General features: G+C 33.5%; 1 protein-coding gene across 1 annotated transcript; it reads left to right on the top strand.

Annotated features, from left to right (window-relative positions):
- Positions 1-19,565: 19,565 nt before the first annotated feature.
- On the top strand, positions 19,566-52,365 carry LOC126889532 (cytochrome P450 6j1-like). Its single transcript, XM_050657884.1, has 5 exons — positions 19,566-19,788; positions 30,831-31,700; positions 37,864-38,076; positions 41,014-41,262; positions 50,409-52,365. Exons 2-5 carry the CDS (start codon positions 30,839-30,841, stop codon positions 50,573-50,575), a joined length of 1,491 nt encoding a protein of 496 aa, XP_050513841.1. The 5' UTR covers positions 19,566-19,788; positions 30,831-30,838; the 3' UTR covers positions 50,576-52,365.
- The last annotated feature ends 3,704 nt before the right edge of the window (positions 52,366-56,069 follow it).

Below are 56,069 nucleotides of genomic sequence, written 5' to 3'. Positions count from 1 at the left end.
TTCTTTCTTGAACGAGATGATCTGCTAATTACGGGAGATGAATTTTTTTTATATTGTCACTTTTACGTTTTTGGGTTTTTGCTTTACGTGACAGAATCATATTTTTGACGTCACTAGAGATGGGAAATGCCGCATATGTACAATAATATAAATAAGGAACGTACTTCTTTGAATTTTGTGAATATTTTGTGAGAGTTTCGAACATATTGGCCGGCCTTTACAAGGCGATGTCTTGTCAAAATGTCTAAATAAATTAATAAGCTAAAAAACAAGAACAAAAAAAAATCTCGAAGGACCAGATCCCAGATGGATCAGAATGTAACCGTAAACTAAATCTTATACTACTGTGTAACAATGCTAAAATCTAAAATTGAATCTTATTACCTCTATCACTAATATGACTGGACTATCATGTCCTGGGCTATGGCATTCCAACTTCCATGAGTTTGGAATCATCAATCGGGAGAAGTGAAACACGTGTAATGGGCCTAACATACTCCCCGGATGAAGTTTTAACTTTAATAGATCGGACTAATCCATCCTTACCGGGATATGTCTCAATCACACGTCCAAGTGGCCAACAAAGGGGAGGCGAATCGTCGTCGCGTAAGATAACTAGATCATTAATCTGTATATTTTTAACAGGTTTACACCATTTAGGTCGATGTTGCAGTTGATGAAGATACTCTAACTTCCACCTTTTCCAAAAGAGTTGTCGAGCTTGACAAATTTTCTGATATATATTCAACCTATTCGAATTATGTTGCGAGAGATCTTTTTCCGGATGAGCAGTTAATGCAGTTCCGATAAGAAAATGCCCAGGGGTAAGGCAGCCATAATCATTTGGGTCCTCAGAAAGTGGGGAGAGAGGACGCGAATTTAAAATTCCTTCTATTTGGGTCACGATTGTAGAGAAAACTTCATATGTAACTGTGAGATTTTTCATTATTCGGTATAAATGCCGTTTCGTGCTTTTTACGGCGGCTTCTTGAAGACCTGCCCAATGTGGTGCCTTAGGTACTATAAATTTAAATTCTATTCTATTTGTTGCACAGAAATCCAAGATGCAATTAGAGTTTGCATTATTTGCAAAAAAGTGGTGCAATTCAACGAATCTGTTACTTGCACCAGAAAAATTTGTACCATTATCACTCCATATAAGGGCAGGATTGCCTCTACGTGCTATAAACCTTTTCAATGCCATTAGATAGGCATCGGTTGACAAGCTGGTAACAACCTCGAGATGTGTAGCCTTTGTCACCATACAAACAAATACGGCGATATAGCACTTTTCAGTAGCGGCCTTTCGTAATTTAGAGGTTTTTAACAAAAAGTAACCGGCATAGTCGACACTAACTTTAGAAAATGGTCTACAAATTTGAACTCGGTCCTTGTGCATACCGGCCATCATTTGAGTAGCAAATTTTGCTCGAAATCTATGACAAAGAATACATCGGTGAATAACCTTCTTGACCTCGTTTAAACCGTTTATTACCCAAAACCGTTGCCGAATATTAGCTAGAGTAGCTTGAACTCCAGCGTGTCCGAGTGATATATGCACAGACTTTATTAAAAGCGAGACTGTGTGGTCGTCCTTTGGCAACAAAACTGGATGTTTATGGTTAAAGGACAGCTCAGACGAGCTTAACCGACCACCTACCAATATAAGTCCACGTGAATTATCGATGAAGGGAGATAGAGACCAAATACGTGATGAGCTTCTTGTGCGATTGTCTAAAAGAACCTTGTATTCAGCTTTGAAATATTTTCTTTGGAGACTTTTAACGATAAAATTTTCTACATTTAGTCGTTCATCCGCGGTTACTACCTTGCCTGACTGCAAGCGACTATTACTTCCCTTGAAACGAGCATTATGAACGAACCGAAATACATAGCTAACGGCCTTAACTAGTCTTTCATATTCAGAAAATCGCGAGAAAAATTCAACCCAGTCTAGCACATCGTCTATTGCGACGTGATGTGAACGAGAATGTTCCGTTTTTTCTTCCGGTAACGAGTCTAGTAGGATTAACTTTAAATTTGAATAGTCAATAATTCTTTCTTGTAAGAATGAAGGACCATAAAACCACAGAGAATTATTTGAGAGTTCCTGAGGAAAGGAACCTCGAGAATTTATATCCGCGGGATTGCATGAGCCTGGTACATGATGAAAATGTACCTCTGGAGTCAATTCCTTAATTAATGCTACCCTATTCGCAACATACTGTTTCCATTTAGACGAATCACTGGCTAACCAACTTAATACTATCATGCTGTCTGAATATATGTGATATGAGCTAAAGGATAAGCCGTTCTCAAAAATCTGTTTTAGAGTTGCAAATAACCTAGCAGCTAACACTAGTCCTGCTAATTCCAATCGAGGAATTGTAATTTCCTTTAAAGGAGCTACCCGAGATTTTGCTGCGACCAAACTTGACGAGACTGATCCATCTAGATAAAGGGATCTTATATAAGCACATGTACTATAAGCATCCTTGCTGGCGTCTGAGAAAATATGAAGCTCCTGTTCTCGTATTAACTGTTCATGAAAATACCATCTCGGAATTCTACACATATTCAATGATTCAAAGCCATTGACCAACCTTAACCACTCCTTAATAATGGAATCGTCCGTAATGACGTCATCCCATCCAATTTTCAGTTTCCACAATTTTTGCATTAACAGCTTTCCCTTTAAAACGAATGGGTTAATGATGCCTATTGGATCAAAACACTGACTTACTATTGACAATATGCGACGTTTAGTAAGCTTACCTTCAACTAGAAGACGAGGACTAGAAAAATAAAAACTATCTTCTTGCGGATTCCAATGCAGTCCTAACACTTTACTATTTTGAAATTCGTTAGTGTGAATTTCTACATAATCGCGAGCTACCAGATTGTTAGACATCAAGAACTCTGATGAATTTGAGTTAAAATTATGAAGAGAAAAACAAGCTGCATTCAGAACAGACGACAATTGTTCATACAACACTTGCAAGTCACCTAACGTTTGCGTACCGGCTAAAATACCGTCTATGTATGTCTGATTTAGAATCGCATTGGTAGCAAAGGGCATTTCATGGGCATTGTCCGCTATATCTTTTAAAACTCTTTGACTAATGTATGAACTGCATTTTAACCCATATAACAACCTTTTATACTCAATTATCTGCAATGGGTCCGAGGTATCATTGCGCCATATTATGCCCAATAATGCGTGTTGTGTGGGATCAATGGCAATGTTCATATACATGTTACTTAAATCGGCAGTAAGAACGTACTTAAACATCCTGAAGCGACATATAATTGAAAACAATGACGGCTGCAAATTGCCACCATTTAACATTACTTCATTTAAAGCAATGCCGTTAGAAGTAGGACAAGAACCATCGTAAACCACACGAATACCTATACTACCGTCCGCTTTGCGTTTCGAAACATTAAAATGAGGAATGAAGTGTTGATCTTTACCTACCACGGGATGAGGATCTTTGACTATCTGTGAAATTCCTACCTTCAAATGATCATTTATAATAGAATGGTATTGAGCAAATACTTCGGGATTAGCAATCAGCCTTTTTTCAACATTTAAAAACCTTTTCTGCGCAATCCTATAAGAGTCACCTAGTTTAGACGTCGCATTTTGAGAACTAAAGGGTATAGAGATTTGATACCTGCCATCCGGCAATATCTTGGTTGTTTCTTTAAATATACGCTCAGCCATTTCAGCTTCAGACCCGGGTGTATGGATTATCGGTATCTCTTCAGCCTTCCAAAATCTTTCCACGAGAGTGTTAAGGCTTTCATCATTTCCCTCTGACACTAGCAACGATATATGTCGGTCCTGTTCTTCACAAGATGCATAACTCACTAGACCCAAATTTCGAGGATTAGTAGAATCCTTGTGGCGATGATATTTTCTATCAACAGAACCACCAACAATCCAACCGAACAAGGTATTTTGAAGAGTCGGGAGTCCTTTACCTAGGTGAAATATGCCATCCGAGAAAAGTTTATAACAGAAATCTGCGCCGAGGAGAATAGAAATTTCTGACCTAACGTGAAACTCATCATCAGCTAATCTATACTCGAGAGGAATATTGAGCTTGGATATATCAATCTCTACCTGAGGTAACTCACAAGTGATATTTTCTAATACTGCACAATTAATATTTAAACTATTCTTTGTATTACTTGAATAAACTACGAGATCAACCATTTCTGTTGATTTAGCTACCCGAGACCCTACTCCTAGAACACTAGTTGTGTTTGCGTACGTTTGAAAACCTAGTCTTTCTACTAAGCTACTCTTTATCAAGGATAGCTGACTAGCCGTATCGATCAGCATTTTACACGAGATATAATTGCCAAATGCATCTGCTATTTTTACTTTACATGTGGCCAATAGAATAGAGCCCTTTTGTACTAGAGGTCTGCTAACAGCTAGCGCTGCTCGAGAAATATCATTTTCTCTATTGTCATTTAAAATAGTAGCACTCCGTTGTACCTGACTGTCAGCTGAAACTGTAGGAGATTGTCCTCTGGATGCATCAGCGAAGCCTCTTCTACTTCCCATATTCCTGTTGCCTTCACTGTTGGACGAATGGTGCAGGGACGAATGATGTTTTTTATGACATAAAGCACATAACTGAGACGAAGTACAATTAGCAATTAGATGAGAATGTCCTAGACAATTTATACAAAGCTTCGATCGTTTCACAAAAGACAACCTATCTTGAATTGAGAGTGCTTGATATGCGTGACAAGCGTAAATTTTGTGACCCGTATTATTGCAAAATGAGCATTTATTGACATATCCCGAAGATGGACTAGCTTTACGATTTACCACCGTTGTATGAAACGAGGCCTGTGTTTCCTCCTTTCTATAATGAGATTTATTCCTTTCTTTAACGTTTAGATTCTCTAGGTGAGAACATCTTTCATCTATAAAGTTAAGGTATTCATCAAGAGAGTCTATTTTTTCGCCTTTTCTTTCAAATTCTATAAACCTACGTGTACCAAAGTCTAAATGTCTATCAATAAAATTAATCAAAATCAATTGCAATAATTCAGAGTCAGAGAGAGTTAAATTATTTATAGCTTGCAGCGTATTTTTTATCTGAATATAAAATTCGCGTACATGAATAATGCTTTTATAATATTATATTTATTTGAATATCTATCTTTCAAAGTTTTTAAAGCTATATGAAAGTTATCATTCGAAACTGTTATATTATTAATCATTTTGAGAGCTTCACCTTTAAGATATGACTTTAAATAAATAAATCGTTGTACATCGGTAATTTCATTATTATTTATAATAAGGGCAGAAAATAAATCGAAAAAATTTGACCATTGACTAGGGTCACCAGAGAAATATTGAATAGAAATATTGGGTAACTTTACACTAGGTGCCGTACTTGTCTTATTATTGACTAGTACTTGAGTTGAATCTATTACGGCTCTGTGCTTCTGAGGATTCATCTTTTCAGCTAGACGAGCTGATAACTCAGAAAACAAATCCTCCTGAAGGGACCTGTCCACAGGTTCTTGTGTGTCAGGTGTAGCTAAATCTATTATATCTTGATTTACCGAAAATTTATCAAAGGCATCTTTTAACAGTGACATTTTATTTTCTACAATGAATAAATTAGTTTCCGAGTTTAATTTACTATTAACCCATTTCTGAATTCTGGTCATAGACGCTTTCGCGGATTTGCAATTTTCCTTGGCCGTTTTAATATCCATTCTTAAAGTTCAGAGAAGTACCTTCTTTAGAATAAATGTGTTAATTTATAATAAGAGAAACAAAGAAACTTAATAAAATGAGAGAGAAAAATTAATATGATCTTTAATGAGTTAAATTAATAGCAAAATAAGCAAATCACCAATATCTATTCAGATCCGGCTCGAAGGACCATGTTATGAGGCTGGTAAATAGACCCCACTTTAATGAAATTGTTCCAATCTCAGGTTCTATAGGTGCTGGTTCGCTGAGAAAGGTAATTAGCTGATACCACTAAAAGTACCAGCGAGACTGCTTCCAAAAGGGATAAATTTAGAGCAATGAATTATGATAAGATAAGAATTTAACACATTTATTCTAAATCAAACAATGAAATTAAAGAGAAGTGAAAAATATATACATATATAAATAATTCTTCCTCTGTATGAAAAAGAAGAAGAAGATATATACGTATAAATAAAATAATATGTACCTAAAAATAAATAATTATGAACAGTAAACAAAAATGACAGATTTTATAAACTAAATCTAATGAAAATGTCCGAACGAAAACTACGAGAAAAACTACGGTATTGTATCTAAACTTACATAAATGTTCCGCGCACTAAAGTAGTCCGTTGACCGATATGCCTTTATATTATGAGCTCATAAATATAAGTAATGTCCTTACCTCCAACTTAATACCACTTGCCTAGGTATGACGAGAATTTCCACTCAAATTTTGCTACGAATCAGATGACCAAATTTACGATTACTAAATACTTAACGGGAGAGACTCTGGGTATTTGTATCTTCTATTTAATTATCCTTTATATTATTATGTGGAGAGAAACACAAATATTTGTCTCTTTTGGGGTTATTTTTCTAATTTCTTTCTTGAACGAGATGATCTGCTAATTACGGGAGATGAATTTTTTTTATATTGTCACTTTTACGTTTTTGGGTTTTTGCTTTACGTGACAGAATCATATTTTTGACGTCACTAGAGATGGGAAATGCCGCATATGTACAATAATATAAATAAGGAACGTACTTCTTTGAATTTTGTGAATATTTTGTGAGAGTTTCGAACAACAAACGTCCTAAATAGCAAATAGTGAATTAAAGTAAATCGAATAAAGCAAAGAGTGACAAAGTAAAAGAAAAAGTAAAAGTGAAAGTAGTAGTCAGTTCGTAGCTCGAAACACCTAGTGTCGAAGAAACACGCAACCCAAGCGTAGGTCCAACACCACGACCAGGTAAGTCAGCCAGTAAGAAAATAGAGGAAAATGCGCAAGCCAACAAAAAAAAACAAAAAAAAAAAATAAAAAAGGCGTAACCCACAAAAAAAAAACATAAAAATCATAAAATTCTTGAGCACCAAGCCATTGGACCGAGCTCAGTGGGGCTTGGGTACAGTGACTTGTGGCCCAAGCAAGCAATTTTAGTACCGTGGATAAGTAACTAGAAGATAAAGGCATAGAGCGCTTCACGCTGGCCTAGTTTTGTAATTCGATTAGGCACCACATTGGAATCTTATTACCCAGGATTCCATTGTAAAGAGCATTTGGCTACGATAGTTGTGCCCCCATCGCGCATCAGCGTGCTATAGAGGGCAAAGGAATGGTCTGGGGCATTGGAGCGAGGTGGGGTGATCCCTGTTTTTACTCGGGTCAAAACACCTCGCCCCAATGAATTGTTACACCCGAATGTACTTTTTCGATAGGGTGGACATCTCCCACAGGTCGGATTAAATCAAAATTGCTTGCTTTACTAAATCAGTTTAATGTCAAATAAACAATACGTATAAACAACAAGTTTACAATATGAAGGCCTGTTGCTCGATCTTGTAGAGTCAGCAGAAACCATGTGTGTCGCGTAGTATTTACAGCAAATTTTGGTTTTGTGATGATTCTTATTAATTATTTGTTGTTAGTAGTAGAGTTTAGACACTGTCTTTTGTTTACGCTGTCGGACTGACCCGTGTTATGATGTAATTGTTAAGTTATAAATAAAGAAGACAAAAGTACTCTATATGTTTTTTTCAAAGTGCAACATGAAAAATCGGTTGATCTAGATGGCGCGGGGTCCCGATACATTCTTCTTCTTCATCTTATAGTTCTTTCTCCTATCGGAGGCTGGCTACCATCACAGCTATCCGTACCTTATTGATGATAAAATGATCCCGATACCATAAACATCTTTTGGCAGTACCATCGTGGAAGAAGGAAAAAGTTGGGTAGGTTAGGTTAGGTATACCGCCACTACTACTAGGTAATATTACATTAATACATAGGATATCGTCCCAAATACGTCGTGGCGGATAAACTGCATTTACGCTTGACGTATTGTCCTAGCCTTTTAGTAGATTAGATAGCCTGTAATTGTTAAAGCGTATACGTACTCCTTATAGTCCTTATCGCTTACTATAATACCCCGGATAATTTATTTATTTATTTAGCATATGGCTAGACCACAGTTTTTGTATATGTTACCGGCCAAACCTGATTTCAGGATAAACTAGCTTGGCCTAGGCCTAGGCCAAACTAGTTTATCCTGAAATAGCCTAGCCTAGACAAACTAGTTTGTCCTAAACGCGATAGGATAAACTATTTTAGCATAGATCAAATTAGTTTATCCTGATATTAATACTAACACTGCAGGATAAACTAGTACCTACAGCATAATATAAATAGTATGGTAAACATACAAAGCCAAAATAAATAGATAAACTGAATAAACTATTCTGTAAAGGGAAAGTAATTATTTTTATTAAAACGATATGATTCTTCGTTAAAGCTAATGGATAATTGGTGATACAAACAGTCATATTATAAAAAATAATTAGTGGTTTTTTTGTAAAAGCAATAATTATACCTCAATTATAAAAATTATGATCTATTTTTTCATGGAGTTCTTTAGTGACACTTAGAATTGCGGAGTATCATTGACTTCTTGCACTTACATCTGTTTGGGTAACAGTTTTTGTTGCAGCTGCATTTGACAAAACCTTGTCCGGATCCAACAAAATCTCTCGAAGCTGCAATCCTTAACGATATTTTAGAGCCCTAGTTTATATCTGCTATTTCTCAAAAAGTTTGATGGCAAATGCCGAATTCTGATCTGAAAAAAAGTATTAAATGCAGCTGCAACAGAAACTGTTCCAAACACAGATGCAAATACAAGAAGGCAATGATACTTCGCAATTATTTTAAGTGTCACCAAAGCACTCTATGGAAAAATAAAGACTAATTTTTATAACAGGTATAATTACTGCTTTTATAAAAAAAACACTGATTATTTTTTTATAATATGATTGTTTGTGTTACCAATTTATTCATTAGTTTTAACGAATTATTCTCGTTTCAATAAAAATGATTAGGTATTTCCAATTACAGTAGACTAGAGTATTTTTTGTACGTATACTGTAATGTTTATTATACTAAGCCGTACTAGTTTATCATGCAGTGTTCTCCATATTAATAGCAAGATAAAATAGTGTGGCCTAGGCCAAACTAGTTTATCCTATCGCGTTCAGGACAAACTGGTTTGGCCTAGGCCAAACTAGTTTATCCTAACGCGTTCAGGACAAACTAGTTTGGCCTAGGCCAAACTAGTTTATCCTGAAATCGGGTTTGACTGGTAACATAATAATATATAAGTATATAAATAAAGATAGCAATACATTGTAAATAATATTAATTAACTTTTAAAAACAAAAATTTAGTTGGTAAATATATTCAATCGACTCCTTGATCGTCAATAAAACATTAGACTGATTGCCACTGTACGATCTGATGGGGCATTCCTCCACCAAATGCTTAACCGTTTATGTTTCAGCACGGCAATCGCAATTCGTTCTAATTCTGTTTAGTGTCGGATATCAGACGAAGCATTCTCCTCCCATTCTTCACTCACGCCAACGCAACGGTTGGTTATCTTGAAATTTCTTTCAATTGTATCTTCGCAGAATCCATAGGCGTAACCAGAATGATCCTAAGGGGGAGGATTACAACTACTGGAAGGTCTCTGAGGGCTATGGTGTTAAGCGTATAGAGCTCAAAGTACATCCCAATGGGGGGGGGTTATAACCCCCAAACCCCCCCTGGTTACGCCTATGGCAGAATCCAGAGGGTTTTTTCTTTGAACGAAGCCTACTTATGTCTTTGTCGTTAATATCAACGTAAGAGCGGAGCACAGGATAATAATGATAACGAATTAACATATATAATGATGATGAATAAAATAGACTAAAATAATATAGAATAATCTTATTTTATTCGTCCAAAAACAGTAGTTTTATTTTTACAATATAATAATAATCAAAATTAAGGAATTAAACTGGGTTTAAATTATTAAAGGACGCATTAGAAATAATTGGAGAAAAAGGACTAAACCACAGGCAAATTAACCTAGTACACGATATTAACAAACAATGTAAAACAAAAATAAGAGTAGGGCATTTGACAACAGAACACATGCAGTTATAAACACAGAAATCCGTCAAGGCGATTCACTGCGCCCATTCATATGTAATTTAATAATGGCATTATTAAAATGGACAAAATAATAGAAAACCTTCCCAGAACAGCTGGATTTAAGATGGGTAACACATTCTTCAAAGTCGTTTGATACGCTGACGTTGCTGTTAGTCCTGTCGCCAGTGGGGGTACAACAGCCTCCTTAATTCAGATGGACTTACCCAAGTTTTTTTTTATGTATTTTGACCCGTAGAACACGAATTTTTTGGGTAACAGTCGATAAGATTGTTTATAAACAAAGAACTTGAGGAATCACATAACAGCGATTTTTCGCAAAACAAAACATTGTTTTGTATTTTCTGGGTCATTCTAAGCAAAAAATGTTTTTACAAGTCTTCGTATGATGCATAGTTTTCGACATAAACTCGGTTAACTTTCAAAAAATCGAAAAATTGCAATTTTTGAACCCGAATAACTTTTGATTGAAAAACAAAATAGCAATTCTGCTTACCGCATTTGAAAGTTCAAGTCAAATTCTATCGGTTTTGATTACTTTCATTGCTAAAAATTAATTTTTTTATTGTTAAACATAGCTATAAACACATAGTGATTGAATGATGTTTTCAATGCATTTCCCATTTGAAATCGAACGAGTAGGCGCGCATACAGACAATTTCTACGTAGATTACGTACATTAAAACGCATGCATTGGGCACGGGAAACACTGTGTTTATAGCTTTGTTTAACAATAAAGAAATTAATTTTTAGCAATGCAAATAATCAAAACCGATAGAATTTGACTTGAACTTTCAAATGCAGTAACCAGAATTGCTATTTTATTTTTTAATTAAAAGTTATTCGGGTTCAAAAATTGCACTTTTTCGATTTTTTTAATGTTCAACCGCGTTTATCACTAAAACTATGCATACTACGAAAAAACTTGTAAGAAAGTTCCGAAAGTGGAACTTTCGGAAACTAAATGCGTGCGTGAAAGTGGCCTTTTTAGCAAGGCCGTAGAAAAATAACTATTTTACGAGAAATCGATGAGTTTTTCACAGATGTTCTAATATAATGTATAAGTATTTCTTTCTTGTTTTTATATTTTAAAAACTTGTTCTTGAAAATAAAAACATCCGTTATAAATAAATGTAACATTTTATTTCAAAGTGGAAGGTGGTGGTAACAATTAATTAAAGAATTTATTGGTTTTATATTTAAACTTTTATTAAAAAAAGGTCATTTATTAAAAACAGAAAAATAAGGTCATTAACAACAAATTAAGTATATGCAACTGACAATAATAATTCGTTTTTTTCATCAGAGACTACAGTACCGGATTAGGGATAATTTATTAATGTGTGTATACTAAAATTAGGCACTGAATATAATAAACCACTAGCTTTAATATTTGTCAACTATGAAGAGGCCTTTGACAGCATAAATCAACAAAAAATGTTGGAAATCTTGACAGAACGCCGAATTGACTATCGATATATACTTGTATAATTAAACACATATCTCCTCTAGGGTTCTAAACACTATCTTATCAAAGGATACCTGTGATAGAGCCCAAAGAAATTATTGGACAGAAAGCCGAAAATGTAACTACTATTTATAAGTAACTAGTTAGCGCAATATCATATGATGAAAAAATTGAATTAGACATTATAGTCTACGACAAAAAAAAAACAAATAATATACACTATCCAATACCTAAAACCATTTTAGACAAAGTAATAGATCTGAACACTAAAACGATAATTGACAGTGCAATAGTATTAGGTACCTACTATAATAGTAGGTGATTAAAAGTATCTACGAAACTGGTACAGCTTGTGTTCGACTTCATGAAGATACCAAGAAATTTAGAATAGAACGTGGAATTAGACAGGGTGATACTATCTCCCCGAAATTGTTTACAGCTGTTCTTGAATATATGTTCAAGCAAATGGAAGGAGAGGATAATATGGGAATCAATATAAACGGGGAGGATCTGAACCACCTAAGATTTGCCGATGATATCGTTTTAATATCTGATAGAGTTGATAAAGCTACAAAAATGCTGCACACGCTCTATAAAGTGTCAAAAACAATTGGTCTTAAAATTAACACCTCAATGACAAAATTTATGACCAACCTTGTAATAAGCGATAAAATTCAGATTGAGAGTCATAGCATCGACCAAGTAATAGCTTACAAATATCTAGGGCATGAGATTCGCTTAGGCCGAGATAACCAGACAACTGAAATACAAAGAAGGATAGGTCTCACATGGGCTGCCTTCGGTAGATTAAATAACATTTTCAAGTCTAATATTCCAGTTTGTTTAAAAAGAAAGGTTTTTGACCAGTGTGTTTTGCCGGTTCTTGCATATGGTGCAGAAACACTAACTCTGACAAAAAGAACAATAAATATAATAAGAGTTACACAACGCGCTATGGAAAGATCAATGTTAGGTATTACCATCAGAGATAAAGTACCGAACCTAGAAATAAGAAGAAGAACAGGAGTCACGGAGGCAGTTGAAAGAATAGCCATGGCTAAATGGGCTTGGGCAGGACATGTTGCCAGACTGACGGATGACAGATGGACCAAAAAGATTCTGGAATGGCGACCAAGGCAGGAGGCATATCGAAGCAGAGGACGACCACCGACTAGATGGACGGATGATATCAAGCGCATCACCACAAATTGGATGCAAGAAGCTCAAGATAGAAATAGGTGGAAATTTTTACGGGAGCAGCAGTGGACAAATATAGGCTAGTTGATGATGATGATGATGATAATAGTAGGGGAAGAAAGTATGCTAAATTTGCAGTCACTCGAGCGCTTTAGGGACCTATTGGGTTGTGATTATTAGGTCCTAGAACCAAAAAAGTTAAGTAAAATTTTCCATATTAGTAGGGACTTTCCATTTTTAATTTAATTTTCCATTTCCAACAATCGTTTTTTTTTCGATTATAGCGCCATCTATCCATTATTCGAAAAAATGTTTCGAATAAAAGTTGCTTATTTTTACGTAAAAAATTCAAATCTGCAATAAAAATTTTGGGCTCCTATTTAAGATTTTAAAGTAACCCCCCACCCCACCTCTGAGGGTGGTCGTATTTGGTACCATTCGATAGATTTTTGAAAAATATTGAATAAAAGTCTTTTGCAGTTTTTGGATCTCATGTTTATTTTGCGAAATATCGCGGGATTTTTTATTTAAAATTTAAAATTTACCCCCCCACCCCTCTCCGTGGGAGGTCACGTTTAGTATCATTCGATAGATTTTTGAAAAATATTGAACACGTATTTCTTTGTTTTTCGATACGACTTTCATTTCGCTATTTTTTTGTGAGACTTTTTGACCCTCCCATTTCCTGACGCCCCGCTCAATTTGTCAGATTTTCAAAATATACACTCTTTTGCATACACTTACCTTATCTTATTCTGATATTTTCCAGTATTTTTAAGGATATGTTTTTTTTCGGGTCCCACTTAACGAACGCCCCTGTGTTAAGAGTCAATATATGGTAGAGGTTCATCTGCAGGTTAGCAGGTTTCTCCGCATATGATAATCTGACGCGCTCGAGTAACTGTAAAATCCCCGCTTGGGCTCCCCTACCATAACATATGCTAGCGAATTATGAATGATACAAAAAAAACATGAAAGTAAACAGAACTAAAGACTAAATTTCTAAAAAATATTACAGTAAAAACCATGTGAAAAAGATAAAACAGTAAAGATTTTAAAAGAAAAAGTGACTATATAAAGTACAACTAAACAATTCATATGAAGAGGCAAGAAAAAGCTAGAAAAATAGAATAAAAGAACTGGGAGGAAAAACTAAGATTTTAAAGGAAACAAAATATTTGGCGAACGATCGTAAAGAAGGGAGAAGGAGAAGAACTGGGACAAAAAAGTAAGAGTTTAGTGGAAACAAAACATTTGGCGAAGAATCGTAAAGCAGGGAGAAGGAGGTACAATACATTAAGATTTATAGAGAGAGATTTCTAAAAGGAGTTCTAAAATATCAGTAGAATTAAACTAAAGAAGTGTACCTTTTCCCCTTTTACTGCCTTTGCAAATCTATATCTACACATATTTCTTTGTTATGTACTAAATAATAAATATATTTTCCTTTTAAATATAAATGAATATTGAAATGTCTATTGTATTTGGTTTCACGCTATACTCGGCTGCAGAGTACAAAATGATGGCGATTAAAACGAGTAAATTGCTGATGTTTTAGTGGAATACATTCCAAGCATCGCCCGATGGCATTAATATGCCTCAGATTCACAGTTTACTTTAATCGTTATCGACCCTCACTTCATCTTACCTCGTTAGATTTCGCTAAAGGCATAAGTTGGTAGAATATTTAAATATATTTACCAACGAGTCGGTGCGTTGTGGTTCAATCCAGTCTCTTGCAAAGCCTCTGTGATAACGGGTAAACCTAGAAACACGTGTCAGGGGATAGCAAGAGACTAGAATTGAATCAAAACGAAACCGGCTGCAGAGTAAAAAATGATGGCGATTAAGATGGGTAAACTGCTGATGTTTTATATACAGTGTGGAAGTCACTTATGGAATAAAATTATTTCTGTCCTTGTTTCAAAAAATTATAAAAAACTGTGAGACCGCCAATTTTTACACGTGCACTTTTTGAACATAAATTTAAATATACAGGATGATCCTTGCAAGTCTAGCAAAGTCCATATGCTTTATTTTTAATGGAACACCCTGTATATTCTTACATTTTTAAAAGCTGCTTAACAACCTGATTTCAACTAACTATATCATGTAGGGTGTATTATGAATAATACGGGGTGAAATTTTGAAATTAAAAAGTATGGAAACCACTTTATGGAATAAAATTGTTTGTGCCTTATTTTAAAAAATTATAAATAATGCTGGGACACATCAACTTTTAAATTTAAATGGGCGTTTTACAAACATAAATTTAAATATACAGGGTGATTCACGCAAGTACGGCATAGTCCATGATCTTTAGTTCTAATGGACTACCCTGTATATTTTTTTATTTTTAGAATCTGCTAAGCAATCTCATATCAAAAAAGTGTACTGTATGGGGTCCATTATGAATAATACAAGGTGAAATTTAGAAATTATTTATAACATTTTTCAGGACACTAAATACAACACCCAATATACAGGGTATCCAGAAACTCTACCGACAAACGAAGACAGGAGATTCCTCAGATAATTTTAAGACAATTTAACCCAATTCACCTAGTCCGAAAATGCGTCTTAAGGGAGCTAGAGATCTTTGAAGATGGCGTCATGAAATTAGTTTTTCTTAAATACCTCCAGAACGCTTCTATTTAGAAAAACGAAAATTGGTATCCATATTTACTTTTTAGAGATAAATCGATTCCATCCATTACAAATTTCTAGTACCGGTCATAGGCGTGCGTTTTGGGTAGAGCAACGGGTATTTTATCGCATAACTTTTTTGTCCTTAACTTTTATGCATTTTTGACACCGCATTATTAAATTGTGAGGTATTCCAGTACTAAAAGGTACTCCTGATTTAAGTCGGTAGGACACACCGGTTTCTAGAAAAATCGATTTGAAAGTTTTTCGTTTTTGGAATTTGAAAAAAAAATTGAAAGAACTTTTCAACAAAAAATGAAGTATTTTACCAACATAAAGTAAGAGTAACTTTTAGTACTCGAATACCTCATAATTTAATAATCTAGTGTCAAAAATGCTCAAAAATTCAAGACAAAACAGTTATGCTATAAAATAACTGTTGACCTACCCAAAACGGACGCCTATGACCAGTATTAAAAATCCGCAATTAATGAAATCGATTTATCTCTGGAATATAAATAAATGTACCAGTTTTCGTCTTTCTAAACAGTTTTTTTTGAAATTTTTATTTTAATTCTAAAAGCGAAAAGTTTTCAAATCGATTTTTCTAGAAAACGATGTGTCCTACCGATTTAAAACAAAAGTACCTTTTACTACTAAAATACTTTCCAATTTAATAATCCAGTATCAGAAATGCATAAAAGTTAAAGATAAAAAAGTTATGCGATAAAATAACCGTTGCCCTACCCAAAACGGATGCCTATGATCAGTACTAGAAATTTGCAATGGATGGATTAAATTTATATCTTAAAGATAAATACGCGTACCAATTTTTGTTTTTCTAAATAGAAGCGTTCTGGAGGTATTTAAGAAAAACTAATTACAAGACGCCATCTTCAAAGAGCTCTAGCTCCCTAAGGAAGCATTTTCGGACTAAGTGAATTGGGTTAAATTATCTTAAAATTATCTGAAAAATCTCCTGTCTCCGTTTGTCGGTAGAGTTTCTTTACACCCTGTATTTATTACTCAATTTAGAAAACGTATGCCTTTATTTAGCTAATTTAAAAAATAATACCCTTATTTGAAGCATGATAAATGATTAATTTCAAATGACAAAAAATCCCCACAAATTATCCCCGGACAAAAAATCCCCGGACAAAAAATCCCCGGACAAATAATCCCCGGACAAAAAGTTCCCACAAAAAATCCCGGACAAATAATCCCCACATATTTTTTTGGACAAAACATCCCCACAAAAAATCCCGGACAAAAAATACTCAAGAAATATTTGCTGCCGAATAGTTGTCTAACAATTTTCCCGAAATTTTACTAAATTTCGAATTCCAATTCCATGCCGAAAACTTCAAATTTTAGAGGACAAAGAAGTGTGAGTTTTTTAAAAAATCGTGGAAGATATGGGGAATGAGCTAAGGCCCCGTTCTCATGACAGACGCTTGATAACGCGCGTTTTGATAATCTAAAACGCGCATTAGCATGTGAACGATCTTAAGTAAAATGTATGTAGTTGTAATCGAGCGTTATCAAAAGGAGCGTTATCAAGCGTCTGTCAAGAGAACGGGGCCTTAGCTCATTCCCCATATCTTCCACGGTTTTTGAAAAAGCACACTCTTTTGTCATGTAAATTTTGAAGTTTTCAGCATGGAATTGGAATTGAAAATTTGGTAAAATTTCGGGAAAACTTTTAGAGAACTATTCGGCAGCAAATATTTCTTGGGGATTTTTTGTCCGGGATTTTTTGTGGGGATATTTTGTCCAAAACCATTTGTGGGGATTATTTGTCCGGGATTTTTTGTGGGGATTTTTTGTCCGGAGATTATTTGTCCGGGGATTTTTTGTCCGGGGATTTTTTGTCCGGGGATTTTTTGTCCAGGGATAATTTGTGGGGATTTTTTGTCCGGGATTATTTGTCCGGGGATTTTTTGTCCGGACCCCATGTTATGTACCCGTAGGTATTTAATTTCTTGACGAAAATTATACATAATTTTAAAATTTCACTTTGTATCATTCATAATAGGCCCTACATAAATAGGTATACACTGTTTTGATATATGAGGTTGTTTAGCAGATTTAAAAATTATAAAAATATATAGGATGATCCATTAAAACTAAAGATTATGGACTATGCTGTACTTGCGTGAATCACCCTGTATATTTTAATTTATGTTTTAAAACGCCCATTTGAATTTAAAAATTGACATGTCCCAGTAATTTTTATAATTGTTTAAAATAACGACACAAACAATTTTATTTCACAAGTGGGTTCCATACTTTTTAATTTCAAAATTTCACCCTGTATTATTCATAATATACCCCACATAATATAGTTCGTTGAAATCAGGTTGTTAAGCAGCTTTTAAAAATGTAAGAATATACAGGGTGTTCCATTAAAAATAAAGATTATGGACTCTGCTAGACTTGTAAGGATCAGCCTGTACATTCAAGTTTATGTTTAAAAAGTGCACATTTGTATTTAAAAATCGACAGGTCTCAGCATTTTTTGTACTTTTTTGAAATAAGGACAGAAATAATTTTATTCCATAAGTGTCTTCCACCCTGTATATATAATATAGCTCAACAGGCATTAAAGGCCCATGGCTTGTAATTTCTCCACGGTTTTTCTCCATTTTCTCCTGTCCATGGCCGCAGTTCTCCAATTTGATATCCCGATTGTTTGCAGGTCTTTCTTACATGCTTCTAGCCACTTTTTCCTGGGTCGTCCTCTTCTCCTCTTTCCTTCCCCTCTCAGCAGCGAGTCCTTTGCCCACCTTCCGTCAGCTATTCTTGCAAGATGACCTAACCAACTAAGTCTCTTTGTTCTAACCATCTGGCATATTTCTGGTGTCCGGTACAGCTCTCTAATCTCTGCATTTGTTCGTCTCCTCCAAACGTTTTCATCGTTTTTTACTCCACCGAATACCTTCCTTAGAACACTCCGCTCCCAGATGTTCAGCATATTTTCTTGATTTTTGTTCATGACCAATGTTTCGCTCCCGTAAAGAACTGTGGGCTGGATCACTGTCTGGTAGAGTCTTAATCTTGCCTTGCTGGAGATGTTTTTGGCTCTTGGTAGTATTTGTAGGACTCCGACTATCTTTCTTGCTCTCAAAATTATTTTTTCAATTTCTTGGCTTTCTTCCCCTATACTTGTTAGCGTTACTCCTAGATACTCAAACTCCGTCACCTTTTTGAAGCAGTACTCTTTATTCTCGTTGTTTGTGGTAGTTTTCAGTTGTGTATCTTCATCTGAGGTCTCTCCCATTTCCATATACTTTGTTTTTTGCTCATTAATTCTCAGTCCATACTGCTTAGCCTTTACTTCAAAGAGTTTCCTCAGTATCCTCAAAATCCTCAGTAGTTCCCTCTCCGTTCTTGCTATTAGCACTACATCGTCCGCAAAGGCCAGAACCTGGTTTCTGTTGTCAAAGATCATACCTTTCGTTCGTATTCCACTCTCTCTCAATATTGCCTCCAACAAGAAATTGAAAAGTACTGTGGACAGCGGATCTCCCTGCTTTAATCCCCTTTTAACTTCAAATTTTTCTGATAGGCTTCCTTCTATCCTTACTCTATTGTCGGTCTTCACTAAGGTCATTTTTACGAGTCTGATCATCTTTTCCGGAATTCCAAGTACTCTTAGGGCCTGGGCTGATGTTTTAGTGGAATAAAATCCCAGCATCGCCATGAATATGCCTCAGATTCACAGTTTACTTTAATAATTATCTACACTCACTTCATATATCCTCGTGAGAGGTTGCTAAAGGCATACGTTGGTAGAATATTTAAATATATTTACCAACGAGTCGGTGCGTTGTGGTTCAATTCAGTCCCTTGCAAAGCCTCTTTGATAACGGGTAAACCTAGAAACACGTGCCAGATGATGGTAGGAGACTTGAATTGAATAAAAACGAAACCGTTTATTTTATAAATGAATAATATTATGTTTCATCACATTTAGAAAAAACCATATCTCCGATCCACACCTGAAATTATCTTTTTTTGTCGGTTAGGTCTGTCTCTACAGACAGATATAACATTTGTTTAGTATTTATTTTGTTGCTCCATTCCTGTTAATGTGTTATGGCGGAGGTCAACAATTGTATCACCATAGATAGGTATATGGCTTGACCTTTTGAAATCAATTATTTAATTAAATTCATTAAATATTAGTAAACAAGGCTAAATTTGTGCAAACTACTCGTTAATTTTTTCAAGTTGAGTGTTGTGTTAATAAAGTAAGTATTACGATTTTTTTTAAATTTTTGTAATGATAATGTTCGTGGTATCAGCATTCACCGATATCAAATATATTTGGTAATATTTGATGTCTCATATTTCCTAAACCTTTTGGCCGATTTAAGTGATTTTTTTAACATGTTATAGCCTGACTCTTTACCAATACCACTGTAATAATATTGTTGCTAAACAGGTAAATTTTCATTGTATACCGGGTGTACCAATCAAACTATGTTTTTTTCTCAAAGTTCGCATCACCCTGTGGAATAGTCTAGCATTTATAAAATACTGAAATTAAAACCCAACTATAGCCTCAGATTTTCTTAACATTCTGTTTTTTGATTCATTCGTTTATGTTGGATAATAAAAAAGTTAGGTACTTTAACAACTAGACATGTTCTTCATCAACGCACGGTGTTTTTAAATAAGTGCGACAATTTTTAAGGGGTAATTCTGCATGAAAAAATAATGACAGTTTGCTTTATAAACATATATCCACAAATAGTTCGTTTCCGAGATACGGGATGTTGAATTTTCTCTTACAAACTGACGATAAATTTATTGCTTTAAAACCAGTTGAGATATACAAATGCAATTTGGTAGGTTTTAAGAGATAGTTATTGCGGATTTTTTGACATAAAATTAAGAATTTTATATTCACCATTTGCGTGCATACGGGTAATATGATCGGTTATATTACACGTAATACGCGCTAGTGGTGAATATTAAATTCTTAATTGTATGTCAAAAAATGTGCAATAACTACGTCTCAAAACCAACCAAATTTCATTGGCATATCACAACCGGTTTTAAAGCAATAAAATAAATCGTCAGAAAAAATTCAACATCCCGTATCTCGGAAACGAAACATTTGATAACAGACGTTTATAAAGCCAACTGTCATTATTTTTTCATGCAAAATTATCCCTTAAAGTTTGCCGCACTTTATTAGAAACACCGTGTATAGGGCTTTTCATCGATTGTCATTTGTTTCGAGCTTCCGTCATGTGTCACATAATATTAATATATCTACGTCATACGTCTTTGGTTTGTATCATTGGTATAAACCAATAACGTATGACGTAGATATATTAATATTATGTGACACATGACAGAAGCTCGAAACAAATGACTGTGAATGAAAAATCCTATTGATGAAGAACATGTCTAGTTGTTAAAGTACCTAACTTTTTTATTATCCAACATAAGCGAATGAAGCAAAAAACAGAATGTTAAGAAAACCTGAGGCTATAGTGCAGTTTTAATTTCAGTATTTTATAAATGCTAGAATATTCCACAGGGTGAACCGAACTTTGAGAAAAAAACACAGTTTGATTGGTACAACCGGTATACAATGAAAATTTACATGTTTAACAACAATATTATTACAGTGGTATTGTTAAAGAATCAGGCTACAACATGTTTAAAAAATCACTTAAATTGGCCAACAGGTTTAGGAAATGTGAGACATCAAAAATGACCAAATTTTTAAGTGAACCGATTTCTATGCAACTAAGTTTATTATTGACAAGAATAAAGTTCTTAAGGTTTACTTTATGTTTACGTTAACTTAGTACTTAAAGTTTACGTTTTATTATTCGTTTTAACTTTTTTTCCTGCTTTCTTTCTCATGTGACTTTAATGAGGCCTGAATCGATTTCGTCTCCTCTAATACTTCTTGCCTTTTGAATGGTATTTATGTATTTACTTTCAAATCATAACGTGATCAATCTGATTCACCGTCATTCCCTTTTCTTTGCATATTAGTTGTGTGCTTCTGACAACCACGTTTATCTCCATCGAAAATCCAATGTCTGTAACCATTATCGTTTGATACTTCATGTTGACTGTTGTTAACAGTTACTATTCTTCTTCAAGTGCCATCTTCGTTCCGAAGGTTGGCGATCATCAGGGCTATACGTATTTTCGAAACTGCTGACCGAAACAATTCGTTGTTGCTACAACTATACCATTCCCGTAGATTCTTTAGCCAGCAGTTTCGTCTTCTTCCTATGGACCTTTTTCCTGCTATCTTCCGTGCACAATTATTCGAAGCAGTTCATATATTTCGCCTCTTGTAATGTGTCCCAAGTATTGCAGTTTTCGTTTTTTGATCGTAAATATGACTTCCTTTTCTTTATTCATTCTTCTCAAGACCTCGACGTTTGTGACCCTCTCCGTCCATGATATTCTCAAGATTCTGCGATACATCCACAGTTCAAATGCCTCTAAATTTTTGGTATCAATCTTTTTCAGCGTCCATGACTCCATTCCGTAGAACAGCACAGAAAGTACGTAACATCTCATCAGGCAAAGTTTCATTTCAAGGCTCAAATCTCTTCCACAGAACACTCTCTTCATTTTAGTGAATATGGATCTGGCTTTTTCTATTCTTATTTTGTGTAAATATAAATTTTGGACATTTCGTGTTGATTTCGATATTACCATAAATTTAGTTTTCTTTATGTTTAAAGATAGTCCATATTCTTCGCTGCAGTCTGCTATTTTATTCACCAATGTCTGTAGCTCTTCAAGTGTTTCTGCGATCAGAACGGTGTCGTCGGCAAATCTCAGATTGTTTAATCTTACACCATTTATTTTAATACCTATGGATTGCTCAGAGTGTGTTCTATTCATTACGTCTTCGGAATAGAGATTAAACAGGGTTGGTGACAGTATACACCCTTGTCTCACACCTCGCTTTATTTCAATTTCTTCAGTGGTATTATTCTCTACTCTCACTACTGCTTTCTGATTGTAGTACATATTTGCTATTAGTCGGATGTCTCGTTTATCTAAATTCTTTTCTGCCAGGGTCTGACTAGATGATCATGCCTCACTTTATCAAAGGCCTTGTTATAATCTATGAAACACATGAATAGATCTTGATTTATGTCAAGACATCTCTGAGTCATAACGTTCAGTGCAAACGACGCCTCTCTTGTTCCGAGTCCATTTCGGAATCCAAACTGGGTATCATTGATGTCCATTTCCAGTTTTTTGTATACTCTAGTGTGTATAATTTTCAGGAATATTTTCAGTGCATGGCTCATCAAACTAATTGTACGGTAATTACTACATTGTTTGGCATTCATTTTTTTTACATATATCTTACATATCTTTTGTACATATATCTCGGTCATGAAATCAGAATAGATAAGGACAATCAGACCTGCGAATTTCAACGACAAATAACACTTGCTTGGGCGGCGTATGGTTCACTAAGAGACATCTTTAAGAGCAACATCCCAATAGCTATGAAACGGAAGACATTTGACCGATGCGTTCTTCCTATTATGACATATAGAGCAGAAACTCTCACGCTCACAAAAACAACAGCACTAAAAATGCGAGTGGCACAAAGGCGCATGGAAAGATCGATTCTCGGCGTGACAAAAAAAGACAAAATAAGGAACCAAGACGTTAGGAAAAGAAAAGGTATCACTGATGTCGTCGAACGTATAGCCAAGGTGAAACGGAATTGGGCAGGTCACATGGCGAGACTGAAAGACTCAAGATGGATCAGAAAACTAATTGACCGTCCAATAGAAGACAAACGGAGCAGAGGACGACCACCAACACGCTGGATGGACGACATTAAACGGATATCCAAGAAATGGCAACAAGACGCAAAGAACCGTGGATAGTGGCGAAAAATGGGAGAGACCTATGTTCAGCAGTGGACAAAAGAGGTTGCATGATGATGATGATGATGAAAGCAGAATTGCTATTAATACCGCAAAAATCGGAAGACGCATATGTAAAAGATTACAAGTTCGTTAAATGCTTGGAAGAGCAAAAGTTAGCAGATACAGATGAACGAGTTATGCTTGCTTATCTTCAGACAATGTCGGAATAGTACAATCCGTCGACTATGTGGGCTATCCACTTGAAATTACACAGTATGTTGAGGATAAACATACTTTGCCTTCATGCATTCATGAAGGCAATTATTATGAAGAAAGACGTGGTCAAGAAAGCGTGTGTATTCAAGGAAGACGATTTGTGGAACTTTTTCATAGATGCACCGGACATTACGTATTTATTTTTAAAGGGAGTAGCCATTTGCGGTATCTTTGCCTCTTGCAGATGTGAATTGTGAAATGTACGCTTAAGGCCGCGTCTCACCATCAAATAATTTGATCAAACAGTTTGAGCAAACTTGACGTACTTGAGGAAGTACGTCAAAGTGACGTCACAATTGCAGTTTTTTTGAAATTCTAAAAATCTGTGCTCTCACTATCAGTCTAGTTTGATCAAATTTTTTGTATTGAGTTGTCTAACTTGTTTGTACTTTATTTAAAATTAAAATTTTTCATTATTATCCACAATAAGGTTGAAAAGATGGCGGCGCGTGATACAACCACGTTAACGACTGAGTTAAATAAATTAAAGAAAAATGAACTAATCGACATAATTGTGACGTTAAAAGTACCAGTGAATGTTGCAAATCCACAAGTGATTACCTATATAAATAAAATTGGTGAATTTATAAACAGCAAGAGCGACAATAAATCTTATGATTTGGTAGATAACATAACCTGTTCTCACTGTGACACATTATCAGACAGGACCATTACCATTAAAAAGGAACTTGACGCTGTAAGTAAACTTACATATCATCTAGAAAAAAGATGCCAAGAACAAGAAGATCTAATTTTTCTCCTAAAACAATTAAAAGAGAATTCAGATTCACCAAAGATACATACAACGCCATCTACTAGTACTATTGCAAACTCCAAAACACATTATAAGACCAATTTAAATATTGCCGAAAAAAAGAAAGAAGAACATAAACAAAACTTTATGGGCAGAGCAGCAAAAAGTGAACTGGTAATTACTCAGAAAAAACCTGACGTAAATAAACAAGGGAATTCCCAAACAATAACAAAAACAGATGTTTCTAAAGGACTGCTTTTTGAACAAAGCAGATTAAAAATGGATCAGTTCATTAATTTAGTAGAGGACGAAAAACATACTAACGATGAAATACCTATAAATGAAGCAGAAAATGATCAAGAATGGAAAACTATTAGGCCTAGGCGACATCAGTTTAACGGACGAAGAAAAATTATAGTAGGTAGCAATAGAAATAGCGATGAGGTTAAGGGTGTTCCAAAAATTTCAACTCTACATGTTACAAGAATTAATAAAGAAACTACAACTGACTCTCTAACCGAGTTAATTAAAGTGAATTTTCCTGAAGCAACATGTGAAATGATTCAATCGAAACATCCAACAATTTAATCATCGTTCAAAGTAAATATATGTTCAGGGAACTTCAACAAGGCCATGAATCCCGAAGTTTGGCCTACGGAGCTGTTGTAAGCCGTTTTTTTTATCACAAGAAAAAACAGACAGAAGAAGCTTAGTTTTTGATCCAGATATTACAGTATTAAATATCCCAAGTGTTAGTCAGAAGACTGGTTTTAAATTGGATAAGTTAGAAGTATTCAATTCTCCTAATTTTGACACAGTTGGTAAAAATGCTTCAACTATCAGTCAAAAAAGTTTTGGCTTACTTCATCAAAATATACAATGTGTATCAACAAGCATTGAAAAACTAGAGTTCTTCCTGCAGTGTGAAGGTCTACATAATGTATGTGTCTGTTTAACTGAGCACTGGAAATCTAAAGAACAACTACAACTACACCATATAAATGGATTTTCTCTGGCTTCATCTTTCTGCCGTGACCAAGGGGAACATGGAGGGTCTTCAATCTATGTGAAAGAGGGTGTGGTTTGGAAGGAACGTTCTAATATATGTTCTCAATCTGAGAAATATAATTTTGAAGTGAGTGCTGTTGAAATAGACTATTGCCATTTTAATTGTGTTGTGTTGTGTATTTATCTGCCTGGACGTGGCTCTATTGATGTTTTTATGTCAAAACTGGATCTAATACTTGATGTACTAGTCTCCGAAGGTAAGGCTATAATATTAACAGGTGATTTTAATATAGATTTCAAATCAAATTCACTAAGTAAGCAGAACTTGGTAAATGTTTTAGATTCTTATGGCTTAATTGTAACTGTGAATGATTATACAAGAGTAACTGCAACTACTAAAACTCAAATTGATTATATTGCTACAAACATAAATCACCAACAAAAAACAATGGTTGTGGAAGGTTTTATCTCTGATCATCGTGCGCAATTGTTCCAATGTAGCATTAACACAGACAATGATGCCTATATATTCATCCGTTCATATAGTGAAAGGAACATAAATCGTTTTGTTCAAACCCTTGAGTCAACAAATTGGTCAGAGGTATTTAATACAATTTCTGCTGAGGATAAATCATTAGCTTTTTTAAATATTATCCAAAATTACTTTCGGTCCCATTTTCCACTACTTAAATGTAAACCTAAAAAATGTAAACGTTCCAATTGGTTTACGCAGGAACTGTACAATTTAAGGGATCAGCTAAAACTTTTAGAAACGATCTGTCAGCAAAATAGTAATCTTAGGCCAGTCCTTCATTTGGCAAAGACAGAATATTCAATTAAATTAAAAGCAGCAAAAAGTAGTCACTTCATGAGACAGTTAAACGAATCATCAAATAAAACGAAATGTATTTGGCATTTAGTAAACTTAACAGTCGGGAAACAAAACAACTCAAAAGTACCTAGTGATAATAATAATAACTTAGCAGACAAATTTAACCACCATTTTGTTGAAATGGCTCCAAAGTTACTTGCCGCTTTGGATCCTACTAAAATAGGTGGGTTTACATCAGCATAAAAAAACCGTAATAGTTGTTCTATGTTTTTATATCCAACTAACCCACAGGAAATAACTAATATAGTCGGAAGTTTTAGATCCAAACACATTTGTGGTTTTGATCAGATTTCCCCTAAGTTATTAAAACAATGCATTCACGCTCTAGCAGATCCACTGACGGATATTTGTAATGCCTCTTTTCAACAAGGAATAGTTCCTAGTATGTTTAAACTATCTATTGTAATCCCTTTATTCAAAAGTGGTGATAAAGATGACCTTAACAACTACCGTCCCATAAGTCTCTTATCTGTGTTTTCAAAGATAATTGAAACTCTTGTTTATAGTAGAATAAACGCATTCCTAAAAAAGCATAGTATCTTGCATAATTTTCAACATGGTTTTACATCTTCTAAGTCTACAACTACAGCTCTTGCAAATTTCGTCAGCTTAGTGTTGGATGCTTTGGACAGACGAGAGAAGGCATGTGGTTTGTTCCTCGATTTGTCCAAGGCTTTTGATACTTTGGATCATAATTTGTTGCTAATAAAACTTGAGGGGATTGGTATTCGTGGTGTAGCTCTAAAATGGTTTACTTCGTACCTAGAAAATAGAAGACAAAAAGTAAAGATAACATCTAATGGACATGTAAACGAATCAAACACATTGGATACCCATTATGGTGTCCCTCAGGGTAGTGTATTGGGTACTCTACTTTTTATAGTATATATTAATGATATAGCTTTGGTAAGTAATTCACTGAGTGGAGTTAACATCATCAGTTATGCGGATGATACCAACATTCTAGTCACAGCAACATCCGATCAAAATTTTGCAAAATAAAACTACACAGATACTATCCTCCATCAACAGTTATTTCTTATCCAACAAACTAGTTTTGAATGAAGAGAAATCAAAGTATATGATTTTCACGTCAAATAATTTATTAAACCATCAAGCCACTATACAAGCAGCAATAGATAAAACAGACTGCACGAAGTTGCTGGGGGTTCTGTTAGACAGTAATTTTAAATGGTCAAACCATATTTCTAATTTGAAATCCAGATTAAGTAGCGCATGTTATGCACTGAGAATTCTTTCACGTCTCTTTAATACATCAATATTAAAAACAGTATACTTTGCCCATTTTTACTCAATAGCCAAATATGGCATTGAAGTCTGGGGTTGTACCTCTGAATTAGAGCAGATATTTGTACTTCAGAAAAGAGCTCTTAGGATAATGTATAAAATGAAATTTAGAGATTCTTGTAGAGGCATCTTTAGACAAAACAATATTCTTACAATTCCTGGTCTGTATATATTTTCGTGTATAATGTATTTACATTGCAAAATTAATGAATTCAATAAATTTCAATTTAACCATGTTTATTCAACAAGATTCAGAGACAATCACTTTATGCTTCCACAACATCGTTCTGTTTTGTTGGAAGGTAGCACACATTATGCAGCCATAAGTTTCTTTAACAAGTTGCCAATAGATATACGCATGAATTTACATCAGCCAAACTTTCGGAGGTGTGTACATCAATACATTTGTGAGCTAGAGCCATACTCTAAAAATATCTTTTAAGTATGTGTTGTCATATTTATTAATTTATATACTTTTTTATATACTTTTTGTATTTACAATTTATATACTTTTTGTATAAACTTTGACTTGTCTCATACATGTACTTTGTACAATGTCGCATGTGATGAATAAATTTGACTTGACTTGACTTGACTTGACAATGAACACTCAGGATGTGACGTCACTAACTGTCACTTTCAGTTTGCTCAAACCAGTTTGATCAAATTATTTGATGGTGGGACGCGGTCTTTACATGACATCAAGGAAGAAAGAAGCGTTTTGCTTATTACTATCCGACCATATAAGATTGTGATGGCTCGACGTTTTACAGTTGCTGATAGCGATGCAATTAATTATGTGCGTTTGGTAAAGAAGTATTTATTATTGCGCCGCGCCCTAAAAATTTAAGTACATATCGATTTTTCTTACCATAAAGGAAAGTGCACTAATCAAGTAGTTGGTATTAGTACATTTGGATCATGTACCTTGCAAATTGCAAGTTATCTAAAATTTGACCATCCTGAGAAATACACGGGACATGCGTTTCGACGTACGTCCGCTAAAATTATGACGAACAGTGGCATGACAATATACCAAATACAACGACAAGTAGGATGGACATCGGAAGCTGTGGCGGCTGCTTACGTTGAAGAGAGTATTAACAATAAGAAGAATATTTCAAACATTATTGGGACTGCCATTAATGGAAGTACAACCTCATTGGCTTCCGAGAATGTCGGTAGAATTAATTTGAACAGCATTTCCTCTAATTTAAGAAACGGAAGTAATATTTCAAACAATACAACAACTGTACTTTTTACATTCATTTAACCATTATCCGGGCAAGGTGGGCCCAATTCTTTTGTCCCGAGACGCCAATTCTTTTGTCATAAACTGATAAAAAATTTATTGAATTTTATGCATCACTGAATTTGTTTAGAAGTATATTTTCTTCAACATAGTCATGAGCTATTCAAAATATTCATTATTATTTTTGAAATTATTGCGTCGAAAGAATTTTGTCACGTAAAGGGGCAACACGGGCCCGTCGGACCCTATTTGTATTTATACCTAACGTCTAAATCTTTGTTAAAGAAGTTAATTTGGCAGTCAGCTAATGTTTTTGTTGATTATCTAAACGACTTTTATGATTCCGGAAATCCAATAATAAAGTCTAAACGTGTAAAAACACTGTAAACATCTGTTTGATCTGAACATCAAAGAGATGCTTACAATTGGTGTTATATCTATTCTAAATGAATTTTAAAAACTGATAATCATTGTTGGAATGTAATAATATTGTTAGGTAGGTACCTATAGATAGTACCTATAGATAGTAGGTACCTGTAGATGTTAGTGTCGACAACTAAGCTCCTAAAATTATATTGAATTACAGTGAAAGTAGATAGTGCGAATAAAATGTCCCGAAAACCATTACCAGCTACAGAACTGCAAGATATTGCTAATAATTTATGAGATTCCGATGATGAATAATCTCCTGAAGTAGGTGGCATTGAAAGTGACTCTGAAATTGAAGATCATCTTTCGGAAGCAAGTGAAGAGGATGATCAGCAAGTAGTATTGAGTGATAATGAAGAAGAATTTGTGGCTACAAGTTCCCAGATTTCAGAGTGTGTAATTTTTGAAATTAAGGATGGAATTAACTGGAAGAGTCAACCACAACCGACAGGACGTAGGCGATTCTGCGACATAATAAAAAGCAAAGTGCACAAAGTAATGCAAGCCCCTGGTCAAAGTGTAGATGATCCTGTTGATTCCTTTTGTTTGTTTGTGGACGAATTAATTTGCTCTTCTAGGTGGGAATAAGCTAATCTTTTGGCTTAGTCTCAAATAAAATGGTAAACTGATATGACAAAGTATTAATTTGTAAAAGTAAAATAAAAATATTCTTCTGATTTATGCGTTTTATTCATTTTATAAAGATTGTTTTTATCGGTACTTTATACATGAGCTGCTAATTACCATAATCTTTTCTCAGAAGCGTTTTCACGCAATAATGAAAGGCAACAACACCGTAATCTTTTTCCAGGGTATGCGTAAACATCAATTCCTCTTTTCAAATAAAATGGCCTGGTAGATTTACAAAAGTTTTTATTTATTTATTAATTAAGTATTTATTTGGCTCCAAATGTTTATTACTTGTGAATAAATATTTTTCTAAAAAAGTTTTCTTGCATTTCATTATTTTGGGCAAATCCTTCAGTAATCGCACCCTCGAGGTAGACCGCATACTTATAGTAGCACCTTTTTTTAATCTAGACAATTTAAATTTAACTGTAATAGAAAATCAAAAAAGAATATTAGAAATATATAGGTAAATATGAATAGTATATTCAAGAACAGCGGTGGGCTTAACAGACCCGAGTTGCCCGGTTACGTAAGTAAAATGTGTTGCCCGGATAAGGGTTAAAAGAGTAAGATTTTCAAATATTTGAATAAAGCTTTTGAAACATTTGTTAGTAATATTTTATTCATATTTTATTTATTTGACCTTACAAGGTATGTATTCCTGTCATGTCAGATCAATATTTAAAACTGTTGATTTTACCATGGTAACCTTAAAACACGCGCGTTTTTGAAAGTTGAATTTAAACACGCTGAGGCGTACTTTAAATAAGCAAAATGGGGTAACAATAAAAAAATTGTTATATACAGATTTAGCTTTATTTAATTTTCTATATTATGTATTAACAAATATAATTTTTTTACAGATAAATAAATGTCTTTCTTGAATTATTCATGGTTATTCAGCTTTGCAACATTTTGTATTGGGATAATATTTCTGGGATACAAATATGTTACAAGAGAATTTAACTACTGGAAAAAACGAGGCGTATATAATTCAAAACCAATTCCATTTTTTGGCAGTCTTTACGATGTTGCCACGTTTAAACTAACTTTATTTGAGTTGCTAAAAAAGCTTTACGATGAGACTGAAGAACCATATTTTGGAATGTTTATTTTTGATAAACCAGTTTTGGTGATTAAATCACCTAAGTTAATTAAAGACATTTTGATAAAAGATTTTAACACGTTTTGTGATAGAACCGTGGCTGATGTTACCCATCATAATCTTATATCGAAGTTTATCTTTATGCAAAAGCACCAATCATGGAAATATACAAGGGCAAAGATGTCTGCAGTATTTAGTTCCTCAATGATAAAAAGGTATTTTACAAATTTAGAGTTAATAAATAAGAAATTTATTGAACATTTAGAAAATATGTCTGGTCCAGTGGATGCTAAATACATAGCGGGTCATTTCGGCACTGAAATGATTGCCCGTTGTTTTTTCGCAACTGATCCACGCTGTTTTGAAAGAGAACCATCGAGGTTCAGACAATGTGTTCATCGTATATTTGGATTTAGTCTGAGGAACGGAATTGTTCAGACTTTGTATTTTTTTATACCCAGTTTGGTAAAGGTTTTCAAATTAAACCCTGTCGAAGATTCAGTAATGCGATACTTGGAACAAACATTTTTGGAAGCCATGGACTGTAGAAAGGGATATAGCGGTAAACCGGTCAATATGGTTGATGTTGTCAATGATTTAGAAAAGGCATACAATGGAAATTTTCCTGGTGAGTAGGTATTAAACCAAATATTAATAGTGTAGGAAACAGAGGTTGAACCTTGCAAAATGGACACAAGTCCGGTTATATTTTTTTTCTGGCATATCAAGGGGTGCTTATTATAAGACTAACTTTTTCTGAAAAAATTTCGCCTTGGAACCCCCCTTTTCAACCCTTTAAAGGGGGTAATTTATGGTTTTTGCAGAACGTAGCCCTTCCTGTACCTTTTACAAAAAATTTCTTTTATAGAAATATGAAGAGGACTATATTTTCTACGATTTATTTCCGACAGCATCTCTCTATCATCCACCGTTTAGCAAGGGTGGCGCCCCAAAGTTGACAAGTTTTTAAAAAATATGTTTTTAAAAAAAATATATTTTTCCCTAACTGTAACGGAAATTAAAAAGAAATGCTGCGGAAATTATTCACAAATAGATGATTGATTTTTTGGTATAAGTTTCACTTTAGGGTAATTGCCCTTTTTTTTAACTACAGGGTGTTACATTTTAAAAAACCCCTTTTTATACCATCTGAACCGTTTATGCTAGAGTAAAAAGACTTTCAGCGATTACCTATGTACTGGTGTTATTTACAAATTTGTATAATGCACCCCCATTTTTCCCCGGAACCACCCAAAAAAAAGGAAGAATTAATAAATAAAGTGATTTTCTTGGAATCCTTCACACACAATGCCCTTCATTAATATGCATCATATATCATTTTGTGCAAGTTATTATTACCCATGCATGGACACTAAAAGCGATTTCCTAGTACAACCCCTGTAGCCAAAAACAATAAATAAAATGGGGGGTTGAAATTTTTTTTTGTTTTTTGCTTTTTGATCCATATGGGCATATGCTTCATCAATAGTGCTTTTCAAAAATATATATGGTTATTGCAACATCCCTGCGCAAACCACCCCTATCCTTGAAAATATACTGCAGAAACTACCCCTATACCTTATCCAGCATGTTTTTACGATTTTCTCATTATCTATTCATTTTTTTTAAACAATTATATTTATTAGTATTTCAATTCGTATACAAGGTGGGCCAAAGAAAAGAGTCCACCTCGATATTTGGCAGTAGTTATTAGATTTTAAGGAAATGCCGAAACAGGTCGATTTTTATTTTTATATTGCAATTTTTTGACATACATTTCATACTAGTGAAGTCATCCATCAGAGCGTGATGACGTAATCGATGATTTTTTTTAAATGGGAATAGGGGTCGTGTGGTAGCTCATTTGAAAGGGTGTTTTATTCTCTATTCCAGGGGTCACCAATTATGTTCCATAAAGGTCCTTTTGAAAACCTAGGACACTTCCGGGGTCCAGACTTAATGCTACTGTGTCCGGTGGTTCTGATTCGGTTTCTTTGCGGATTCTTGTTAAAAAATATCATCCCCATCATAATAACAAATAGGAAGAGTGCCGGGCGAAATTTTTAGGCAGAAGTTGTTTATCACTTTTTTTAACAAATTCAAAACATTGGCTAAATTGAAGTTTAAACATTCAATTTCAAGATTCTGCTGTGTAATCGGGGATTATTTCATTTTAGACCGTTGTTTTTAATTGTTAATTATGCCCATCCTCTCGACCCTTATGTGGTGCGCATCGCACTATATGATTGGCGTATTTAATTAGCACATTGGCAATAATTAATTGAATATTTAACTAAATTATTAAAAAAAACTATGTTAGTAATAAATTATCTATCAAATTTTCATAAATGTCAAATACCTATTTGTTGGGAATTTTTCGCATAAGTAGGTATAAATATAATATGTATACATGCGACAGAGACGCATCATAAAGTACGACGCGTGACGATTAACAACGTCTTAACATTAAAAAAAAAACAACGGTCTATATTGAAATAAGCCCCGATTACTCGTTATAAGCTTGAAACTGAACGTATAAAATTCAATTCAGGCACTTGTCAACCGGAATGCTAATAATTTACACATGATTCTTCAAGCCTCGAAAATGCGTATGCGTATTTTCGAATTTTCCACATTTTAAATCGCTTATAACTCGAAAACTATTAATTTTTGAGAAAAATGACATGAGACCCTTTTTGTATAAAATCACCTAAAAAATCTAAAAATATATTTTTCGGGGCAAAAAGATAATTTTCTTATTTAAAAAAATTGTTATAACAACCAAGATACAAAAAAGAAAATTAAAATGGTATGGACACATTAACAGAATGGACCAGGGAAGACTACCAAAGCAGGTGATGGAATCGAAAAGATATGGTAAAAGAAGGAAAGGGAGGCCAAGGAAGAGATGGATCGATCAGATTATAGAAATTGGACAGGAAAAAGGAAAAACACATCAATAAATGAAAGAGTTAGCAAAGGACCGCAAGAAATGGAAGAGATGGATAGAAGATGAATAAAACCTCCGACGCCCCTGAGGGGCATAAGGAGTTTCGAGAAAGAAGAAGAAAAAAATTGTTTCCTATGTAAAAAAATGTACATCCTGTCTGAAGTGTGAAACGAGTTTATAGTCTAGTAAAATAAAATTAAACTACATGTAAATCAAAATGTAAATTCGTACAGGTTGAAACAAATTCAAAGTTTAGGTGTGTATAAAAGATATTTTCAAAAAAGTATCCAAATCATACAAGGGGATCATTGTTTAAATAATTAAAAAGGGGTCATTTTTGCAAAAAAATTACTTTTTTAACTGCTGAGGTCATTTAATTACTAATGAAGGTCTATAGTAATATTTTCTGCAAAGTTGAAGGGTAAATCTGTCACATAAGACTTACTAAATTAAATTTGACCCCCTATTTATTTAAATAATTATACATAAATCTTTAAAAACAAATTTGCAAAAAAATATTTTTAGCGTTTTAAATAAGCACTATGAAATATCTTATTTTACATGAGAAGTTGCCCTATGTTATCAGTATTAATAAAAAAAAAATTGGTCCAAAATGTTGCCAAATAATTATTCACCTCTATTAAATCCTATTATTTTTATTATTATGTATATTTTCGATAAATGTATTGATAAGTTCAAATTTCAATTAAACTTCCCCCTAAAATGGTATTTGAAAATTATTCAAATTTGTTTAAAATTTGGTTTTTTAATAACGTCACGGGTATTAAATATTTTGAAATGCCGTTTCGATAATTGGGTTCTTGGGAATTTTTCACTAATTAACAAATTTTTTTTGTCTTTTTTTCCTCTTCTTTTTCTTTTCTTGGAGTTATAATTACTATGGGCCCTTTCAGGGTTAAGTTTCATTAAAAATGCCGAATCTCTAAGTTGTAGATTCTAGACCTAAAAATATTAAGATTGGTCTAAAATCACTTAAATAAAATGTGACTACTTACTGAGTTACAGGGTGTTTTATTTAAAAATTTAAAAATTATTTTTACCAAGTACTTTCAAACTATTTGACGTATCCTTATCATACTTGGCAAAAAGTGTGGGTATTATGCAGTCTACTAAACTGTGATAAATAAAAGTTTCTAGCGACTACCAGAGGCGTACGACATGAGATAGTTAATGGTTGACCCTTCCCAAATTCTACGCCACTGAGGTAATTACTATTTTAGCGAAATTTTTCGATTCTACAATACTTTCTAAGTAAATAATATACTCTTCACTGGTAACGCTTAAGTTATTAGTTTTCGAGATATTGGACGTTAAAAATGAAACGGCATAGTTATTTTGATTCATTCATTCATTCATTTTAAACTTCCAATATCTCTCAAACTGATGACTTTATCGATACCAATAAAGCTATTAACATACAAAGTATTGGAGAATCGAAAAATTTCGCTAAAATAGTAATTCACTCAGTGGCGTAGAATTTGGGAAGGGTTAATCATTCACTATCCCCTGTCGTACGCCTCTGGAACTAGCTAGAAACGTTTATTAATCACAATTTAGTAGGGTGTATAATAGTCACACTTTCTGCCAAGTATGATAAGGATACGTCAAATAGTTTTAAAGTACTTGGTAACAATAATTTTTAAATTTTTAAATAAAACACCCTGTAACTCAGTAAGTAGCCACATTTTATTTAAGAGATTTTAGTTAAATCTTAATATTTTTAGGTCTAGAATGTACAACTTAGAGATTCGATATTCTTAATAAAATTTAGCCCTAAAAGGGCCCGTAGTAATATAACTACAATAAAAAAAAAAAAGAAAAAGAAAAACGACAAAAAAAATTTGTTAATTAGTAAAAAATTCCCAGGAACCCAATTATCGAAACGGAATTTCAAAATACTTAATCCCCGCGACGTTATTAAAAAACAAATTATAAACAAATTTGAATAATTTTCAAATGCCATTTTAGGGGGGAGTTAAATTGAAATTTAAATTTATCAATACATTTATCGAAAATATACATAAAAATAAAAATAATGAGATCTGCAGCAGGTGAATATTTCTTTGGCAACAACCTCGTTTTGCAATTGAACATGTAGTAACATTTAAAAACAAATTCAATATCTCAAAAAATATTAAATATTTTCCGACCAATTTTTTTGCTTAATACTGGTAACATAGCGCAACTTAATCTGTAAAACAAGATATTTTATAGTGCTTATTTAAAACGCTAAAAATAATGTTTTGCAAATTTGTTTTTAAAGTTTTATATACAATTATTTAAATAAATAGGGGGTAAAATTTAATATAGTAAGTCTTATGTGAAAGATTTACCCTTCAACCTTGCAGAAAAAAATCCCATAGACCTTCATTAATAAGTGAATTACCTCATCAGTTAAAAAAGTTTTTTTTTGCAAAAATGACCTCTTTTTAATTATTTAAACAATGATCCCATTGTATGATTTTGATACTTTCTTGAAAATATCTTTTGTACCCACCTAAACTTTGATATAAAATTTGTTTTAACCTGTACGAATTTACATTTTGACTTTTTTTTATTTTATTAGGCTATTAGTGCAACTGATTTTCATTACGGAGTTAAGATTCATCTGTTAGCTAGGACCTCGTATACCGACTTTTAATAAAGTTCATTCTTGAAAAAGCGGCTTCGCACATATAAGTTGAGCCAAACATAGTACACAATTTCATGGCCAAACATTCTCAAAATTGCAAAACATTATATTCATTCTGAATTTAATTGCGGTCCGCACAAAACTAGCCTATTGCTGGTGACCCCTGCTCTATTCAGTAATATAAAAATTAATATCGTTATTTATACAGACCAAAGTGGTGACGGTGACCAAATTTTTTTTTTAAATTAAATTATTCGACAAAAAAGAAGAATTTTTGTAATTTATTTAACTCAAAATACATTTTATTGCTGTCAAAAATTAGAAAAAAAATTGTTTATATCACGAATAAACATTGATTTTCGTTTAAATTAAATGTTTAAACTTAAATGTTCCAACTTTTTTGATCATACATAATGACCCAAAAAATCTAAAAAAAATTGTCCGAAGTGAAAAAATTGTTTTTTTTTTAAATTTGTTTAAAAAAAATTATTTAAACAATTTTCCGACCGCGACACCTCCCGGCACATTGTGGATTTGTTATAAGGACTCTTTTTAAGTAAGGTTGTGGAAAAAATCGAATCGGAATAATTTACCTAACATGGGCGACGATACAGCCTGCTTTACACAGAAATACACCAAAATAGTGTTTATCTTTGTACGAATAATCCCCACGGACGAGACACTTACACTACTTATTGTAACAATATTATACGCCTCCTAATATTAGGCAACCAATTATTCAGCCGCGTACTATTGGTGAACTACAATAATTTGTTTTTTGTAAATTTTAATTTTCATCGAAAGTAGTAGGTAATTTTGAAACTAAAATAAAATTTTTGACAAATTAAAAATAAAATAAATTATAAAAAAATAAAATAAATAAAATAAAATAAATTAATTAAAAAAATTTAAAATAAAATAAATAATTTCAAAATTTTAATTTTCAAAATTTTTTAAAATACCATAAAATACCATACTAGTACCTAATAAAAAGAAGGTCGTAGAAAAAGAATAGTATTCTATTCGCATGTAACGGCTATTATTCACTCTGATGAATTACGAAATTAACCTTCGGCTCATGTCGCAAACTTCATCATCGTGAATGTTAGCCATCATCACGTGGTCGTTAAATAATAATTATTATCTATAGTTATTATCTTTAATAATTAATAATTTCCTATTTTTTAGATCGGGAGCTGCTTATATCTAATGCCATCTTTTTATTGGTAGCTGGACCAGAAACAACTAGTTCTATAATTTCTTTTGCCTTATATGAATTGGCTCTACAACCAGATATACAAGAAAGACTAAGAAACGAAATTAAAGACAATTGCGAAATTTATAAAGGTTTCACTTACGAAGGGATACAGAAAAATAAATATTTAGATATGGTTGTTAATGGTAAATATAATGTTTTACATATAATAGTAAAAGTTATCCAGTCTACCGAAACTAAGTCGATTTGGCCTAACTTACCTACAGAGGCGTGCGGTTCATGGAAGCGGGGGAAGCACCGCTTCCCTATTTATACTTCGATATAAGAAAATATAGTATTAATTAATATTTAATAATCAAAAATTTTTCCCTAATCCAAGTAATCTACATATTACCTAGGCAATAGACATTGAAAAATATTAAAAATTAATCGCGTACGAACGAACTCAATATGCACACAATTCAACTATTCGATCCACTCCTGACAGAAGCGCATCTCAAAATCGCCGCTTGTCATGCAGTTGTCCCGTTTAAAAATTGGTCAAGGTTCAATGACCGCACCCACTAGTCGCGCGAATTTTGGTACCCTCTGGAAGCGATCGTTCTATCGCCTTCCAAAAGTGAGATGCTCCGACTGTTACTGCTGCTAAGGGGTGCTTAGGTAGTACATACATTCGCTTAAAGAATATTTCGATTTAAATTTTTTGCAGAGATTTTTCCTTTTACTGATCTTTTATTTGACATTTTACAGAAGTCAAATGGTATTGCATTTTGTATAAGACAAATTGCTGACTTTATTAATACTATAATTAAAAAAACGAGAGCCGTTTAAAAATATTTGGGACAGAACTGAAAATAGGGGGTTTGAAAATGAAAGAAAAATAATGAAGATTGATAATGTCGGAGACAGAGAAAACAGAGGAATCAGAGAGAACTTTTGATAATATTCTGCAACAAATGAATTCTAGTTTTCAAATTTTTAACGATTTAAAATTTGTAGAATTATATATAATCTTAATGTTTCTAATTATAATTCATCAAAACTTCATAGAGGAATTTATTTCACTACGATTAAATAATGAAAATTTTTTGATATCCCAGCTTTGCATTCTCAGTTAAGTGTCGTTTATGAAACAACTGACATTAGTGATGATAAAGAAATACCCAGAAATCTGGGATTTCTTTATAACTACTGGTTTAAACAAGTCACTGTGTGAAGTGGTCAAGTTATGTGAATTAGTACTAACTATGCCAACCACAAGTCCATCAGTTGAACGAAGTTTTTCAATATTAAGATGCATTAAAAGTTTCAAATTAAGAGTTTAAAGGAAATTCAACAAGCGAAGACAGACTTTGAAAGTTAGCCCTATTATCCATTGAAAAAAACTGCATTCAACAATTATCAGAAGTTGATAGGAGAATATACCTCTAGTATAAATAATAGTCATATTATTGAAAGTTGTGTGTTGTGGAAAATGCCTCGGAATATAAATTTTTTTTTAAATAGAATTCTTCTTTAGGAAACCAAGCCCGGGCGAGGACTCAAGGACCGAGCTAGCAATACAGATCAATGATAGGTCACTAGTCACTAGAAATAGCGGGAATAGAGTGCCTCACGCATTGATCGGGGTAGGATTTAGTGTGTGAGTCCTTGTACCCAGGACGTCTCACATAAGCACGTTGCTGATAGAGAGCCCCTGCGCATCAGAGTGTTATCAGGTGGGAAGTAGCTCGACCCTTAAGAAAATATTTTTATATCCTTATTGAATCGCTTCCCCTTTCCGAAAAGTCACCGCACGCCACTGCTTACCTATTACTCCATGAAAATAAGTCGAAAAAGGACTTGAAAAATCGAAAAAGAAGATCAACTTTTTTTCATACGCGGGATCCGGACCTATTACACAATTAGGAATATCCGTCAGAAAAATCATGCATGCGATTAGTGAAAATAAAAAAGTGGAAGTCCTATCGTTAAATCAATTTAATTTCAAACTTAAATTGTGTCTTATTTTCCAAATAAAATAGTACCAAAATTACACTTATCCAAAAAATTAATGGGTCATTTTTGAAGCTTCTAATTTCCCAATAGTATTGTCGGATTTAAGTGATTTTTTTTAATGTTATAGCCTTATTCTTTAACAATATCCAATCAAAACCAATCAAACTGACTTTTTCTCAAAGTTCGTGTCACCATGTGGAACATTCTAGCATTTACAAAATACTGAAATTAAAACCCAACCATAGCCTCACATTTTCTTAATATTCTGTTTTTTTATTCATTCCTAATGTTGAATAATAAAAAAGTTAGGTACTTTAACAACTAGCCTTGTTTTTCATCAATACAGGGTGTTTTTAAATAAGTATGGCAAACTTTAAGGGATAATTCTTCATGAAAAATGTTTGACAGTTTGCTTTATAAACGTATGTCCGTAAATGCTACTTTTCTGAGATAGGGGGTGTTGAGATTTTTCTTACAAACTAACGATTAATTTATTGCTCTAACCGGTTGAGATATGCAAATGAAATTCGGTGGATTTTAAGAGGTAGTTATTTCGCATTTTTTAATATTGTTTATTCTAAGGGACTTTTGGCCCTCGGTATGTAGTATTTCATTCTGCGTTTAAATTTTTCAAAAATATTTATTAGTTTTCCCAGGATTCGAAAAAAGTGAATGCATTTAAAAAGCATTGGCGACGAAATTTTTGCGCCTACCAACCAAACAAAGTTTTTAAGTAAAACGATGTTTTAGTAACTTCTAAATATTTTAATTTTTTATCAATATTTCCGACCCATTTTTGAGGGGGGAGGATAACTCAATTAACATTATTAAAAACATCACACTTCTTTTTACAAAAATCAGAATGCCGCCTCTCATATCTATATGTAGTCGCTTTTCACAGATCCTCCATGATCAATATGTATTCAAAGGATAGGTCCGATAATTTTTTTTAAATTTTTATTATGATTTTAATAGTGATGATTATGTAGAGCTATAAATATTTAATTGTGTATTTATAAAGATTTATTGAATGAATACTGATCTATTTTTAAACATGTATTCGTTGTTACATTCAATTGAATATAATGCGACAGATATGGAATAATTTAAAATTTTTGTTTTAGAAACTTTAAGAAAATACGGCGTGTTACCATTTATTGATAGAGAACCTATTACTGACTATCGCCTAGAGGGTACAGATCTAGTCATTGAAAAGGGAACGCCAGTGTACATTCCCTTATTTGCTTTGATGAGGGACGCCAAATACTTCCCCGACCCTGAACTGTTTGATCCTGAAAGATTTGCTGATACAAATTTTAACTCAGATGGTTTGATATTTTTTCCATTCGGAGAAGGGCCAAGAGCTTGCATAGGTAAGTTAGGTATTTCCTCAAGGAATTTTACATCTGTGTATTACATGGGTATTATTTACCCTTATGTATTTACATACATAAGGGTCCAGGGCCTGATGGAATCCCACCCAAGTTACTGAAATACTGTAGTTTTAACCTTGCTCGTCTCTTATTCTTTATTTTTCAAAAATCATTACAAATGAGTGAATTCGCTTCCGTTTGGAAAGTTAGTTCTATATCACCGATATTCAAGAATGGCGATAAAAGCAGGGTTCAAAGCTACAGACATATTAGTACCCTAAACTATTCGAGAGTTTAATATGTGACAAAATTAAGCCTACTATACAAAACGTAATAATTGAACAAAAGTATGGTTTTGTTATGGGAAGATCAACTGAAATGAACTTGTTAAAATTATACCTTCTTCTTAAATGAAGCCTTGGAAAGCAAACAACAGGTAGATGCGATTTTTACAGATTTTTCCAAGGCATTCGATAGGGTCAACCATACGTTATTGTTACATAATATCGAACAGTTAGGTTTCTCCGATCCTCTGCTTAGTTGGATTCGAAATTATCTATTAGATAGAAGGCAGATAGTTCGTATTAAGAATTATTTCTCTAATGAAATTACAATTAAATCGGGGTTACCTCAAGGCTCCCACTTAAGACCAATCTTTTTTAATTTATTTATAAATGACATAAATAAAAGTTTTAATTTTGCTCAATTTCTTCTATTTGCTGATGACCTTAAATTATTTCACATAATTACCTCTGATTTGGACAGCTACAATTTACAATCAGATCTTGATAATGTGATCTACAATCTAGATGGCATGGACTTAAATGCAAACAAATGCCATGCTATAACTTTTACTCGACTGAGAAACTTTGAGAATAATTCGTACTGTATACGGGACACTAGGTTACAATTAGTTGACCCAGTTATAGATCTGGGTGTTATTGTTGACACTAACTTGAATTTCAACCTACACATTAATAGCATGGTTTCTAAGTCATTAAAGATGCTTGGCTTTGTTAAAAGATGTAGCTATGACTTTACGACTGGTCGTTCTTTAAAACTTCTTTATTGTTCTTTGGTTAGATCACATTTAGATTATGCATCATGTGTTTGGTCACCTCAATATAATTGTCACATTAATAAAATCGAACAAGTTCAGCGTAAATTCTTGCGTTATTATGCTTATAATATGCATTTCACTGGTCAAAGTTATGAGTCTTTACTGCAAATTATTCGACCTGACTCATTACAGAGTGGTCGTCAACATAAAGATCTTTGCTTCTTATATAACTTAATTCATGGTCATAAATTCTGTATCTCACTCTTAACCTTCCGTTAGTCGCGCGGTCTACAATCGTAGACCACTCTCCTTTAAGTGGTCACTAATTGCAGAAAATTGCACATACGCCCCCATCCCGCTTAGTAGCTGTCACCAATACTTCCAACTTACTCTGTAGTTTGCTAAACGCCGCCGATCTGTTTGCATTATTTTTTTTATCATTATTCAAAGAGACAACCGTAGACCGCGCGACTAAGCGCGTTCCAGTTTTTAGTTGTATATATAAAGCTAATATGTAGCCTGCTGTGTATATAAAGCTAATAATATAAATGAAAAAGTTTCAAGAAGCGACTTCATTAAGAACTTAACATGGGAACTAATCAAACCGCAAATTGAATATGGGTCAACTATACATTCCCTGCTAAGAGAACTTAGACGACGAGCTCGCGTACTGCTCGGAGTTCAAGAAGTCGTACCCCCTCCCCCTAATATTCCAACAAATTACGTGGGACGATGTTGTATTTGTGCACGAATTTGCAATATGTCAACAAGAAAGGCTTGCCAAAGATGTGACAAATTTGCATACAAGGATCATCTCAGGGATATTTGCACTGAATGTTTTGACGGACTAAAATTGTGCCACTTTTACCATTTAATAGTTTTGTTCTTTTTTTAATTTTTAATTCTATTCTTTTTTATTCGTCCCTCTTGGTCATTCAATAAGTTCAAAGATAAAAAATATTTGTGTTTTTACTACTATTTGTGTTAAAAAATATTGAGCTTTTTTTTGTGACCATTTTCATTTACTTGCGAATTAAGACCCAAAAAATCATGACCTCGTTTTAATTTTACCACTGTCAAAATGAGAAAGCCATGGAACAAAAAATATCTAATATCAAAGTACGGACATAAATAAACATGTTATTAACCATTAATTTGTTAATTTTGTCAAAATCCGGTATTATACGACAAAAAGCTATTGGTCTACATTCGTATACCGCGCTACTAAGCTCGTCAGCAATAACCGCGCGCGCGCGCCTAACGTACGGTTAAATAAAATTGGTCTACGTGTACCTTCAAGAACCACCCGTTCTTCCACGAAGTCATTAACCGTACAAACTATGGTTTAAGTTCCTATCTCTGTAAAACTATTAAACTATTAAATTAGCAAACACATTATCTCCGCATATAAATTTCTTTATGAACGACTTTACTGAGTTTTCCAAACAATTACATTTATATTTAACTTAATGTTTTAATTTCAGGACTGATTTATCAATTACTGTTATTGTCTTCGTTCTAAGATAAGTTGTATTTGTCAATTGCAAAATGTTTTAAATATTTAGATTTTATTACTTTATATTATAGGACTAGCTCTCAATTGTTAAATGAGAGTAATAATTTTATTATTGCTTATTGTGTATTTACCAATTTTGTACTAGATCTTATTTTGAATTGTTGTTCTAGTTTGTGTGACATTTTAATTGTATTATGTACTAATGGACTTTGGTCCGTCAATAAATAATAAATAAATAAATTATGGTACGTTAAGATGGATCAATACTACAAAGTACAGACTAGCAGATTAGTGAAGAAGTAGTACTCGCATATGTCGTATTTGGAGAACATTAAAATCATCATCATCAACAGCTATTACATACATCGTCGAATAAAAGCATTCCTTACATATATGTTCATTCATATCTGTTTGCTGTTTTGTGCATCCATTCGTGGCCGGCCTTGATGTGCTTGATGTCATCAGTCCATCTTGTTCGAGGTCTGCCTCTACTTCCTTATTTCGACTGTTCATTTAAATGCACATGAAAACATTTCGTTTACATTTTTATTTCTTTTATTTAAATGTAGTATTATTAACTCTTCTTCCGCCTCCTCTTCTAGGAGCAATAAAATGATTGCTTTGATTTTGTCAGAATTCATTTTTCTACGTACATAATATACCCTTCGTGAGAACAAACGTCAAACTGAAACTATTTTGAGAGCGACAGAATGAATATGCTAACAAACCGACCCAGTCAAATCTGCCGTGCGTCGAGTACAACAGATTCTGCTGTACGCGTATGCCGTGCGTCGCTCACTGTTCTAACAAACCATGGCTTTAGCTTGCCCTAGATCACCATTCGAGAATTCGCTTCGTGCAAAGGTTGTCTTCCATTCTTCTTATGTGTCCTTATATAGAATAGAAATATGCTTTATTGTCATGAAAAGTTGTACAATTTTATCGACAAAGCTTATAAAAAGTCAAGAAAACAAAACAATAACAATCCAATTTACTAAAATTACATAGATCGTCAATATTTTTATAATAATAATAATAATGAAGTTAAACAGAAATAATCAATTGCAAATTTTAACAGATTGCAAATGCATAGTCTACCTAGTAATTAATATGTAAGTTTAAAAGTTAAGCTGCTGCATGTGACACCCAAATAGACAAAAAAAAAACTATAGAAATACTATTTGTGCAAAGGGTACTGTAATTTCTTAGTTATTGATTAAGAAAATCTTCTACTGAATAATATCGTCTTTCAGATAGGTAGGCTTTTGTCAGTTTACGGAATTTGGGGAAAGATGCTGCAGATTTAAGTTGTAGAGGGAGATGGTTGTAAAGTTGTTTTGCGGAATATACTATAGATTTCCTTACTAACTTAGAGGACGGGGTCGGCAAATAGACGTCAAACGTAGAATTTCTCGTGAAGTAGTCATGATTAGGTCTTGGTGGAAAGACATGTAGATGTTTACAAATTAAGCAAACAGTTTCTAAGATATACAAAGATGGAAGGGTTAAAATTCCGTGATCTTTGAAGTAACTTCTGCAATGTGTTGTTCTTCTAAGGCCAAACAGATATCTTATTGCTCTTTTTTTGTAATTTGAAAATAACATCGAATTGGGCATTTGTACCAGAACCCCAAAAAGGAAGACCGTAACGAAGATGCGACTCGAACAAAGAAAAATATGTTATTTTGGAAGATGCTAAATTGAGTTCATTGGAAACAGATTTTATAGCATAGCAAGCTGAGGATAGTTTCTTCTTTAACAAATCGATATGGTGGTACCATTTAAGGTTGCTGTCTAAAAAAATACCAAGAAATTTTACAGAATAAACGGTACTGATCTGGCTGTTATTAAGAGGTAAGGGTTGAAGAGCTCCTTTATAAGACGATGCTACTGTTTTATCTACGATAAACGAGTGTAAATTAGAGTCAGACTAGGTTTTTATTGTAAGTAGATCAGAAGTTATAGTAGCATGAAGAGTTACAATATTTAAGTTGCTTTAAGTGATACTGGTATCATCAGCAAAAAGAAAGATTTTTCCTTCCCAGTTTCATTTTAACATGGCAATCTTTTGGATCACATCTGGTACTTTTGATCGTCTCCTTATCTCTTCATTGGAAGTATAATAAAACATTATATCCAGTATATTAAACCATTAAAATATATTGTTAAAAAAGCCTTGTTATTATACTGACTAACATTATGTAGTTCATGGTCTTTCTTCAAGATAACCAACATTTAAGTATAACCACATTTATGAATAAAAATATTTTTAAAAATATATACAATTTTTATTCAGTTGCAATGCGATAGCAAAACAATCTTACTTTTCAATTAGAATACGGAGTGCAGTCCAGTCCCTTGAACCGCGATTTTCGGCTCTTATTGGAGCCTTCATCGGAAGGAACGTAGGCACTGTTCTCCATGAACAAAAAATATTTCTATTCACCAAAAATATTTTTATTCTGGCTTCTTCTTTTGGTGCCTATTCGTTTAGAACAGTGGTTTTTAATATTTTTGAGAAATTAATTACAAAATACTTTCTATTATTTTTGGTACCACCTAACTGAAATACCTATCTAGCTAGGTAATCTAATTAGCTATAATATTGGTGCTGATTTGGGCTGTTTTTGCGTTTTGTGTACCACCGCAAATAATGATATGTGCCACCAGTGGTACATGTAGCACAGATTGAGAACCGCTGGTTTAGAATATTAGTGATAATTTTGGCCATACAACAATTTGTTTAAGTTTTTTTAAATATGAGTTTCCTGTTCTGCAAATTCCTCGCTTTACGAATACTTTGCATTTGAAAACGTTTTTCAATGGCTTTGAATTGTCAATCGGCATTTGCACCACACTGTTGGGTTGTGGTGTGGGGTACTATCACTTATGGTTCACGATCAGCTATGCTCTTCGTCAGAGGGAACACGAGAGCTCGACTCTACGTAGCAGAAATTTTGAAACCTCACCTTATAGCCTTCAGATGATCTAATTTTTCAGCGGAATAACACAAGACCACATATTGCGAGAGTCACCATGAACTTCATTAAACAGTTTGGAGTCAATATTTTCACCTGGTCTCAGGGATCCACGATTTATCTCTAATTGAACACGTGTAAGACAGGATGGAACGGAGACTTCTTAATTTAAAGTTTCCTTCTCAAACTTTGGGAGCATTTCGAGAGAACTTTAATAATAAACTTAGAAAATCAGCTAAAAAATCCTACTATCAAAATTCGTCTGGGAAGCTCTAAAAGTGTTGCAAAAGAAACTTGATCCAATAAAACTCACACAGTTCAATCATTTTCCCTTCCAAACCCTGAAAGTCTAAACGAATACTTCGTTAATGTGAGTAAAAATATAACATCAACTATTTTGCCGCAACCAGATCCAATTTTCTACCTTCCTAGTTCAAGAAAGGTCTCGAATTCATTCTTTTTAAGACCAGTCGATAACTCTGAACTGATCCAAACAGTCAATAGTATCAGAAGCAAATCATCCTGTAGTACTGATGGACTGTCTATAAAAAATTTCTCTAGTCTCACAGAAAATGTGTTGAAAATCCTCGTCACACTAATTAATGATTCCTTCGAAAAAGGTAAATTTCCAGAGTGCCTAAAGACAGCCATTATTAATCCTCTTCATAAGGCTGGTGAAAAATCTAATGCTTGCAACTATAGACCTATTGCCTTACTACCGGTGCTTTCCAAAATTATTGAGAGGCTCATTAAAACTCGACATATGTCCTTTCTCGTTGATAACAACATTTTATCACAAAATCAGTTCGGCTTTTTAACTAATAAATGTACCACTGATTCCATGCCATGTTTTCTGTACTACATGAGGTTTACCAAGTACTAAACAAGAATCTTTATACTACCACTGTTTTCTGTGACTATGCCAAAGCTTTTGATTGCGTAAATCAAAATATTTTGATAAAAAAACTCAACTTCTACGGAATTTAAGGTATTTCTTTGAATTGGTTCCAATCCTACTTGGATAATAGGAAACAACTGGTTAGAGCAAATGATACTGACTCAAGTCTCAAAAATATTATATGTGGTGCACAACAAGGTTCAGTATTAAGTTCTCTACTTTTTCTTACTTTTATAAATAATATCACTAATTTAAAAATCGATGTAAAAATTTTCCTTTTGCTGATGATACTTGATGATACAGTATCACTTGGAGCAACTCAACTATTGCAACTCTTCATGCAACTATAACTTCGGATCTACTGACGATACAGACCTGGTCTGACTCTAATTTACTCTCTTTTAACGTGGATAAGACAGTAGCATTATCCTATAAAGGAGCTCTTTAACCTTTGCTTCTTAATAACAGCCAGATCAGTACCGTTGATTCTGTAAAATTTCTTGGTATTTTTTAGACAGCAACCTCAAATAGTCCCTTCATATCGATTCGTTAAGTAACAAACTCGCCTCAGCTTGCTATGCAATAAGAGTTGTTTCAAGGGAAATCAATTTAGCGTCTTCTAAAATACCATATTTTTCGTTGTTCGAATCTCATCTTCGATATGGTCTTCCTTTCTGGGGTTCCGACAAAGCTGCTCAATCGGATGTTATTTTTAAATTGCAAAAAAGAGCAATAAGATATCTGTTTGGCCTCAGAAGAACTACACATTGCAGAAGTTACTTCAGAGATCACGGAATTTTAACACTTCCATCTTCGTATATTCTAGAAACGGTTTGTTTAATTCGTAAACACCTTCATGTCTTTTCAGCAGGGCCTAACCATCTCTACTCCACCAGAAATTCAACCTTTGATATTTATTTACCGATCCTGTCTACTGAGTTAGTAAAGAAATCTAGGTATATTATCATCAGCAAAAAAACTATACAACCATCACCCATTACAACTTAAATCTACAACATCTTTCGCAAAGTTCCGTAAAAGATCATATTATTCAATAGAAGAATTTTTTAATGAATAACTAAGAAAATTGGGTTTCATATGCAGCAGCTTAAACTTATTAGTTCCTAATATTGATTTTATTTGTTGATGTTCAATTTGCAATTTATATAAATTTTGCAATATGTATGTATATTGTTTTTGTTTTTGCTTTACTTTAATATTCTTATATGTACATTCTTATGTACATATACATATATACATCTAATATACATATGTACATCTTTTATGTATATTCTTATAATACTGATATTGACGATTTATCTAATTCTAGTAAATTGTATTTGTTATTTGTTACTGATATTTTTTGACTGTATGTAAGCTTTGTCCATAAAATTGTAAAATTTTTGTGACAATAAAGCATATTTCTATTCTATTCTATTCTACACTCACCGGCACAAAATTCCGCCACCCAAAATTTTTGATTAAGTTTGACAATCTATAACTTTATTATTTGTACTTCGATTTTCAAGATTCTTACATCAGTTTGTAGGTACATGTATTGACGTCGTTTTTTATTATTCCGGTAACAAAATTTTTTTGCTTAAATGGCATTATACGGGGGTGAACGGAAGCGTTGTATTTTCTCTTAACTTTAAAAAATTCTGTGGAAAAATTTTTTATTATCCTGGAAGTATCACAAACGTTCTATTTTTTGAATTATCCAAATATCTCTTTTCTTGTAAGAGCTGTAAATAAAAACACTGCTTTGAGGGTTTTTTTAATTAAAAATATCAAACTCACTAAAATTAAAAAAACAAAACAAAATTAACAACAAAACCAAACAATTCAATAGCGGGTATGTCCACCTCTTGCAGCAACGACTGCTCGCAATCTGTTTGGCATCGAATAAAGATTTGTTATCCTTGCCTTGGGAATAGCCCGATATTCCTTTACCAGGGCCATAACTGTATCAAATTTTCTGGATGCCTAGGATGACGGCGAATAGCTTTTTTAATTCATCCCATAAATACTCAATATAATTGAGATCTGGGCTGCATGCGGGCCATTCTAATCTTATCAATCCAACCTCTGTTTTATGAGCCAATCAGTGTTTTTATTTACAAAATATGGTACAGCTCTTACAAGAAAAGAGATATTCGGATAATTCAAAAAACAAAATTTTAGCGATGCCTCCGGGATAATATGACAGGACTATGAAATAAAACCAGCCCTTCCATTTTTCCACAGAATGTTTTAAAGTTAGGAGGAAATACAACACTTCCATTCACCCCCGTATAATGCAATGTAAACAAAATTTTTGTGTTACTGGAGTAATACTAAACGATATCAATACATGTGCCTACAAACTGGTGCAAGAATCTTGAAAATCAGATTACAAATAATAAAGTTATAAATTATCAAACTTAATCAAAAATTTTGGGTGGCGGAATTTTGTGCCTGTGAGTGTAGAATGGAACGAGATACCCTATGAGGATATTGACGACCTAATCAGAAGCGAGCTCAGGAGTATGTAAGAATGTGTTGCACATCAAGGTGCATCAGCACATTATTAATTGATTTACCCCTGTAAGTTTTCAGGGTGTTAGGATTTTTATGTCCCTTCGTATAAATATAAATTAATTTATTTCCATTCGTAGTAAGAGGATATGATACTTATATTAATATTATTTTTAGGTAAGCGCTTAGCACACTTAGCCATTGCTGCATGTTTGTCGCATGTTCTATTAAAATTTAGTATTGGGAAATGCGAAACTACCCCTGATCCAGTTGAATTTGAACCGAAGTCTTTCACCATACAATCAAAATGTGGACTTCCAATAACATTAACTCCAATATCATAACATTACGGACTTCTGATAAAGTTAACTAGCCTTTTATAATAATGTCACAAATATGTGTAATTTTTATACAAAATTATAATTAAATTGTCTACCCCACTATTATACCTATCATCGTCAATGCATATTTTGAAATTATGTATCATGTGAAGTGAAATTTTTTCTGCTACAATCCTTAGCCCCCTTAGTTTCATAGGAATATGATTTATTTTCCGAATTCGATGTTTTAAAGTGTCATATAAATGTTCGATCGGATTTATATCTATTCCGATGGGTGAGTTGCCGGAATTTAATTAAAAATGAATATAATAAAACGAACGGTAATTTTATTGTTGTAACGAAAATGTGTTTCGTTTAGGTCTCTCGGACGAAAGGGTGGATGTTAGCGACGACCAGACCCGATGCGTTTGCCTGCCGAGTTGTTACTGAAGAAAAAAACCACAAACGATAATATGTTTGTGTTCCTCTGACCAGCTGTCAAATAAATCACTAGGTCTGGCGTACACTTTTGCAGTTTTAAGAAAAACAATTTCAACTGCATTAAGTGAGTTGTTGACACAATAATTGTCTGATAAAGTACTTAATTAATGAGGGTGCAGCTTGTTGCACCGCACAGACGAAAAACAGATGTGACAGGGTAAAGCCATGTCTCTTAACATTTGTATTTAAATGTGCATTTCGAATGACTAAGTTGTTTCGCTTTTGAAAAAAATATTAAAATTAAAATTAGCGAAAATAGTAATTAAAGCGTATCGCTATATATCTGATATGGGCTATATATGGTGGTCAATATATCAAGTATTGGAAGCATTTGAAATTTGGACATATCGAAGAATGCTGAGAATCTCCTGGACAGACAGAATAACCAATGAAGAAGTATCAAGGAAAATGGAGAACAGCAGGGAGATACTGGATTCCATCAAAATATGGAAACTGCAATACTTGGGTCATACATGAACGTGGTGACAGATATGAACTCCTAAAATTAATATTGCAGGGAAAGATTCAAGGAAGGTGCATCATAGGTAAAAGAAAAATGTCCTGACTGAGAAACCTTAGAGAATGGTTTGGAAGCAGCTAAACTGAACTCTTTCGGGCTGTAGTGTCAAAAGTTAGAATAGAAATGATGATTGTCAACCTTCGTCGCGGAGATCGCACGTAAAGAAGAAGCAACAAGCAACGTAAGGACGTGCGTTAATATATCTGGCAAATGACAAAACATGATGTCGGGTGTCATTCACCCAATCATGTCCACAAGTTTGATATGTCCTTTCCAAGAAATACCCTATATTTCTATGATACCGAAGGGGGGAGGGGGCTAAGAATTTCAGCATAAAATATTTCACTTCACATGATAATTTCAAAATATATGCAATATTTTTGCTCATGAGTGTATATTGTATAACACTACAAAATTTTGTTAAAATGTCAGGAATGTGGTCTGCGGCTTAAATTAAAGTTTTGAAATTCGAACTTCAAAAACGTCAAAACTATGTACAGAATGAAGAGTTCCCAATTACATAGGCTCGGATCAGTGTTTAATTATTTGAAAGAAAACGAAACATTTCCTAAATCAAAATCTGCATGAGGACAGATCTTATCCAACAAGAAGACATATTATTATATTCTTAACCTTCCGTTACTCGCGCCAATTTCTTGTGATCGAATACTCGCGCACGGTGCAGAAGACCGAGTCCAAAAATATGGGTCAGCAATATTTAAAATTTTTTGTTTTTTTGCAAAATTGTGTACAATTATATTATTTAATGAATATATTATCACAAAATTTTGTAGATATGCGTTTGTGTCAATATTATATTACTTTAATCCAAAGTAAATTTGTTAATCATCATCTTCATACGTTTCTTCATAAGTAGATACTTCCTCAAATAACTTTAATAATCTTTGCTTCTCCTTCTCGTAATCCATATCTAAATATAAATAAACAAATATATAAATATTGAAAATAAGAAAATGATCTTAAATTACCTTACTAATTAAAACTATCGATTTCTGATTTAAATACAAAAATTTGTATTTAATACTCACAATGTTGTATTTTAATGCACAAATACTCGCACCCGGTGTACCGCACCGTGTTGCCTAATAATAAAATTATGTGTTATAGGTAATGGATTTTGGCAAGAGCTATGACCTTGAAAATGTCACAAAGAATATAACTAACTATCTCTTTTTTTACTCCGGCTGTTTAAAGACTTTTACAATATTTTAGAATCGAAAATATTTAGTTGTTATATTATTAAATTATAGTATGTATTGTGGAATGCCATGGCAGAACTACGCATTCCAAAGAAATTAATAAATCTCACAAAAGCATATATGTAGACGGATCTACGAGTGATGTAAAAATTTAAGGAAAATTGCCGACATTCTTTACAATCAACAGTGGCTGGTCTCAACAGGGAGATACCTTATCCCCACACCTCTTCAACATGAGAGCGTATTGTGCTCTCATGTTGAAGCGAAGCGTATTGGAGAATATTGGAGAGTATTGTGAAGAAAACGAGCACAGAAACACTCCTTGCATAATATTACTTTATCCTCACATCATATTATAACACAAGGGCTTCGCACTATACTGGCTTTTGCCGATGATAAATATACAGGATGTCCCGAAAAGATTGGTCATAAATTATACCACAAATTCTGGGGTCAAAAATATGTTGATTAAACCTCACTTACCTATATACAATAGTGCACACAAAAAAAGTTACAACCCAAGTTTACAAAATGAAAATCGATTTTTTTTTTCATATATCGAAAACTCTTAGAGATTTTTTATTGAAAATGGAAATGTGGCATTCTTATGGCAGCAACATCTTAAAAAAAAATTAAAGTGAAATTTGTGCACCCCATAAGAATTTTGTGGGGGTTTTGTTTTTTTAGCCCTCCCAAACTTTTGTGTACGTTCCAATTAAATTATTATTGTGGCACCATTAGTTAAACACAATGTTTTTAAAACTTTTTTACCTCTTAATACTTTTTCGTTAAGCCAGTGTTTATCGACATATTTTGAATATTTGTCGAATCCCCCACATATTTGTATATGGTCAAGTACGATTATAGAGACCTGTTAATAATGTGAAAATTTATTTATAATTTACATTTTAGGTATATTTTGAAAAAGAAGTCACATCTCGATAAAAGATGACTTGTCAAAAAAAGACTAAGAGACAAAAAAGATTTAAAATCACTGTGTTTAACTAATGGTACCACAATAATAGTTTAATTGGAACGTACACAAATATTTGGGGGGTTTAAAGGAACAAAACCCCCATAAAATTTTTATGTAAATATATTAAAAAAGAAGCCGCATCTCGATAAAAACTGGCTTATCGAAAAATTACTGGGAGGAAAAAAAGTTTTAAAAACGTTGTGTTTAACTAATGGTACCACAATAATGAATTAATTGGAACGTATAAAAAAGTATGGGGGGGATTAAGGGAACAAAACCCCCATAAAATTTTTATGGGGTGGACAAACTTCACTATAATTTTGTTTTAAGATGTTCCTGCCATAATAATGATACATGTCAATTTTCAATAAAAAATCTCTAATAGTTTTCGATATATTGAAAAAATTCGATTTTCATTTTGTAACTTCAAAGGGCTGTAACTTTTTTTATGAGCACATTTGTACTAAGGTAAGTTAGGTTCAATCGAACTATTTTTGACCCCAGAATGTGTGGTATAATTTATGACCAATCTGTTCGGGACACCCTGTATAATAGGAAATACAACGATAAGTATCAAGGACGACTTTATTAGACTGGAAAATACCGCAAAACAAATAGGCCTCCGAATAAATAAGGATAAAACAAAATATATGGCTACAATACAACAACGGCGGGGGGTTACAAGGTCCTAAGGGGGGGTTACAACTACTGGATGGTCTCTAGCGGGTATGGTGTTAAGCGTATAGAGTTCAAAGTACATCCCAATGGTGGGGGTTATAACCCCCCAAACCCCCCCTGGTTACGATTATGCAATACAAACGGAACAGCGAGACAGAATAGGGCAAAACGTTACAATGGACCAGTACAACTTCAAAAGGGTTCATTAGTTTAAGCATTTGGGAGCTACGATCACCTCTGTCACCTCTTCAACAGAGATTAAAAACAAGATACAAAATGCAAATCGCTGTTGGTTTGCGTTACAAAAAATAATGGAATCCAAAAATGTATCCAACTGTACGAAAATAAGAATCTACCATTCGGACCTATATATAATGACGCAAGCCTGTGAAATAAGGACAATGACAAAACAATATGAGAACTGCTTGAAAATCGCAGGAAGAAGAATTCTTAGATGAATATATTACGGAGCAGTTAAGGATGGCACCAGAGAACTTTACAAAGTGAGAACCTACCAGTAATTGGAAGAATTATACAGGGTGTCCCGAAAAGATTGGTCATAAATTATACCACAGATTCTGGAGTCAAAAATAGGTTGATTGAACCTCACTTACCTATATACAATAGTGCACACCCAAAAAAGTTACATCCCTTTGAAGTTACAAAATAAAAATCGATTTTTTCCATATATCGAAAATTTTTAGAGATTTTTCATTGAAAATGGACATGTGGCATTGTTATGGCAGCAGCATCTTAAATAAAAATTAAAGTGAAATTTGTGTACTCCATAAAAATTTATGGGGGGGTTTTGTTCACTTAAACCCCCCCCCCCCAAACATTTGTGTACGTCCCAATTTAATTATTAATGTGGCAGCATTAGTTAAACACACTGTTTTTAAAACATTTTTGCCTCTTAGGACTTTTTCGATAAGCCAGTAATAAAAAAAGGACTAAGAGGCAAAAAAGTTTTAAAAACACTGTGTTTAACTAATGGTACCACAATAATAGTTTAATTGGAACGTACACAAACGGGCAGTGCCTATCTCGGCCCAAGAAACAGGTAGGTCTTTTAAAAATGTACCAAGTCGGCGCAAAGATTAAAACTGCCCGATATAAAATATACCCAGCTCGGCCCATGAGAATTGTTACAATCAAATAATTTTATATCTCAATGGAAAAAAACACATTTATAGAATAACTTTATTAAATAGATATATAATTATACATAGTCCAATAAAAATAAAAGCTAATATCAAAAATTATAATAATTTGATAATATTTTAACATATTCTAGTTTCGATAACATATGGTTGTTGTATTCATTAACTTTTGTGTTAATAAAATCATGGCGCTTTTTTGAATGTATATTTATAATAAATTAAAAATATATACCATTTTTATTCAGTTGCAATGCGAAGGTAAAACAATCTTACTTTTCAATTAGAATACGGAGCGCAGTCCAGTCCTCTGAATCGCGATTTTCGGCTCTTATTGGAGCCTCATCGGAAAGAACGTAGGCACTGTTCACCATACCCTAATTGACTAGCCTCGAGAGTTTTTCCCACCCATTGCAACCGAAGTGAAGGTATTAGGTGACTAGCGTCATCTGGCAATTGAAAGATG

This window comes from Diabrotica virgifera, chromosome 8 (genome assembly GCF_917563875.1).
Source record: "Diabrotica virgifera virgifera chromosome 8, PGI_DIABVI_V3a".
Classification (NCBI taxonomy): Eukaryota; Metazoa; Arthropoda; class Insecta; order Coleoptera; family Chrysomelidae; genus Diabrotica; species Diabrotica virgifera.
Note: the sequence above shows the minus strand (reverse complement) of the source record. Positions and strands in the feature narration are given on the sequence as shown.

Excerpts from the sequence above, each read along its gene's own strand:
- LOC126889532 (XM_050657884.1), top strand. The coding sequence starts at position 30,839 with ATGTCTTTCTTGAATTATTCATGGTTATTCAGCTTTGCAACATTTTGT. Across the intron at positions 31,701-37,863 it reads ATACAATGGAAATTTTCCTG|ATCGGGAGCTGCTTATATCT; the intron begins GTGAGTAGGTAT and ends CCTATTTTTTAG. Across the intron at positions 41,263-50,408 it reads AGGGCCAAGAGCTTGCATAG|GTAAGCGCTTAGCACACTTA; the intron begins GTAAGTTAGGTA and ends TATTATTTTTAG.